Source organism: Coffea arabica, chromosome 3c (assembly GCF_036785885.1).
Source record: "Coffea arabica cultivar ET-39 chromosome 3c, Coffea Arabica ET-39 HiFi, whole genome shotgun sequence".
Taxonomy (NCBI): domain Eukaryota; kingdom Viridiplantae; phylum Streptophyta; class Magnoliopsida; order Gentianales; family Rubiaceae; genus Coffea; species Coffea arabica.
Window position 1 is genome coordinate 1,800,000 of NC_092314.1, and position 51,110 is coordinate 1,851,109.

The 51,110-nt window shown below is 38.1% G+C and overlaps 7 protein-coding genes across 8 annotated transcripts; 4 read left to right on the forward strand and 3 right to left on the reverse strand.

The window, feature by feature from the left end:
- The first annotated feature begins 4,932 nt into the window (after window positions 1-4,932).
- Window positions 4,933-5,739, forward strand: LOC113733724 (monothiol glutaredoxin-S10-like). Its single transcript, XM_027259914.2, has one exon. It carries the CDS (start codon window positions 5,250-5,252, stop codon window positions 5,556-5,558), a length of 309 nt encoding a protein of 102 aa, XP_027115715.1. The 5' UTR covers window positions 4,933-5,249; the 3' UTR covers window positions 5,559-5,739.
- Window positions 5,740-12,790: 7,051 nt separating this feature from the next.
- Window positions 12,791-13,452, forward strand: LOC113735439 (monothiol glutaredoxin-S10). Its single transcript, XM_072081716.1, has one exon. The coding sequence runs from the start codon at window positions 12,954-12,956 to the stop codon at window positions 13,260-13,262; it is 309 nt and encodes a 102-aa protein (XP_071937817.1). The 5' UTR covers window positions 12,791-12,953; the 3' UTR covers window positions 13,263-13,452.
- Window positions 13,453-17,329: 3,877 nt separating this feature from the next.
- Window positions 17,330-22,588, forward strand: LOC113733991 (serine/threonine-protein kinase PBL27-like). Its single transcript, XM_027260255.2, has 5 exons — window positions 17,330-17,790; window positions 18,475-18,671; window positions 18,852-19,041; window positions 21,043-21,434; window positions 21,609-22,588. The coding sequence occupies exons 1-5, from the start codon at window positions 17,661-17,663 to the stop codon at window positions 22,239-22,241; spliced, it is 1,542 nt and encodes a 513-aa protein (XP_027116056.1). The 5' UTR covers window positions 17,330-17,660; the 3' UTR covers window positions 22,242-22,588.
- Window positions 22,589-23,049: 461 nt separating this feature from the next.
- LOC113733992 (ISWI chromatin-remodeling complex ATPase CHR11) lies at window positions 23,050-32,829 on the reverse strand. Of its 2 annotated transcripts, none has more exons than XM_027260257.2 (25): window positions 32,465-32,829; window positions 31,681-31,815; window positions 31,465-31,571; window positions 30,761-30,873; window positions 29,081-29,178; window positions 28,801-28,980; window positions 28,497-28,718; window positions 27,880-28,014; window positions 27,051-27,333; window positions 26,891-26,964; window positions 26,487-26,707; window positions 26,317-26,404; window positions 26,120-26,213; window positions 25,840-26,028; window positions 25,707-25,738; window positions 25,525-25,601; window positions 25,353-25,442; window positions 25,144-25,213; window positions 24,991-25,045; window positions 24,856-24,914; window positions 24,579-24,744; window positions 24,088-24,266; window positions 23,786-24,001; window positions 23,564-23,659; window positions 23,050-23,468 (listed from the first exon to the last, which is right to left on the reverse strand). In XM_027260257.2, the coding sequence occupies exons 1-25, from the start codon at window positions 32,717-32,719 to the stop codon at window positions 23,451-23,453; spliced, it is 3,252 nt and encodes a 1,083-aa protein (XP_027116058.1). In that variant the 5' UTR covers window positions 32,720-32,829; the 3' UTR covers window positions 23,050-23,450. The 2 variants fall into 2 exon arrangements, with proteins under 2 accessions (XP_027116058.1, XP_027116057.1); XM_027260256.2 differs by having other exon boundaries at window positions 23,555-23,659; window positions 32,465-32,828.
- Window positions 32,830-36,995: 4,166 nt separating this feature from the next.
- Window positions 36,996-37,644, reverse strand: LOC113735335 (uncharacterized). Its single transcript, XM_027262354.1, has 2 exons — window positions 37,262-37,644; window positions 36,996-37,095 (listed from the first exon to the last, which is right to left on the reverse strand). The coding sequence occupies exons 1-2, from the start codon at window positions 37,642-37,644 to the stop codon at window positions 36,996-36,998; spliced, it is 483 nt and encodes a 160-aa protein (XP_027118155.1).
- A 1,817-nt stretch (window positions 37,645-39,461) lies between these two features.
- LOC113733993 (lipase-like) lies at window positions 39,462-44,028 on the forward strand. Its single transcript, XM_027260259.2, has 11 exons — window positions 39,462-39,788; window positions 39,981-40,050; window positions 40,725-40,810; window positions 40,980-41,045; window positions 41,197-41,244; window positions 41,375-41,442; window positions 41,978-42,050; window positions 42,139-42,300; window positions 42,859-43,053; window positions 43,200-43,288; window positions 43,529-44,028. The coding sequence occupies exons 2-11, from the start codon at window positions 39,984-39,986 to the stop codon at window positions 43,740-43,742; spliced, it is 1,068 nt and encodes a 355-aa protein (XP_027116060.2). The 5' UTR covers window positions 39,462-39,788; window positions 39,981-39,983; the 3' UTR covers window positions 43,743-44,028.
- A 677-nt stretch (window positions 44,029-44,705) lies between these two features.
- LOC113734744 (uncharacterized) lies at window positions 44,706-46,862 on the reverse strand. The gene is made up of 3 exons (XM_027261399.2): window positions 46,142-46,862; window positions 45,883-45,983; window positions 44,706-44,896 (listed from the first exon to the last, which is right to left on the reverse strand). Exons 1-3 carry the CDS (start codon window positions 46,683-46,685, stop codon window positions 44,852-44,854), a joined length of 690 nt encoding a protein of 229 aa, XP_027117200.1. The 5' UTR covers window positions 46,686-46,862; the 3' UTR covers window positions 44,706-44,851.
- Between the last annotated feature and the right edge of the window lie 4,248 nt (window positions 46,863-51,110).

Sequence of the window (51,110 nt, forward strand, 5' to 3'; positions counted from 1 at the left end):
AGAGTCGAGTCGAGTCGCTCGAGTCGAGTCGAGTCGAGTCGCTCGAGTCGAGTCGAGTCGACTCGCTTGAGCTAATCCAATCAAACTTGAACTCAAAGATACTCAATTCTTTAACTCACAAGTCAACTCGATTATATATATATTATTTTAATAATAAAATTACATATATAGTCTTAATATTTTATTATTTATTAAAAAAATTATTATTTTGTTCATTTTTTAAAAAAAAATAATTATTTTTTTATTTTTTAAAACTTAAGTTCGAGCTCGACTCGATTCAAATTCGAGTTGAACTCGAACTCGAGCTTTACATTGAAACTCATTGAGTTCGAGTTCGAGATTGATAAAATTAAGTCGAGACTCGATTCGATTAAACCAAATCTCAGTTCGACTCAACTCATTTACAACCGTACTCCGATCCAGTTCCTTATCACATGCTATAACTATTAACTATAATTCAAGTCTGCTTTTATTTAGACTGCAAAATTGCATGTATAAATCTGAAGGTGATGAAACAAAATGCAAAAGGATACCAATTAATGAATAGTTAAAGGAAGCTAATAGATTTTCCTATCTTTGTTGTCGTTGGCTGTTCTCGCCTTCTTTTTGTTTGGGAAAGGGGGAGCTTTCTCGTTTCTTATCACAAACCAAATATTATAAACCGCATATCGAATACTTTTCCTCTGGAAAAATCTATACAGCTCAAAAGCTCCTTAACTTTTTCACGCTTTGCGTACGTGACCAATGCGAATCTTGGTCATGTTGATGATCTTAACTTAGAAAGTTTGTACATTGCCCACGCAAACATTTTTGACCTACAAAAAGTTCAGTGTGTCCTAAATCGGTGCCCATAACTGGCCATCATGAATCCCAAAGGCCACTTTGTACGGGTGCCCTTGACCGTAATACGGTTCTTTCTAAGTGTACTATTCACGGGATCGCGTGCGGAATAAATTTAATGCGTATGTTCAAGGTATTATGGTTATCATTTTTTTTTTTGTCCACATAAATATCCTGACTTATGTCACTAATCCCTGCAGCTTTGTAGAGCTTGTCCAAGATGCACAGCACGTTATCAGTGATGGTCGATCTGACGATTTCGAGTAAAGATTCAAAGGCGATCACCATACAAGCTGCCCATCGGAGGTGTTATGATTATCATTATTTTTTATGCTAGCTGTTTTCTTATCAATTACTCCCTCCCTTTTTTTTTATAACTGACGTTTAAGAAATTTGCGCTAGTGTACTTTTATCTGTCATTTTATTATTCCCATACAGTATTAATTATTTTTTCACAATTTTGCCCTTTTATCTCTCTTTTTCAATACCGGGTTCTTAATTACTATTCCATTTAGTTTGCATTGCTTTTGGCCTAATAAAACAGCACCATTTAGTACTCTAGTGAGAAAAAATATGGTTAAATTGGATAATTAATGAGGGTGCAAAAGAAAAGTAGTGTACAGATTTAAGTAATGAAAAACTTTTCTTAATTAGTGTGCAAAACCTTAAACGTCAGTTATAAAAAAAAGTAGGGAGTATGATCTAAATGTATTGTCCATTCAAATTGCTGCAAATGTGAAAACTATGTTGATAGACAATTCCTCATGAATGGCCTTTGATATTAAGGGCGCCTTTAAGTCTAGTGATTAGAGCAGATTCACTCTAAAGTTTTTTATTACCCAAAAAAAAAAAAGAGTTGCCTAAATGTGAAGTGAAGAATCCGAGATTGCTTAATGAAACGACAAAGTCACTCACTTTCAACTCGAACTGAAGAATCCAAGATCAGAACTTGTTATGAGAAAATTTTCATTGTCGTCCATGTTCCATCCAATGCATCAAGCACTTGTATAGCGAGCATAAGTACATACATTGTCGATGTTATGTTATAAACGTGCATGGCTGTTCAAATTCACATGATAATGCATTGATTGCCATCCATGCTTTCTAAGAAGTCGTGATCTGTATCAGAATTTTCTTCGATATTGAGCAAGGAAGAAGATAAGGTTCAGGATGGGAATGACAGCATATATGGATGCCGCTACAAGGAAAAGCAGAATCAACTTTAAACTTAGGAGATAAAAAGAAAAAAAAAAAACTACGGGGGCGGTTCTTGGCATCGCACGGATCAGGCGCCTATGATATATGGTTGGTGAGGTACAAAATTGGTACATGAATCTTGAGTATAAATCACTAGTTGTAGCTGTCTCATTCCTTCTGCCATAAGAAAAAGAGGTAAGGGAACATATTTCATTCCCTCCTGCAGCCAGGTTTTGTGGTTCAGAAGATCTCTCCATCCATAAAATCAGATAATACTAAAAGAAAATCCACGATCTAGGAATGCTTGATAATGGTTATCTAGAAAGGTAAGATATGCAAATTGCAAGTGGCTACAGGAACAGCCCTTTGAGCCACAAGCTAGCTGACATTTTCACCCGCTTTTGTATGTATTGAATTTTATTCTTGTGGCAAAATCTTGTGGAGATTTTGTGCAGTTATATGATTCTCTTTGTCAAGATAATGCAAAGCTTGGTATCTGATCATGGCTAAACTATCACTATTATGCACATGCATGGCCGGTTGGCAATGCTTTCTTCTTTTTTTTTTTTTTGATTACCTTCCTCGCGTATGTATAAGACCGAATCCATTCGATTTCTAAATTTCTAAAAAGGATTAGAACACATACTGCAAAATTCAACAGATATGCAACTCATTGGAATCGAATCCGGGTCGTACAACTCCATCATTTAGCTAATGTAACCAGTTCATTGGCTGAAAGGAACCAGGTTCAATTTCCTTCCCCCTTTTTTTTTTGTTGTTATTTGCATTAAGTTCCAGCCTCGCACCCAGGGAAAAAATGAAAAGAAAAGAAAAGTTCTTTGTCACTAAAACAACGTATATCTCGATCATCAGCACTAGAGCTACATATGTGTGTGTGTCCATATATATATATGTAGACACACACACCAAGTAATAGTATCCTTTAGTATCCTTCAGATAATCGATTAGCTTTAACTACAAATCTTGGTTCTGGATTAGATTTTGGTCGATTGTCAATTCAAAACTCTGGAATCAGCATGTCAGCTACCAGGCATTTTCGAGGTGCCAAGGACTAGGAACAATATATAGAGAGTATTAAAGCCTCCTCGAATGAGATCAGAATATGAATCCATTTCCATCCTCTCAAAGAGGGCTACCCCACATTTTGCTTTCGGCTTAATCTTGCAGTCCAGGACTCAAGACTTTTTTCATCATCCACTGTTTTCTTAAGCATTGTAATTAAGGTTCATATGAAAGCTACGGTATCCTTGGAAGTGGAAACTATTTCTCTTCTGTAACAAAAGCCAGAAAATGGCCCAAATTAAACAAGGGTGTTATATTGTATTATACTGTTTAACATATATATATATATATGTATGTATGTATGTATGTATATTTGATGTAAAATACTTGTCTACAATTGACAAGAAGTGTAGTCGTGGATCAGCAGTAAGATACTATAAAATACCTACAAAATTTAGTTGTCTGACTATATATAGAACTAGCTAATATTTTTTGTACCAAAAAAATCCTTGTGAAAAGAATCGGAAAAATTACAATTTTAGTCCCCAATATTTAGTCTTTGTATAGTTTTAGCCCTTAATGTTTTTGCAAAATCAAATCTAGTCCTCAATATTTAATCCATGTGTAGTTTTAGTCCCTAAAATTTTGCAATAGTAAATCTGCTCCCCAATGTATCCAATTTAAAGATGATTTATGACATGTGAAAAATATTTCCCAATTACTAACAAAATTTAATCACATCTAATCATATGTCCATTAAATTAAATTTCAAACCAATGAATAAGAACTAAATAACTCATGTGTTAACTAATTAACTAATAAAGAAAGAAAAATTTTTAAAGTAAAAACTAGTCAGAGCACCTAATTCATCGATATAGAACTCATCATCACTTCTATTCACACTACCCCAAGCACAAAATTGTAATACTTAATTTTTCATATAGATTAACAAAGTTTCTTTTTTTTTTTCGTTTCGTGGTTAATTAGTTACTAATGTGCCATCATGTTAGTTATCGTTATCATTCAAGAGTACTACCTATTCTGCTTCTTTTTTAAGAAGTTTAATTCAACGAACATGTAATTGCAATAACTGATTGATTCCATCAATATTTAGAAAAATCCGCCAATTACACTAAATCTGGACCAAATTTGCTTTTGCCAAAACTTTAGGAATTAAAAATACATATGTACTAAACATTGAAAACCAGATTTGCTTTTGTCATAACTTTAAGGACTAGAACTGCACAAGGGTCCAAAAATATTCGATCTTTGTGTTGTTACTTTGAATTAGTTTTGGCTATTGACTTTGAGGTATGATCTAAGCGCCTTTGATGAATTTATTACTAATCTTCTCAAGATCTTAGCCATGTTAATTAATTTCAAACTTTCATTACTATTGAACCAAAACGTGAGAAGGAAATTTACTAAACGTCTAGAGGTCAGAAATCTTGCACATATAAGTAGCTATAGTTAGTGTTTGTCTTCAACTTTTTCATGACTTGCCGGGTTGGCTTACCAACAAAAATTTCCAGTATCGATCAATCAATCTTTCCGCCCTCAGCCACTAGTGATTGCCCGACATGAATACGCATCTTGAGTTGACATTCCCTACTTCCATCATCCTCATGCATGCAATTGGAGATCACTCCTATTGAAGAATATTATGGCTCCAACACCATTTTGATCTTTCAAGATAGAAACTCCACCTACACACACTGTTCACCTAGTTGTCTCAAGAATCTCAAGCATTTCGCAGCAGTAGATAACAAGGTGAAGAAGGAAGTTGATTCCGGGAAATCTTAAACAGAATTACCAGAAGATTTAGACAAAAAAAAAAAAAAAAATTAAGTACGCTATGGCTCTAGCGCACAAAAATGCACCTGGGCTTTAGCCTTTAAGACTCTAGAAGAAACTTCACTTTTCCTCTACCCTTTGTTCCTTGGAGGCGTCAGCCATGGATCGATCCCGCATCTTCATTTCCCTGTATAAATATGAGGGCGTAAGATCTCAAACACTATCGAATATCAAAGTCCATAGTCCATTATCAAAGAACTTCTTCACCATTCTCTGCATTCCATCCAAATAAACGAGACGGCTACATTACAAACTTTGTTGTCTCATTCTTAGCACACCCTTTTCGGCAAGGAAACAATTAAATTAACTTATTAGTTTGCCATTTATCGATCAAAATGGACAGTATAGTGAAGTTGGCATCGCAAAAGGCAGTGGTTATCTTCAGTAAGAGTTCATGTTGCATGTGCCATGCGATAAAGAGGCTGTTCTACGAGCAAGGCGTGAGCCCTATGATCTATGAGATTGATCAGATTTCAAATGGTACGGAAATAGAGTGGGCTCTCATAAGATTGGGGTGCAATCCTTCCGTGCCAGCAGTGTTTATAGGTGGAAATTTTGTGGGCTCGGCAAGTACTGTCATGACTCTTCAAATCAATGGATCGCTAAAGAAGATGCTCAAAGGTGCTGGAGCTCTATGGCTTTAATTGGTGACATATCTATATATGTTAGCTGACTACTTTGCTTTTTGTATGTATTTGTCGTATGATTTCACAGAAGGAACTCTATGATAATGCTGTAATTTGTAGGATAATTAACAAATGAGTGTCTAACGTGTGATCGACTTTATGAACTATACATACACAGTGATTCTGCTGTAGTGTTACCTCTCTTTTCTCTCCTTATCATGTTATAGTTACTGCTGGTATCGTTTTACTTAATTCTTAGTTGTTGCATTTTCTTAAACAGGAAGAACTAACATGAAAAACTATTCAACGTATTAGAACTGAATAAAACTGCAGCTGTTTAAGCATGATGCATGTGAATATATATACTTGACATAATTTGTGGCAATTTCCTTTATTAATCTATATCCAGTAGTCTATAGAAATCATTTTGTTGGGAGCCGAATCCACACTATGAAGTTGTTGTTTTCCTACGTCTTCTTGTTTTGAATTCATCAATTCGCTCTTCCACTTCTTGTTTCTTTTCTTGGGTCAATATATCTCAATGAGGAAAGGATAGATGTAGATTGAAATTGCTTGAGGGATAATAAAAAGTGCCTCGACAAATGACCACCACCTAGAAAGCCATGACCACATTTAACATATTACATATGATATGCATATCAAACAAATCTGAAAATTTGCGTCATGTTCTCGGAGAATTTGGTGAATGGATATATTCCACCATCAAAATAACAAAAAACATATTGCTTTAGATAATTATTCTTGTCGGAAATATTCCACATGAAGGGCCTCCAAAGATGTCCAAAAGCCACATATATATATACATATATATATATATATATATATATATATATATATATATATATATATATATATATGTACAAGTACAACAACTGCTGTTCTCGAATTGTTTCTTGCAATGTATTTTAACCGATCGAGGTTTCATAATTAAAAGTTTCTGGCATAGATGATGCCTTTGAGGATCTATGAACATGTGCGCATTATTCATCGGCATAAAGCAGATAATTAATGTTGGGAAGTTTCTCCTACACATATTTTGTCTTCCGGAGATAATTAATGAATGATGACTCTAAAAATAAATCTCTATGCAAATTAAATATGTCCTTTACCTTCTAATGACGTACGTCAGATATATGAATCAAATAGATGTGCTTTTCCATCTATTTCCAATTTCAATTAGAAAAATTTAAGAGCGCAAATATATATGAAGTCGTCAAGATATCATATCAGTAGGGTTTGGTTTCACCCAGACATTTTTAGATATACACAAAATATGGTTACACTTTGGAATAGAAAATCATCAGAAGATCGTCGGCCGGGTTGGCACAAGTTGGAGATAGAATGTCAACTTTTTTGTGCATGTGACGGCAGTTCACGGCATCACACGGCCGGTCACTGTTGACAAACTACAATTCACACACTACGCTTTCATTTCTAAAGATGATGGAATATAAGTGGAAGATGAACGTATAGAATATATTACATCCATTCTTTCTATATATATTACATCCATACTTTTTCACTTACGAGAATCTACAGAAAATTAATGTATTTATGCTGGAAATGATGCATCTACATACACATTTGTTTCAATACAAATTACTCGATCTCCATATAATTCTTTTGATATATATTTTGAGAGTATATATATATATATATATATATATATATATATATCTGGTGTTGAAAATGGTACGCACGTGTCAATTATCCTTTCGTGAATAACTTAAAACAAATTATCCATTTTGTAGTGGGGCAAATTTCCCAGTAGCCACGTGTCAGTTCGGACATGATGACCTGTCAGTTCGACCAACCAATCCACGTATGACGCGTGTCTGATGGCTCTGTCACACGCGAGGTCGGCAATAGAGATCGCACAGCTCGGACACCTCAGCTCGGTATAGAGGGAGATCAGCTCGGCCACGACCGCCGCCTCTTTATGAAGTGGGCCAAATGGGCCGCCGCCCCCGAACCTTTAGGGGCAATAGTATGAAATCCTAGAAAGACTCCGAACCCTAAGGGGACTCCGACTCCCATATGGAAACTACTACCCGTTAAGCCTATAAATATAGCACTACGCAACAATTCAAGGTACGCCATCTACAGTACTCTCATACTATTGTTTTATTATTAAACTCTACTGACTTGATCGTCGGAGTTATTCCGGGAACTCGAGTCCCGCCGTTGTTCTTTCTCCGCAGGATAGTCTGTTCGATTTTCCCCTCTCAGCTTGACGGCGCACAGCCAGCTCTGTTCGTAGCAGTTCAGCTCGGGTTGCGTCCTTGACAACTCACCAGCCCAGCTCGCCAGATCGCTTCCTCTCAGCTCGGCTGCACTCAGCCAGCTCTGTTCGTAGAAGCTCAACTCGGGTTGTGTTCTTGGCAACTCACCAGCCCAGCTCGCCAGCTCGCTCCCTCTCAGCTCGCTCAGCCCGTCGCAGCCCAACTCAGATCTTGTTTTTGGCAGCCGCATCAATTGGCGCCGTCTGTGGGAAACACGTAAATTCTTCTCTCGCGAATCATACCAAGGACTAGGTCTCAGAAGAACGCTGACGGATCCAAGGGGAACGAGCGAAGCGGCCTTCAGAACTCCCCTCGGGGTCCGACTCCTGGAGACGAGGGGGCGGGGCTCTCGCGAATCCCGCCTGAGCAGCTGGTTCAGACGGTGGCAGAAAACCTACCTACCTTCGAGGCTATCATGAACTACCTCAAGGGACAGACAGGAGGTCATCGTGACCAGAAACCTAAGGTCCCAGGGGTGGAAGGAGTTGGACTATCAGAATCCCGAGCAGGGAGTCCTAATCCCCGGCTCAAGCGGATGCGTAAGGAGCTCACGCGTGAACAGATCGAGGTCGTGGAGTCCTCCCACAAGCACTCCCGAACTGAGCACCCGGAGCCCTTCCAGAGGTTCTCAAGGGAAGAGCTCTCCCCGTGGAGAGAGCAGCTCCAGGTGCAGGACGAGTTGGACCTGCTGTTGGACCCTAAGGCGGACAGGTACATTGCTTCCCCCTTCGTCCCTGACATTGAGAACTACCCGCTGCCTGCGAAATTCAAAATACCGACCATGAAATCCTACGATGCGACTACGGATCCGGAGGATCATCTATTCACATTCTTGACACAAATGCGCCTACAAACGGCCGCCGATGCAGTCAGATGTAAGACTTTTCCAATATTTCTGGAGGGAAAGGCACGCCAGTGGTTCCAAGGACTACCCCCCAAGTCAGTTTGGTCCTTCAGCCAGCTCGCGCGGCTGTTCTCAGCTCAGTTTATTTCGTCACGAGCCTTTTCCAAGAGTACTGCTCACCTGGTGACAGTTCAGCAAAGACCCGAGGAATCGCTGCGTGAGTATATGGTCCTATTCAATAACGAGTCCCTCCAGGTCCGGGATCGAGACAATAAGGTCGTCATGGCCACCTTCATCAACGGACTACGCAAACAGAAACTATATACCGAGTTCGTGGAGAAACCTCCTAAGTCAGTTCGGGAGATGCTGGACCGAGCTCACGAGAAGGCTAATGCAGTGGAAGCTAATCGCTTGAAGGGTGAACAGGAGAAACTACAAGGCCAGAGACGCAGCTAAGACCGAGCAGGTCGGAGAAGCTGCCGAGGTCGTACAGGCCGCAAGAGCTGCCGAGGCCGAGCTGACCGGAGACGCAGCTGAGGCCGAGCAGGTCGGAGAAGCTGCCGAGGTCGTATAGGCCGCGAGAGCCACCAAGACCGAGCTGACCAGAGACGCAGCTGAGGCCGAGCAGGCCGGAAAAACTGCTGAGGTCGTACAGGCCGCAAGAGCCGCTTAAGCCGTGCTAGCTGGAGACGCAGCTGAGGCCGAGCGGGTCGGGGAAGTTGCCGAAGTCATACGGGCCGCAAAAGCCGACGAGGCCAACCTGGCCAGAGACGCAGCTAAGACCGAGCAGGTCGGAGAAGCTGCCGAGGTCGTACAAGCCGCAAGAGCTGCCGAGGCCGAGCTGACCGGAGACGCAGCTGAGGCCGAGCAGGCCGAAAAAACTGCTGAGGTCGTACAGGCCGCAAGAGCCGCCGAAGCCGAGTTGGCCGGAGACGCAGCTGAGGCCGAACAGGTCGGGGAAGTTGCCGAGGTCATACGGGCCGCAAAAGCCGACGAGGCCAACTTGACCGGAGACACAGCTGAGGCCGAGCAGGTCGGAGAAACTGTCGAGGCCAAACAGGTTGAAGAGGCTATACAGGCCGAAGAAACCAAGGAGGTTGTTGGACAGGTCACCCCAACCTAGACATCGTATATTGATAGAGTATCAAGCAAGGGTGTGGAGTCGGACCCCTCCTAATCAGCCTTACGGGGGAAGAATTGACTTACGCCTTGAGGTTCGATTTCAGGGCTTCCAATAACGAGTCTGAGTATGAGACACTTTCATTAAAACTCACTCACTCTATCCATATATGACTTGAGTTGTTTGGTCCCGCATGGTCCTATCTTTTCGTGCAAATATATGAAATATTTAGAAGTCAGTTCGCGCGCTAACCCGAGGTCAGTTCGCGCAAGTGTATTTAGACAGTATGATAAGAAAGACATGAATGAAAAATTTTGCTAAGTATAGAAAAAATAAAAGTCTATTCAATCCATAAGAGTCTATTTATAAAGGAGGAGTTCATACAAAAAACGAGCTGGTCCTACTCAGTTCGATTTTACAAGTTACTCGAGCAAGGGCCGTCATCGTGGAATCATGGGTCTCACCACCGAACTGACTCTTCGCCAAGAAACTTGGTCCAGACTCATGCGACTTTTTCGATGACTCTAGACTCAAAGGAGGGCTAGTGTAGTGGGGCAAATTTCCCAGTAGCCACGTGTCAGTTCGGACATGATGATCTGTCAGCTCGGCCAACCAATCCACGTATGACGCGTGTCTGATGGCTCTGTCACACGCGAGGTCGGCAATAGAGATCGCACAGCTCGGACACCTCAGCTCGGTATAGAGGGAGATCAACTCGGCCACGACCGCCGCTTCTTTATGAAGTGGGCCAAATGGGCCGCCGCCCCCGAACCTTTAGGGGCAATAGTATGAAACCCTAGAAAGACTCCGAACCCTAAGGGGACTCCGACTCCCATATGGAAACTACTACCCGTTAAGCCTATAAATATAGCACTACGCAACAATTCAAGGTACGCCATCTACAGTACCCTCATACTATTGCTTTATTCTTAAACTCTACTGACTTGATCGTCGGAGCTATTCCGGGGACTCGAGTCCAGCTGTTGTTCTTTCTCCGCAGGATAGTCTGTTCGGTTTTCTCCTCTCAGCTCGGCGGCACACAGCCAGCTCTGTTCGTAGCAGTTCAGCTCGGGTTGCTCCTTGACAGCTCACCAGCCCAACTCGCCAGATCGCTTCCTCTCAGCTCGGCTGCACTCAGCCAGCTCTGTTCGTAGAAGCTCAGCTCGGGTTGTGTCCTTGGCAGCTCACCAGCCCAGCTCGCCAGCTCACTCCCTCTCAGCTCGCTCAGCCCGTCGCAGCCCAGCTCAGATCTTATTTTTGACAGCCGCATCACATTTGTTTTAGAATCATTTACTGGCTAATCCGTTGTATTTCCACAAATTTTAGTTATCAATCGCCTCTATCATGTTATTTACTGAGTATTGAAGAAGAATAATAAAAAAAAATTAGGTGAGCAGTAAAGTAGTTTTTTTTATTTTTAATCCCTCAAAGAAGTCTAATTAATGTATACAAGTTATTTAAGCCTAACATATATATATATTTTCTGAATGTTATAGCCTGTCTTTTGTGATTTCATTTTCATCCAAGTTGTGATAGCACAAAAACAGCTAGCTTTCGTATATATTAGTTGTGTTAAATGTTAACCATGAATACTAACTAGGTTTAAATAGCAAGTGGAGAAAGGCACCACCCCTATCAGTTTTCAGTTCCTCTAAATTAATTTCTCAGGTCAATTTTGATCAATTTTTTTAATATCAGTTTATTACTCAATAATTTATCAATTGAATGTTAGTTATGTATGTATGCCAAATTCACCGACATCGGTCATGAGGTTGCTAGTCCTCTCCTGGTGAATTGACAGGGGAAATTAATTAATTACTAATAAAACGTTAGAACTAGACCAGCAAAAGGTCGGAATAGAAAATTAACTTTTCAATCTTGTCTCTTGACCAACCTTCTGACGCTGAGGTGATCAAACCTGTACTACAGAGAAGGTTTCTATCCCACATCGGTATTTGGGAGGGGGAAGGGTTTGGGTAGATAAGTCCCTCACAAGACTTCAAAAGTTGCCGGCTTTTGAAGTTATTGTGGGGATTAGGTTTATTTACGTAAATTTTTACTTCTGTAAGAAAATGTCAGAAAGAGTTAATTTGTTGACTCGATCGACTTTTGTACCTGTTCTTCTATGCTTTTTACTTGACCAAATGCAACGCTTCCAATCTTAAAGAGTTTTAAACAACAGATTCTTTCAAAAACAAATCATGTTGAAGGCCCTTGTGAATTATGACTACCAAATTTTGGCTTAACCTATCTAGACTGGAATCTTCTCAACAACAGTTCTGGAGCTCTGGGCTAACTGAAAAGGAAAAAAAAAAAAAAAAGAAAAGGATATGCACGACCACGTTAACATGGCTCGGCAGCTGCAAGGTAATCCGACCAAAAAGAAGAGGAAAAACGCAACTAGGTTCAAGATGCCATGCCCTTTCAATTCTCAAGCATTTTCGCCGCATGCATGTATCCACAGTGACACGAATGCAGGCTACCTCTTAACATTTTAAAGATGAGATTCTTCTTGTTTCGTCGTCATCTCTAAGCATTACAAACTTGACATTCATTCCCCGCGATTTACCCCATCGATCAATTCCCAATCCTGGATCATTAAGGTGATAATTTACGAGCCATGTGTAATATTTTTACTGATCACGTCTAACCGAAGTTAATTGCGCCAAATCTGTCCTAAAAAAAAGTTGTCCGTACTCTGGAATTCTTCCAATTAAGCTGTGTGAATCTGCTTTCGGTAGTAGTGTTTGGTTTATCTATATAGATAGCCTAACAGATTCCATGCACAACAAAAACTGACATGTATTGATCCACACAAGTCACTGTCAAGCAAAGGGTTTAGGATTTTAGCATAGCATCTATCCAAATATCTCAAAGAACCTTCAACTTTTTAACTCCTTTTCTTCTTTTGCATTAAACAATTCAAATAAGTTAGCAATCCCACCACCTTCGCCTTGCATCTGCATGCCCGTATAAATACATGTCCACATCTCAACAATCTGGAACCAAGCCAAGTCTTCCATCCAATCATCAACATTTAATTCTTCATCTATAACCAGAATTTTTCAAAACCCATCAGTAAATTTGAATCTTGTGCAGTTCCCTCGCCTCAGACCTTTTCTTCTTTAATACAACATAACTATTAAATGGATCGCATAGCAAAATTGGCTTCACAGAAGGCTGTTGTGATTTTCAGCAAGAGTTCATGTTGCATGTGCCATGCAATCAAGAGGCTGTTTTATGAGCAAGGGGTGAGCCCTATGATCCTCGAACTCGATGAGGAATCGCGAGGACAAGAGATGGAATGGGCTCTGATGAGGCTAGGCTGCAACCCTTCAGTGCCAGCAGTATTCATTGGGGGTAAATTTGTTGGTTCTGCTAATACCGTGATGACGCTTCATGTTAATGGTTCTCTAAAAAAGATGCTCAAAGATGCCGGTGCTATGTGGCTTTGATAGTTATTTAACAAAGGGTGACTTTGATAGTTATTTAACAAAAAAGGGTGATGATCGAGAATTTACTCTCTAAATAAGGTCAATTCTAATGTTGTACCAAAATCTTCATTAGTGGCGGCTCCGACTGAGTAATTGAGAGTCATTTTTCTTGGATTGGATATATAATAAAATGTTTGCAACTGTTGATATAGCCGAAGGCAATTTTGCTCTCCTCCTTTTGTTGTTTCACACTTTTCTTTTCTTTCTCTGGTTTTCCACCGCCGCGGGGGGGGCGCGGGGAATTTCAGCTACCAGATTTTGGCCTTTTTGATTTACCAAGCAACTGTATGGTAAAATGAGTTCACGGCCAAAAGCTTGAATATCAAATGAGTTTGCCACAATGTGCAGCAGATGATAGCTTTTTATGGTAAACTTTGACAAAATCAAGTGACTATGACCTGACTGATTCTGGATTCCAATTAAGTGAATACAAAGCTAAACATGCGTTTAAATAATCTGGGGATAGAAAAGAAAAAAGAAGTGGCGGTTCTACTTCTACAACATGATGTCTACTAGTATATGTGTTTAAATGTCACTTCGGTGAATGAATATATTCTCCTTACTATGAGAACTGAATTTCAATTTACTTTGAACTGTATTCCCAGCTGCTTTTTCATGTGCTGTTTGATTTGATTTACGCATTCTAGAATTTTGCGTACTATTTGAGATCCAGAGAATGCTGCCCTGCAGCACTAAATGTGCTTTTGCTTATGCAAAGGCAATGATTCCATCTTCCTTTCTTTCGTTCGTGATTTTGTCCCCCCTTGGAACCAAACTAATTCCCTCCATCAAAAAATACAACATGATTTAATTTAAAAGGCTTGCTTCTAATGCCAACATAAGATTATTCGTGTTGCATTAAGGAAGTTTAAAAATACAACATGGTTTATTTCTATTGTTCATCACTTGAAAACACAAGTTTGTTCTCTGGTTACTTGTAATTGCCCGATTGGGCAAAATGTTAGTGCGAAAATAGTTACTGGTCATCAAGAAGTTTTATTTTGCTGGTACTGATTAAAGTAACCACTAATTTGGCACTTTCGTAAGTTACTAATGATGAGTTCAGTCTTGGAACAAAATGTATACATACTCTATATATATATATTTGACAATCTTCTACTAAGTGGCGATATATAGAACTAAACTAATAGATAATCGACCTTCTTGAATTTTGATATTTCCATATTTGTATTTATCGTTTAGAATTGTCGTCGTTTAAAGTCACTTTTTAATGGTATATAAAGATGCAACAACAAAATGTAAAAATGTATATCTTGGTTTTGCTATTACGAATGTGTTATTAGTATCTTATTCGTAATTATTTCCACAACTTTAAAAACAATGTCTTGTTAATGATGATACTAACAACGGAGTTTTGGCTTTCCAAAATTAGTAGAACTTTGTTGCATAATAACTAGTGGTACAGAACAGGTTATCAAATCACTGAGGATCTCTTTTATGAAAACAGAGTCTTGTAAGCCATCTACTTAGGGTTAGTTTGGGGTTGCGGTAACTTATTGAAAAGTACCTTTTTTAATAGAATTTTTAATAAAAGTACTTATTATGTGCTTAAGTGCTTTTAAATAGATTGTTTGGATAAATAATTCAATAAATACCTATTATATTGGATAATCTGTAATTTGAAAATTTTTAAATGTATTTATCTCTTTATTTAGTTGATAATGTAGGATAAAATAATTAAATTTAATGTTTTATGTTTTAAATCACAAAAACCACTCTAAAAGTATTAAATTTGAATTTTTGCTAAAAGTGCTTTTAACACTAAAAACTCCACTCCTAATTTTATAAAATAATGTTCATCAAACGTTTCAAAAGTACTTTTAACACTTAAAAGTGCTGCTTTTTTACCAAAAGCACCGCAATTTCAAACTGGCCTTAATATAATTTTTACATCCCTTGAAATGTTGTGTCATTGACTTATTTCTGTTTTTGGTTTAAACAAGCACGATTACACATCTTTCTATACTATCACAATAATTGACATTGGAACCTTGCACAATGTGGACTGAGACTCCAGTGATCCAAGAGTAAAATGTAAAAACAAGAAATCTAGAGATAAATGTGGTTGGACGATTTAAAACCCCAGGGAAATCTTCTGCTGCTGAAGTCACTTAAGTTGTCGTCAGCTTAATTGACTATTATTCGTGTGACGCAATAAATTAATTTTTATCATATGTAAGCTGAAGAAAAAACAAGAAGTCAGTGAGATTTCAGTCTAGTGACTAAAATTGATACTCTGGAAAAAAAAAAAAGAGACATTTTGAGTTCAAATGTTTCTTTCTCTATTTCAATTCTTAAATTCCACCGTTCTCCTATTAATATATATATATATATAACCAAAAAAGAAGAAAACTTATTAAGAATCTCATGCTTATGCGAGAAGGGAATTCAAATTTCAGTTATTATTGCAATTATCAAAATAAAAATAAAAATTTTAGCTGGTCCAGTGACTAAGATTGAAATTTCAAAAAAAATTAACTATTGTGTTCAGGTATTTCTTTCTCTATTCCGGTTCTGAAATTCCACCATTCTCTTGTTAAAATAATATATATACAAACACACAAAAGAAGAAAACTTTATTAAGAAGCTCATGGAAATGCGAAAGGGAATTCAAATTTCAGCTATTACATTTATCCAAAAAAAAAAAAAAAAAGCTAGTACTGCTTCGGGAACGTTGGATCAAGAACTATGACGTCACAACTTTTTGATTCAACCCATCGTGTCTCCTAATCAAACGGTTCAAATCCCGCATCTCACAGTACCCCAAAAATGCCAAACAGCACATAATCATTAAATCTTTCTTTCCAACGTACCTTTTACTATTTCCTCTATCCCATTTAAAACATGTGTTAGAATGGGAATGCGAATGTCCTTTTGTCTCTCCACTGTAAATTGGTAAATCTTTTTTTTTTTTTTTTTACAGCGATTGTAGTTTATGTCTTAATAAATAGCTTCAGGAACTACACATACTATACAAAAAGCAATTTTGTTTTCCCCAAAAAATAAAAAAAAAATCTAAAAGACAAAATGATTTAATTTCACCGCAACTTGGCCACCAAATGTACAGTGACATCACCGCAACTCCGAAGAAGATTAACAATGATTTAATTTCACCTAATCACCTTTGAATTTTCTAATTACCGAGGGCAGTTATTAATAATAATAGTAGTAGATCCTCTTTCCATATAAGAAATGGACGACGACAGTTTTGATGTTCTAAATCTACAAACAAATATTAAACAATAGCTAATTATGCCTTAATAGCAAACTATATTTATTTTTTGAAAGAAAAACTTAATTCAATTCACCAAACGACAAGAATATGAAGATCACTTTGATTCTGAAGCGTAAAATTGGCATAAGCTTTGTACCTCACCTTGATTTTGTAAATTTAAGAGCCTGTTTGAATTGATATTTTGAGAAGTTTTTGTAAAAGAAAAAAAAAATGTATTGTAACGATTTAATATATGTGAGATAAAATGTGATTAAAAAATGTATTATAAGAAAACGATAAAATTTTTGGTGAGTGAAAAAATGCAATCTAAACAAGGCGAATTTTTTTTACTATTTTATAATTTTGAAAGGAAGCATTTTTACTACTCTTTTGATGATTCACGCTTTTTTTTTTTTTGACATTTTTTTCTCCAGTAAAATACCCTTATATACGAGTTATTAAGAAAAAACACACAATAAAAAAAAGAAACTTTTTAGTCTCACTTCACCTTACAAAATTTTCCAATTACACTTATGCCCCTAAATTTGCTTTAGTGGGTCCTGACATTCTCATGTTATCTCACCCAATATTCAACTATTTCAGCTATTTAGTGGTGACATTTTTTGTGTCCACACCAGCCAAAGTCCAAAATAAGATTAATTTTCTATTAAATTTATAACTTTCTTTAACCTTCCATGTATGGATATTTATCTTTCCAACTTTAACTACTACTAAAATCACAGTTATAATGGGGCAGTGTATTTTAATAATAATAATAATATATGCAAAAAATTTCTTTCTTTTTGCTTTAGTATCTCTTTCTTTTCTTTCTAGGACATGAGTTTCTTCGATTTGTTGATCTACCCTGTCTGAAACAACAAGTTTTGATCTTTATTTTTTTGAGCTTATATGTGTCACTGATGAGTGACTCATGGGTAAGAATCCCTTGAACAAAATTCATTTTGGAAAAAGTTGGGATTTTTATGAGAAAAGCGTAGAAGAGCTAGTATCATACCCAGGTGAAGAGAACAAGTATCGTTTATCTATTGATGATTATATGCAAGAAGTAAAGTGTGCCGTGAAAAAGGGTCAGCTGGGTTTTGGTTGATTTGTAAGGATTTGATATGGGTGGGTGTTTTCCATGCTTTGGATCATCAGATAAAGGTGGAAATGGTGTTAAAGAAGTGGTAAAGAAGGAGTCTTTTAAGGATGGTTCAGCTGCTGTTTCACATCATGTGGACAGAGTTAGTTCAGGTATTTCCTCAAGATATTTGCTGGGTATTTGGCTTCTTCTCTTTCTATTTCTGTTCTTGGACAAGATTGGCTCTTTACTAAAGTTTTTCATGCTTCAATAGCTATTTTTGGTTTTTATTGGTTTTGATTTTGGGTTTCCAGCGTATTGTACTTGCTTTTTTTCTTTTTGGTTATGATTGTGATATCTAGTTAATTTTTATTTGTGTTTGGTAATTCTGGAAGGTATTTGATGAGAAGTCTCAATTGTTGAGCGTCAGTAAAGTTGTCACTCATTGATTTGTTTGTTTAATTTTTCCATCTGAGTTTTCCATAGTTTTGTAGGGTCGAAAATGTTTTGGGAGATCTAGGCTTTGATTAGGCAATTCTATGATTGGTTTTCGACAATGTTGTCCCCTTGCGGTCAAAAAATTGGAACTTTATCCCCATTGTGAACGACATTTTTCTTAATAGCTTGGAATGTCATGCTACAATTATCCTTCAATGCCGTCAAAATATATGAGAGGTGGTCAGCAGCAGCTCAAATGATTTGCCTTATGCCTTCTGAATTTGAATGCTTAGGATAAGTTATCTACATCAGCCATACGACAAGATAAATTAAGAAGATGACACATATCTGCATACTACTATTTTATGTTTGTTTCCTCCACCCATGACCTATGTTGTGTACTGGCATCGTTTATTTAGATAAATCGAAGTCCAGGGGTGGTAATGATCCTAAGAAGGAGCCATCTATTGCAAAAGATGGACCACCTGCACATATCGCTGCACAGACATTTACATTTCGTGAGCTTGCTGCTGCAACAAAAAATTTTAGGCCGGAGTGTTTGCTAGGTGAAGGTGGATTTGGACGTGTTTATAGAGGTCGTTTGGAATCAGGACAGGTATGTTCATCTCTTCTTATCCACAAAATGGGAAACTAATTATGTGTGAGAAATTTCTGTTTCAAAACCAGAATTGCATTGGAAGAGTTATTTTTCTTCTCAGGCATCTTGTTGCAGTTTTTACAACTTTTTTTTTCCCAGTGGGTAACTTGATATTGCTACAAATGGCTGCTTTTGTAGGCTGTTGCTGTTAAACAACTTGATCGCAATGGCCTTCAGGGGAACAGAGAGTTTTTGGTGGAGGTTCTTATGCTTAGCCTGTTGCATCATCAGAATCTCGTGAACTTGATTGGTTATTGTGCAGATGGCGATCAACGGCTTCTTGTTTATGAGTTCATGCCATTGGGTTCTCTAGAAGATCATTTGCACGGTTAGACCAATTCCATGAAAAATACTCTTTTGATATTTAGCAACTGTAATTTTACCGTTTGTCACTTATGGTACTAGGTTTGAGTATTTTCTTCAAACTGAAACTAAACATCGATAGGAGTTTAGTTCATCATGTAAAAATACCACAGAAAGCATGGCATAAAATGGTGCTTTAAGTGTTGCATATAATAAATAAAATATTGTTGGTTTTCCTTGTACAGAGTTTTAGTCATACTCAAAATTGAAGTTAAGTTTAAAGCCTACTGGTTGATTAAAGATAGATAAGCAAAAAGTACTCCAGGAAAACCTTGATTTGCGATCTTTTCATGGTGGCTGCTGTTGATGCCAGATGATTCCTATCCTGCTAGAGCAATTTTGCCACACAACTGCCTTCACAAGTCAACTTAATTTATTTCTCACCCATCATCTTCTTTGGATCTCCTTTTTTTCTCTCTTATTTATTCTCTCTTTCTCCATGAAATCCAGTTCACTTTTCCCTAATGGATTCAATCATTCGATGCAAATCAAGCCCACTCAATTTCTCAAAGCTTAAACTTTATTCACCAAACTCATTTTCTTTCTCAATTGGATATAGAATCCATCTTGCCTATTCTTTAGAGTTTAATCGTCAAAAGAGTGAAACTCATACCCACTTGATTATGAATAAAAATCTGCGCAATTATAAAAACTTGAACCCCAAGGTACATGAAATTCCCAAACAAAATTAAGTTTTGCCTCAGATAAACAAACAAGAGGTGGGAAATAAACATATTCATCATTATGGATCCACATCGGAAAGAAAAAATGGGCTTAGGATTTTAGTCTCCTAAATCAAATTTATCCAACACATTAGCTATGAAGGAGGTGAGAATATGGAAGTGAAGGACCTAGAGGCCTGTGGGGAGGAGGGCTGGCTACCTTAATGAAGTAGGAGATAGGTCAAACAAAGAAAGTAAGAAATAATGTCTTACTGTGCGGAGGCTAATTTAGCCATTCATGACAAAATTGCTCTGGCAAAATCGAATTGCTCTGGCAATAACAGCAGCCTTTCACAAGGCATGTAATGGTGTGGAGTTTAGGACCTTTTTTCACAATATGCCTCCTCAAAAAGCATCGTACTTCGTTGCTTTTTTAATCTCTATCTATGACCACTTTTGTTTAACTTTTTATGGGTCTATGCTGTTGGCGATCATGTTGGTTTTTTTTTTTTTTTGGGGTCAAATATTTTGGCTGTTTAGTGCCATATTTGCCACCTCCACACCCTGCTTGTATGAAAAATAATTTTTCATGATGAATGTTTTAAGTTGAGTTGCTTTACTTTTTCAAAGAACAAGTATGATGCATATCTAGCTATAGTCCTTGAGTCTTATAAGCATCAGAGCCGTGTAAAGCTGCTTGTTGAATTGGCCAAAGAAAGTTATTTTATAGGATTGATGGGCTTATGAGCATGTTGTGGTGTGTGAAAAATTCAGTCAGTCCAATTAGGTTTGCACACTACGCTTATTCCCCCCAGCCCTCCTCAAAAAAAAAAAAAAAAAACTCTCAATCAGTCACTTAGTTCATTCCTGAACTAAATTAAGCTAGATGATGTTACCTACTGAAGTCAAAGAACATGGAATGATTACAGGCTAGATATACAGTTGGCCATGGAGTGATGGTTGGGGATGGTCAGTCTTATGTCATATTGGTGTTTCTGATTGAGGATGAAAATTGTTCTCATTGGTATTTCTGATATTAATTTTTCACTTGCGCTGATATGAATTTTGCATTATTATTGGATGTAAAAATACATAAACAAATACTAGTTATGAGTATCTACTGAATTTGTGTTGATATGATTCCTGAAAGCTTTTTGTGCTTAAGTTGGTAAATTTAGTGCTACGCGTGGGAATAAATTAAAGAAGTGGTCCTCATGGTTTGCATCTCATTCTGCTTCCTTAGTGCTGCTAATTACAGTTTTGATGAGCCTAGTTGATTGCTTCATACTGGCACCTATATGCAGAACTTCCGCCGGATAAAGAACCTTTGGACTGGAATACAAGGATGAAAATAGCAGCTGGTGCAGCCAAAGGATTGGAGTACTTGCACGATAAAGCCAATCCTCCTGTCATATATCGAGACCTTAAATCTTCTAACATCCTTCTTGATGAAGGATATCACCCTAAATTATCAGATTTTGGGCTTGCCAAATTGGGTCCAGTGGGTGACAAGACTCATGTCTCCACCAGGGTCATGGGGACATACGGTTACTGTGCTCCTGAATATGCTATGACTGGTCAACTCACTCTGAAGTCCGATGTATATAGTTTTGGAGTTGTCTTCCTTGAACTTATAACAGGGCGCAAGGCCATTGATAACACAAGAGGTCCAGGAGAGCATAATCTTGTTGCTTGGGTATGTCATGATTTCTTCTTCACACTCTTTGATGAAATTGATTTCTGCTGTTTTTTTTCAGTTTGGCAGATAATTCAACAGATGTGTAGCTTCTAAAGTTGATTTTTTAGCATATTATAGTCACTCATAACAAGATTTTGCCACCCTTAAATCTTTTGTGTAATGCATCTGCAGGCACGTCCACTGTTTAAGGATCGCCGGAAGTTCCCAAAAATGGCTGACCCACTGTTGCAAGGCCGTTACCCAATGCGAGGACTGTACCAAGCACTAGCAGTGGCAGCCATGTGCCTGCAAGAACAAGCTGCTACAAGGCCTCTAATTGGGGATGTTGTGACTGCTTTGACATATTTAGCCTCTCAAACTTACGATCCGAATGCAACAAGTACGCAAAGTAGCAGAGTAGGTCCATCTACTCCTAGGAGCAGAGAGGACCGTAGGAGCATGGCAGATGGAGTGGACAGTCCAGATGAGCCTGGACGTGGTTTCCATGGCTCGCCTTCCGCACACAAGAACTCGCCTGATTTCAGGAGGAGAGACTCTGCCAGAGAGTTGTTGAATAATGGTGCCGAGTTGAGAAAAATTGAAACAGGCGGTGGGTCTGGACGAAAATGGGGTCTAGATGAATCAGAGCGTCCCGAATCTCAAAGAGACAGTCCTTTGAGTGCGGGTAGAGCTAGAGAAACACCAAGAAATCGAGATCTAGACAGAGAACGTGCGGTAGCGGAGGCCAAAGTGTGGGGTGAGAACTGGAGAGAAAGAAAGAAGGCAAATAATGCAGCGGGCAGTTTTGATGGTACAAATGATTGACTGAAGCCGGATCTACTGACTACCAGCGGTTGCATATTCTAGGGTTCATCATCATGGAGAAAGAGAAGTCTGCGGTGCGTCCTCAGTGATTACCTTGGTCGAGCGAATTGTTCTTCGGAATTAAGAGTTCTTGTATCCAACTACTTGTACTGTTCGTCGCATAAATCATTCTTGTAATTTGGTTTGAGCTGGATTCTTTAGTTATCTGGTTAAAAAAAAAAGATGTAGTTATGAGGAGACAGACAACATGGGGTTAGTGATTGTAATTTCTGAGTTATTACTGGTGACCCCGCCCAAGTGGTGTTGTATGCAATTTGTCAGTATATCTATTAGAATTTTTCAGTGTCCACGAGATATATGATATGGTAATAGCAATACAAAGAGAAGTTGGAAGGAAGGCCGCTCTTTTCTACGCATTGAAAGAGTTCGACCCGGGTTTTGGGGCTTGCCGAGGCCAATTGGTCCAAACTTCCTGACGCTTGTTTGCAACTTACAGAAAGCTCGTCCTTCACGGTCAATCAAAGAGGACAAGACAGATTTGACGCCATGTGTCTTTCTCCAACAATAAGTTACCAATTTGCATACTCGCAGATGGGAGGTGCTAGCAAAAATGGCGTATTGCTTTTGACGCCAGTTTAAAATTAATCACACGCTGTCACTGTTTCATCTCCGCCTCTCTCTTTTCAAGAAAAATATCTCAAAAAGTCTTGTATCATTAAGTTGCTCGCTAAACATCAGATCAATGTCCAATGCTGAGAAGCCTGTTACCAGACAATCTATATCCAAGTCCAAGCATACAGCCTCAACATACGCATTACAACTATCAAAAGTTATATTTCCCAGGAACATTTTTGTTCGAAATATTTAACCGTCCCCGTGCCAAGGAGAACCAAGAGTTGAAACCGTACAGCATCGAGCATGGCAATCTCAAAGGAAAGTTGAATAGCCGTTTCACCCAAAACGAGCACTATAGCTCAGGTCTACTGCCATAAATCTATACAATAATAACTAACTCCTAATCTAAAATTTGAATTTATATTAATTCCTCGGAGCCGATCAATGTTGCCGCCAGTACAGACAGCAAATGCCAAAACCAATCAGTTCTTGTAAGACAGACATATTGGTTGGTCCATCCATCTTTTGCATCCTCCTAGTTAGAATAGCAGAGGACCACCGCAAAATGACCGTCAGTCATTTTGCATTATGGCATCACTTCCTCTTCTTCCCCTGATGAAGACACAATACATTTCCTTAGACCCGCTGATATCAGTTTATAAACAAAATTTGCAAGATTAGCAAAACAAGAAGCATACCGAGCTTACATAATCATCCATCAGCAACTGCTTGCGCTTTTTTGAAATAGGAGGGCTCTCAGTAGCTTGCCTTGCCATTGCACGTTTAGATGGAGTCATATTTTGCTACAAATATCAAATACAGACCATTTTGATTAGTTCTCATAAGAATTCCAGACAATTTATGAGCAAGAAAAGAATAGGTTCCACCAGTATAATGACTTCACACAACGGGGAAAAAGAAGGATCAACCTTTGCAAGCTTCTTCTCTTTGCGGGCTTGTCTCTCACGTTCATCAAATTCCTGGTTTTCCCTCTCAACCAAACGAATTAGCGTATCACATCTCCTCGCAAGTTCTTGAGTGGTGCGAGACTTGACAAACCAATCAAAACGAAACAAAGGTGATGTGCGAAATGCTGACTTCAGCTCATCCCAGTTTCCGTATCCAAGTTTGTGAACCATGCATATCTGTACAGGATGAGGCAGGAAAAATAAGAGGCACATAAAATTATCAAACATGGATCGTTAAAATAACTTGCAAGTCAGTCAGTCACCATGAATCGATCACACTCTTCATTATACAATTTCCCTTTATTCTGACCATACTGGATCTTCAACTCCAGCCATGGATTCTTATAGCGATCCAATTTCTTTCCAATGGCTTTCATGATCTCATCTTTCCGAGATATTCTGGCCTCTCCTCTTTCAATGTTCTTAATGATCCTATCATAATCTGTAAAAACCACATATCCACCATTAATTTATCATGTCAGAATAAAGAGCCCCAATAAATGATAAAAAGTAACTCCATTCCTGCTTGTACAACAGCTCTTAACACCGATATTATTCACTTAACATCCTTTTATATTGTATTAAATGTTCACATGGCGATTACCATTAATCTGACAACATTAAGACAAAGAAAATACGCATCACAACCATAACACATCCGAGCATTCTCTTTAGTAGCATCAAGAAAAGCTTACAAATGTAAATTACTCAAAATTGAGATTATATACATCACAAAACTGAGTTTATTACTCACCATTCAACTCCTTGTATCTTTCTTTGAAAACCTTTGCATATCTTTCAACCTCTTCCTCTGTTTTCCCTTCCATTTCAGTAGCAATACCTTTTATATCATTTCTGCCATACTTTTCACAGGCCCTGATAAAGGTATTGAAGTCTCTTCTACTCCATGTTGAAAACCCCTACAAGTCACAAAGTTAAGTTGAAGTAAGAGCCTTAAGCACTTCAAATTACACGAGTTCGTAAAAGAAAAAATTTTAGGTATCTTAACAGACAATGTGAAGTACACTCACTTCTTCCAACAACCGCTCCTTCTCTTCCTGCTCTTCAGCAGTCAAAGGCTCTCCAACATCTACGTGTACAAGCCAATCAATAAAATTCACATTTCAAAAGACCAATAAGCATTCATGTAATGTGAACGTTAATACCTTCAGGTTCTTCCACATCTATTGTATCCTTCAATTGATTCTTTTGATGTGTTTGCTGAAAATATGAAACAAAGAAGCTTAAATAAAAGCAAAATTAAATAAGGCATACAAATATTAACAAACCAAAAGAAAGAAAGTCATGACGTCACCAACCATTAGATAGCGCACTTCTTTCTCATATAGCTCACTAAGCCTCTGTGTGTTGAAGAACTGAAAGTCATGCCTTGAAAAAGGCATCAAATTTAATCCAGCACGGAAACCCAGATCAGGAAAAGTTTAGCAGCAGATACAGTGACAACACAGCACAAAAGAGAAAAAAAATTTGATGTAGGTGTTAAATAGACAAAAAAAAAAAAACTTACAACTGTGGCATTCGAGGAATTCGTGGCTCTTTGGGTCTTGCAGGACCGCTTTGGCGCATTGTTTGCTTAAAGTATTCCGATTCTGAGTAACTACCATGCAAAGAGGAAAGACTATGAGTAATGAAAGACAAAACAAAATACACATCAAACTTCTGGTAATGTGAAACCATACTTGCGCTTCCGCTCTCTCTTAGGGGGTTCCAGCCAATTTTCACTCACAATTTTCTTGAAATCAAACTTGTTCTCATCCTTTAAAAAGAAAACAAGAAAGACCAGTTGGAGAAATAGAAGCCATATGTCAGCATGGAAGACATCCTGATGACAAACAAACCAACAGTATAAAAACAATTCTACCTTTTCATCATCAAAATCATAGAAGTCAGCAGCTGCAGAAGAATATCAACTTTTAGCCTCAAACACAAAAGTAGCAGGAAAAGAAGATAACAATTTAATGACTACAGATAGATCAAACATGTGGATGACATACAGTCGTCCATTTTGAATTTAATTGCATCTTCTGTGAACTTCTTCATCTTTGCATCAAGTTCAGCTGTTGCCTCTTCTCCTTTAGCAATTATCCGATCTATATCTTCATCAGTTATTGTACTATCTTTGGAACTGAAAACCATCTCTGCCCCAAATCTCACCATTTGGAGCAACTCATCTTTATTAACAGCTGCACCAAAACCATTCAGGATCATATTTCAAGCACACCAATTTCTCAAGCAACCTAGTGTAGCCAAAGACCATGCGGAATAAAATCTTACTCTTTTGTTCAGCCAACCGCCCTTGCTGGATAACCAAAGCATCAAGTGCAAGCTTCTTATAAGCCCTCTCAATCACTTTTTCCTCAATTGTATACTGCCAATAACCAATTAACAACTATTACTGTACTTTTCAATGTAGCCTACTTCTGACTACCCACATTCCAGCTCACCACTAAGTTAACTAAAACGAGTCAAACCTCGGTGCAGAAACGGAAGACTTGTACTTCTTTCTTCTGCCCAATTCTGTGAGCACGATCCTGGGCCTGTAAATCCACCTGTGGGTTCCTAAAGATGACGAAGACTAATGAAATTAGCATACAGTAATCCAAACCAGTATCAACAAGTAACTAATGCTGACAATACATACCAGTCACTATCATAGAGAATGACCACATCTGCAGTTGCAAGATTAATACCAAGCCCTCCAGCTCTAGTTGACAACAAAAATACAAATTTTTCACTCCCTGGTTTGTTAAAGGCATCAATGGAAGCATCACGATCTTCCCCACCAGTATTGCCGTCAATGCGACAATACAGGTATCCACGGTACATCAAATAGTCTTCAAGAATGTCAAGCAACCTCGTCATCTGCATCACATCATGTTAAGGCGTTACTAATCAAAATGTCAATATGAAGCAGAAAAGAATTTACTAAGACTAGAAATGAAAGGACGGGTGAGGCACATAATCCTCTGGAGGCTTAAACAGTACAGTTTCCAATTATTGTAAGCTTCACCTAACAAATAGTAGCTAGAAGATTAAAAAACAAACCTGTGAGAATATCAACACCCGTGAATCACGCTCTTTTAACTTGGGAAGTAGCTTATCCAAAAGAACCATTTTGCCTGTGCAGATCCATTAGGGGGGGAAAAGTTCAAAGGAGTCCAAACATAGATAGCCTTCATGCTAGAGAGTGACAAAAGAGCATTACCAGCATTCTCTATCAGATGGTCTCCTGTAGTATAAGGAGGTCCAGGTTCAGCACCTTGGAAAAGATATGGGTGGTTACAACATTTACGTAGCTGCATTGCAATATTAAGAAGACGTTTGCGCTCTCCACCAGCATTTACGACTTCAAGATCCTTCTGTAAAAGAGCTCTGTAGTATTGCTTTTGCATCTGGGACATACCAACTTTAAGGATCGTTTCCTTCTTTGGAGGCAAACCTTTCTCAACATCTGATTTCAACCTTCTCAGAAGGAAAGGCCGGAGAACCTGTTATTGCAATTATCAAGTTAAGAACATCAATAACGGGGGCAAAAATAGGAGAGTTATCAGTGGAACAGATTTTACACAATCACGTGGATCACAGAAAGAGCCATGTCCAAAAGTAAACTCTCTTAATCATTTCTAAAAAAATCAAGTATTTAATAGAAACTATAATTGTGGTCGATGTACAAGAGAATGTAGGGAATACAGCAGAATGAGAAAAGACAAATAAGATTACTATAAAGGTCAGAGAAGACTAAAATAGCTCACCAGCCAGGGGTGGCGTATAAAAAGAGGTCGCAACAAAAACAGCAAGATCGATTAAGTGAAAGGCATCTAAACGAATATTTCTAAACTAATAAAAGGAAACAGAGCTTTCCGCTATGTATATGTATATAAACCCGCATAAAGCACAAATAACAATTCAACCAATAGTGAGTTATCATACCAAGAAAATACAGTGAAAGTGGTCTGTTTCGTTTTGGCAACTCATTGAACTTCAGGTCAATTGCAGTAATAACATGTAATGCATGAAAGCACTGTACTAAGTACCTTGTGAAGCTGCTGCACAACCTCCTGCTGGTCATTCTCACCAGAAATTTGGAACCATTCATCGAAAGTTTCAGCTGAACTGAAGATCTCCGGTAGCAAAAAGTTCAAAAGAGACCACAGTTCATGAAGGTTATTCTGCACAAGTAGCTTACATATCAAGAATACTGAATCTGAGGTATGAGAAGGACAAATAGAACAACTTTAAGGACAACAGTACCATTGCTCAACACTTAATTGGCCATCCCCCCCTCCAAAAAAAAAATTTTCAGCACAAACTTCTGCATGCTCTAATACCATTCATCCTAAATAAAATGAAACTCATCAGGAACTAGAAAATTTCTTCTGAGAGATGTTTCAGCCACTACATGCAAGAAGCAATTTACTTCAGGAGAATTACACCCTCAAAAAAGACAATGGTTTTCGTACAATATGCAAGCACATCAAGCATATAACTCAGAGAGCACTTTTTGTCACTCATCTCTTATCACATGGCAACCATACTTTCAAATGCAGGCAGGGATTTGTCAAAAGACAAACTGACAAATCAACACACTACTTGGACAAAAATTTGCCACATCACAAACTTTTAATCACTGTGCAGAATACTGAAAAATTACCTGCAGTGGTGTCCCAGTGATAAGAAGCCGATAATTAGTATTGTAAAGCCTCATCGTCTTTGACAGAAGAGAATTCTCATTCTTGATTCTATGAGCTTCATCAATTATAATGTAGCGCCAGCTAAAGCGACGTAAAGCAGACTTCTCTTTAATGGCCATCTCAAAACTTGTTACACATACATCAAATTTCCCAGCAACAAGCAACTCCTCACGGATATATTTCTGTACCATTAAAAGTTAAGAATTTACACATCTGACAGCTTTCAGCTGAAAATGAACATTTAGAAGGGTCACATATCCTTACTCTTTCATCTGGATTACCAAGGAACTTTACAGCACGAAGAACAGGGCAAAATCGACGGATTTCATTCATCCAATTGCCAAGTGTAGATTTGGGAGCAACAACCATATGAGGACCAGTTATTCCTCGGTATTCATGGAGGTATCCTAACAGCGAGATGGTTTGCAATGTTTTCCCCAGTCCCTTTAACCATCAACAGTAGCACCAGATATAGAGAGATTAAATATCAGCCACTGAGCATGTAAACATAGAAAATTGAATGCTAATTGGCCCACAATCATACCATTTCATCTGCAAGGATTCCATTTATGCCATTCTCATAGAGTCGTATAAGCCAGTTCAAACCAGCAAGTTGATAGTCCCTCATCTTTCCCTGAATACCTGCAGAAACATAATTGAAATAGTCATAAATTACATGATAAAACACCACCTAAGCAGAAAAGCTAGTGACACGAGAACTAGTAAACCAGTCCACTAGCAAGATGATTAGAAAAGAAGATAATTACAAAAAGTATCATTAGTCAATCCAACACTCCACTGTTTGTAAGGAACAATAAAGTGCATAACCATCAGTAAAACGCCAAAATCAGTAAAACACATTGGTTTTGGAAGTTCACTTTATGCAGTTGAGAAGTTGTAATCTAGATTATTCTTGACTTTAAAACAGTTTATAACCATACACTCAAGTACCATAAGCAAACAAACCAATTGTTTCCTAATGAAGGATATTCTTCACAGGAAAAAGAGTTGTTTATTCCTTCCAACAGATTCCACTGAAAATCATTGCTGCACATGCAAATGCAGTGGTTTTCCAAGCTACAGCCTTATTGCAACTACAAGGGAATTTTTACATCTCAATATCCGCTTAAAACTGTGGAAATATAATGATCTCTTTCACTGGAAAGAATTTTTATTGGTGCCCAGAACAGGAGGTTGCAGGTATACCATGATTTTAAATTAAAAGAGAGAATTCAAGAAATGGAAAATTTATTCACTCCACCAAAAGCAGGCTTAGACCCTCGCCTCCAGAGGGATATTAGCATACAACTATTCAATCATAAACAAAGAACAACTAAAGAAAGACTATAAACATCATATGAGTTCCATAAACTATCCTAAGTAGGAACTACCATAAAGAAGAGCTATCAGAAAAGAAGGACATAGAGCTACAAGAGATACCGTCTAAGGAACTCATAAACAACCATAAGAGAAGCTACTAATCAGTACATCGGAATCCTTGACTCTGTTTACTTCTAGGAAATAGCAGGCGAGGAAGAGAACTACTTCCTTACTTAGCCGTAAGAAAATCTCTCTTACGAGTATTGTGGACTGAAGACTTTTCAGTTGCCCATGTGAGGAATTGAAGAATTAAACTTGGACCTCTCCTGGAGAGACCCTACGCTCTTGAATTGCTTTATTTGATATCCACAAAGTATTATCTAACATGACCACAAAAACCAAGCAGGATCTGGTATTATTGCAAGGGATTTGCCTTTTCTATTGATCCCTACAAATTGGATAAAAACAATTCTTATCTGAAAAACCTTTACATAAATGATAGCCAGCCCATCTTTTAATCTCTGTCAACGACTCTTCTCCTCCCCAGCTGTGCCCATGTCACCATATCATATTAGAAATTAACAAATCACACAAACCCATACACAACACCCATACATGAGTGCATGTAATATAGCTTAGAATTTAGCTAGTGGAACCTATATCTACTTCCAGTAAATTGAAATGCACAAGAAGATTTGACTGCATCAGGACCAAGTCAAAATGATAAGATTTGATACAATGCAAATTCCACCACAAACCTTAAAACAAGAAACAAGTCCACAAACAGCTAATGTGCATAAGTCCACAAACATACTATGCACCTATAGAGCTATAAAGAAGGAAGGAAAATAAAGAAATATTAAAGGCTTATCTCTTGATATGTCAAAGGCTGTAAGATAATTACAAGAAGGTTGTGCAACAAGTCTAGTATTTCCTGTTCCAGAAAGACCATCTTCCTCCTCTTTGAGACATTCTTCATCTTCTTCCTCTTCGGTAAGCTTTGACGCATGGCGACCCCTGAATCAAAAAGGTAAGTAGAGAATAATCACCACATTTTACCAGATATGAACACCTTAGGATGACTTTGAATGAATAAGTAAAAATATGAGTAGTTGCGCAACCTTCCTAAACCATAGCGCTTTCAGTGGACCAAAGATGTAGCACTAATAAATCAAACTTAACAGACCATGGTCCCAGCCCACGAGGCAGGCAGTAGAACCATTTATTGACTCTGTATAGTCAAAGTCAGCCCTTTCAGCACCCAAACAAATTGGAGGCAGACTCGGGCGGTTTTGGAGGGAAAAGCAGAAGTTATCAACAACCAGAATTGCACAGACAAATATGGTAATTAGTTGAGATCACTAGGCAAAATCTCTAAATGAAATCACCAGAGAAGGCTGCCAAAAAAACAATTCCTCGCCAGCCCTATCATCCAAGGACTAGAAGGGAATTTCAGAAAATAAAAATTGCTGCACTGAACTATTATACGACGACTAGAGTGCATTTAAAAATACTAAGGAGGACTGTTGTCCTACAATGGCGAAACCTTGTCCTGAACTCTGATAAATATCACAACAGAAAATACTTGCATGCCATATTACCCTATACCTTCCTTTAGCCTTCTTCTGGGGAGCAGACTGTTCTCCTTTGGCAAAATGGGCAAATAACTCTGTCTGCTGAAGTAGATACTTCAAACGCCCTTTTCCTTTGTTGTTCTGCCATTCAAAGAACACTATCAACATAATATCCTGCAAACACTAAAAGGATGCTTGGAAGTGGAAAAGGCAAACCCTCATACCACTAATGTGATAACTGAATACCCACCATGTCAGCATCAATGGCAGCATTTTGAGCATCCAATATTTCTTGTATTTTTTGTTTTTTCAACTTTTGCATTTCTTTTAGCCTTTCTTTTTCACGCTTAGCAACTGCAGTGCCCACATCATTGCCATTTCCTTCCTGTTAATAGGGTCATATATACGCAACAAAAACAATCAAACAGCTTTCTAATCCAAAACTTCGTAATTACAAAAGCAAACTATTATTTTTTAACAGCAACATAAGCAGCTCTGCAGGATGTAGCTCAAAAGAACTCAAATTTCCCATCCACTTCTCTTTCTGGAAGTAAATATAGCAAGCAAACAGCCATAAAACGACTAATAAACTTTAGCCACGTATATCTCCTAAAAAACCCAGTGCATGCGCACAAGTGTCATATATAAAGACAATCCACCAAAAAGCAGCGAACTCTACCCCAAACAGATCAAACTTTCCAGACAACAATATGCCACCTCTAACATCAAAACTTTTAGTAAACAAACCCTAACAAACACACATGCAGAAGCTATCTGTATCAACTCAAAAACTCAATGCATGCACCAAAAAAATTAACTAAATAAATAAACGTAAAACAAAATCCAAACTAAAAGCCAAAGGGAATAAAATATCCAACCACCACTAAACCGTAAAATAAAAAATTGGGAAAACAAACTCTAACCACCACACATACTCTCCACAAAGCAGAAACTACAGATCTACTAATGAACAGACAATTAATCCAAATAAAAATTAACAAAATAACCAAGAGACAAATTAACTATTCAACTACCTCCTCGTCGTCGTCGTCCGGCTCACCACCACCATCGTTAGCGGCAGCATCATTTTCTTCTTCGTCGGAATCGTCGGCAGTTCTCGCAACGGCTTCGAGCTCCTCCTCATCTTCTTCTTCTTCAACTTGATCATTAATATTAACTCCTCGCTCCACTTCCTCATCTTCCGATGAATTTGACAGCGGCTCCTCCTCCGACGACGACGACGACGATGACGGAGATGACTCTTTCATAGCCCGAGTACCTCTAGCCATTGGAAATCAAGGGTTTTCTCTTTTCTTTGCCTTTTTCTCGATTCCTTTCGCCGAAGCAACAGAAAAAGTGAAGAACGTGAAATAAACTGCAAAGAGTCTACTAAAATAAATACGTTTTCTTTATTATTTTTTCTTTTTTCTTTTTGCATTTTTTGGGCTGAAAAGTCATCGTCTTCCCGCCACGTGACTGGGTGTGAAAATGGATTTCCCGCCAATGGGCTTATGTGGAGTAGGGTGTGGGGAACACGACGTGGGCTTGGACTTTGAAGGGGCAGTCATTTGGGCATTTTTGCCATGAGGAAGGGTCCTTTCGCTGGGTTGACCAAATCTTTTGGGCTCAGAAGCTGGCAAAAAGATTCCACACGAACATTCTGACCCAAAAAAAAAATTTTTTGAGAGAAAAACCTCCATTCATTGCAAATCTATAAGAGGAGCACCAGTAACAGACTTGGCGAAGTTTACAAACCAAACTCTACTTCCCTCAAAAGATAAAGATAACTTTGATATGATGTGGGCCGAGACATTATTGGTCCTCCTCACATGACTAATCTTGACAAAATCAAAAATATGCAGCATAGCTCTGATGCCATGGATTAAGCTACCTATCAATTAGGGGTGGCAATTTTCGACACGACCTGAAAACACGATACGAACCTAACACGAAATTAGTGGGTTTGGGTTGAGGTTTTGGGAATTCGGGTCAGAATCGGGTTGGACCCGATGAACCCGAAAAGAAAACAGGTCGATTTCGGGTCAACCCGTGGTGACCTGATATGACCCGATATGACCCGTTTACGAATTAAAAATAATTTAATAAATATAAAAATAATTTTATCTAACTAACCTAAGTTATTCTTTTTTTCAAAGGCATTAATTACTTAATCATAAATGAATTTATTTAATTTGTGTGAAGTTGAAATTATTATATTTGGACAAATAATATATTATATTATTTTTTACTTTTATACTGTTTTAATTTATTTTATATTCTGTTTGGGATAAAACACTTTTACGGTGTTTAATTTATTTTAGATTTGGTTTGGAATTACTTATTTAAATTTTTATTACTTGATTATGTAATTAGTTTTGTGAGAAATTGATTTTATTAGAAATTACAGTGATAAATTAATAAATTAAAATTAAATTTCGGGTCATTTCGGGTCGACCCGCCAACCCGTCAACCTGAAATTTTCGGGTTCGGGTCAGCATACCTGACCTGTCACGGGTTGGCGGGTCGGGTTCGGGTCAACAGATTTTCTGGCGGGTTGACCCGAACCCGACCCGCCAACCTGATTTGGACCCGAATTGTCATCCCTACTATCAATGACAAATCAGGTTCATTGTTGTTAATCCTTTGAACAATATTTAAAGCATCCCCTTCGAGCAAGAAATGTGAGATTCCAAAGTCTCTTGCAAACTCAGAAGCAGTGAGAAAAGCCAAGCATTTCACATGTTCTGCATTGTGAGCTCCTTCGACCCGTGCAGTCATTACAGCCTCCACTTGATCCAAGTGATTCCTCACCACTACACCGACTCCAGTTGATTCTCCAGAGAAAGCTCCATCCACGTTAATTTTCAGATAACTCTCATTCGGTGCTACCTATTTGGTATGCTCCTTATATCGACGTGTTTCTTGCCTCTTGTGGATATTCCAATACTCTTGTAAGAATGCCTTAGCATACTCACCCACCGGTGTTGCATCCCCATCCTTGCCTGCAAATAATGACTGGTTCCTGCTTTTCCAGATCATCCGCATGGTTGCCATAAATGAGTTTTGCTATCTCTTTACCTTGGAATTTCAAAAAACAATCAAACCAGTCCTTAAAGTTTGGTGCAACAGGCATGCAAATTGCTTTCAGCATCCCCATACTCGACCAAACTTCCTGAACAAAAATACAATCAAAAAATATATGCTTATCAGTCTCTTGATCACAGCCACACTAGTTGCATCTCATAACACATCTCTTAAGCCTATCTGATAAAATTTGCCCGTAGGCAAAATATCAAAGCATGCGCGCCAAACAAAGATTCTGACCTTTGGAGGAACGTTCAAGTTCCAAATTTTAAGCCAGAAAGACTTTCCCTTACTGTCGGATGATGCCTCCTCCTCATCTTCGTCCAGCCTCTGCAAGGTTCTTGCCAAATAGTACACTGACCAGACGTCAAAACTCCTATTTTTATTATAGAACCATACTATCCCATCCTTTGCCCACTATGGGGAGCGAGGAATTTTTCGAATAATTTGTACCTCATAACTCAAGAATAAAGCGTAAAGCAAGTCCATCTTCCAGTCACCAGAATGGACGTCAATTAAATCACATACTCTAGCATCTGGCCACAGAGTCCTCGAGCATTGTGACACCTAGAATGATGGATGATAGGGTAGCCAAAGATCATCCCAAACCTGTATGTTTGAAACATCACCCACTCTCCACACGACGCCTCTTTGCAATAAGATTCTTCTTGCCAATAAACTTCTCCATAGATAAGACGGATTGCTCCCTAATTTAGTGTTCAAGAAATCTATCATAGCAAAATACTTGGCCTTTAAAACTTTGGCTGCCAAAAAAACAAGATTTTTAATTATCCTCCACCCTTGTTTTGCTAATAAAGCAAGATTAAATGCCTCCATGCTTCTAAAATCCAATCCTCCTTCAGATTTCATTTTACATAAATGATTCCATTTCAGCCAACACAACTTCTTTTTGTTCCCTTTCTCACCCCCATCAAAAGTTTTGAATTAAAGATTTAATGTCAACGCATAGTATTTTTTGGGAGCTTGAAGCAAGACATCACATAAGTGGGAATAGCCTGGGCTACTACCTTGATTAACACATTCTTCCCCGCCTGCGTCAAAGTTTTTTCCTTCCATTCTTTAAGCTTCTTCCAAACTCTTTCTCTAACAAGACGAAAAATCTCAGATTTGGACCTACCAACCATATATGGTAAATAAAGCCCTTTCTCATCATCATCTTGTACACCTAGCAGACTAGAAAGTTGTCTTTGTATTTCTTGGGACATGTTGCTACTGCAGCATAGACGAAATTTTTGAAAATTCACCTTTTATCCCGATGCTTCTCGTAAATCTGCAATACCTTCATGATAGCTTGGATGCTTCGTTTGTCTACTTTAGCAAAAAATAGACTATAGGATTTGTTTGGATTGTAAGTTATTTGAGATATTTTTACTGTACTACTTTTTGTGATGTGATGTATGTGAGATAAAAAGGTAATTGGGAAGGTAAAAAGGTGTATTGAAAATTGTAATGATGACGCAAGCAAATATATTTGGGAAAATAAAGGCCAATCCAAACAAACCCTATCATCTGCAAACAAAAGATGAGTAATTGAAGGACCCTCTCTTCCCATTTGAATCCCACTCCATAAGCCCTGCCTCTCCATCTTTGGGATAAGCGACGAAAGCCCTTCTACACACAAAATAAAGAGATAAGGCGAGAGAGGATCGCCCTGACACAATCCTCTCCTCGGCTCAAAAAAATCTGTATGACCACCATTAATAATAATCGAGTAAGAAATAGAGCGTACACACTCCATGATTAAATTACACCAATGTTGAGGAAAACCTGTAGCATGTAACATATATTCAAGAAACTTCCATTCAATACGATCATACGCTTTACTCATATCAAGTTTTAGTGCCAAAAAACTATCTTATCTCTCACTCCCATGCTTCAACCAGTGGAACATTTCAATAGCCGCCATTACATTATCCGTAATCAATCGTCCTTTAACAAAGACACTTTGATTGTCACTAATAATATGTGGCATCACATGCTTCAAAGTGATTTGTCAAAAATTTTGCGATCAATTTATATGCAACATTGCATAAACTGATAGGGTGGTAGTCAGATATCATAGCAGAGCTTTTCATTTTAGGTATTAACACTATATTAGTCTAATTCAACTTACCTAGTTTTGCACCACCATTAAGAACTGAGAGAGTCATGTCCTTCATCTCTTTCCCAGCAATCCCCTAGTATCTCTAATAAAAACGCTATAAAGACCATCAGGCCCTGGTGCTTTCCACGAGTGCGTTTGTTCCAACGCATCAATGATCTCTTGGTCAGAAAACTCTTTCATTAGCTCAAATTTCATCTCATCATCTAATTTTTTATCAATAATATTTGCATATAACTCCACCTCCGCACCATCTGAGGAGAAAAGTTTGTGATAAAACTCCAAAATATGTTCCTCAATCTGTTCGTCGGTGCTTATCCATTCTCCACTTTTCAACTGAAGGCTCTCAATAGCATTTCTCATTCTTCGCTAACTGGCTTTGTGATGGAAATAATAAGTGTTTCGGTCACCTTCTTGTAGCCAAGAGACTCTTGATCGTTGCTTCCAATAGAGTTCTTCCTGCTCCAACAGTGAGTCAAGCTTATTTTTAATATTGAGCTCTTCTGTTATTTGATGAGAGGAGTTAAATTGAATGGTGTCAAGCTTGTCAGAAAGCTTTTTAATCCGCACCTTTAAATTTCCAAACTTCCATCTTCCCCATGACTGTAAAGCAGTCAAAGCCTACTCTGCACAGGAAACCAATGAAGCAACAGGATCTCCTGCACCCATCCCATGCCAATTTTCAACCAATTTTCTTTCACACTCCTCATCCCCTAACCATAGCTGCTCAAATTTGCGGGTCTCCCTCCTTCTCCTCTTATTGTTGAAAGCACTTACAGTGTATTTAATAGAGATGCAGATTGGAGCGTGGTCTGACCAAGAAGAGGAAAGATGTCGTACTATAGTCGTTGGGAAGAGCGAGCGCCACTCAGGGGATGCCACAGCCCTATCAAACCTTTCACAAATCCGATAAGTAGGACTCCTGTCTCTCACCCACGTGTATCGAGAACCTCTAAAACCTAAATCATACAAGTTGGCATCCCTAAGTGCCTCCCGAAAAGCTTCCATCTGGGTTTGGGTTCTATCTTTACCCTACATTTTTCCTCAGAAGATAGGATTTCATTAAAATCGCCGGCACATAACCATGGCAACGAGTATAAACTAGCTAGTCGTCTCAATAGTTGCCATGAGTGCTTCCGTTGACTTAATTTCGAATTTTCATAAAAACCAGTGAAACGCCAATACTGCCCATCGTAGAGTCTTTGATCATAGCATCAATATGACCAACTGAGTAGCTGACTACTGAAAGCTCAACTTCCGCTCTCCATAATAAAGCAAGACCCCTACATCTATTCTGACAGTCTACCGAAAACCCATTCTCGAAGCCTACTCGTCATCTAACTGCATCCATTTCCCCTCTTAAAAGTTTCATTTCCGAAAGAAAGACCAACCTAGGAACTTGTTCCCTCAATAGTTTACTGAGGGCTCGAATTGCACGAGGGTTCCCAAACTCCTGGTAATTCCAAACCATAGCGATCATTGGCTTCGGCGGTGCTACATTGCAGACACCGCCGTTTGAAATGCATTGGAGTCAGAATCGTTCTGCAACTTTGCTCTCTTTCCGTCACACCCTTCGTGCATGAAAACACGCTCCTCATGTAAATGCCTCTTCTCCCATCTACGAACTTCTTCCATAGCCGTTAAAGCTAATTTGGGAGTTTCTGCTGTTGGACCACTCTCATGTCCACCCATAATAGGCATACTGGAGCTGGTTATGGGTGTAAGACTAGCCCCACTTAACCTCCATTCCTTAACACCCCTTGGGCCTTCGATAGTAAGGGCCGCTCCCGCTACTACTGCGCCTCCAAGTTGGCCCACTCCTGTTTCATCAAGTTGGTCCACTGGATGATAATTTTTGGTATAACACTGTATTTGTTTGCCAGCTGTATTCCAACTTAGTTTCTCTGTACCGATGTCCCCGTCTTACATGTATCGAAAATTGTTTGAGGAATGATTGACATCCTTCTCATGATAGTCTCGAGCCCTGCCCTGCACTTGTGGTGATGAAGCACTTTGATTGTCTCTTCCACCTTCTTCTAGAACCATGGAGACCGAGGAGGTTGCCGGTATTTCTTTGTCAGACATTTTATCTTCTGCCAGATCAACTTGGCGATGATGGTATCCGTTATCAGCCAAAAACCATAATGAGAGTAGTGACTGGAAGAAAAAAAAAACCAATTATTCTTTTTGTCGGCAATTTTCTTTTTTTTCCCCTGTCTTGTTAAAAGTTCGTATCACATTCACTTTACAAATAAAGTAGCTACAAAAGTAATTGAAAGAAATGTTTTCTAAAATAGAAAATTGACTAATAATTAATACTGATTTTGCAGTTCACGCACTCTTCTGCAAGCAGAGTACGATAAATTAAATCTCAAAAAAAATGGAATCAACCCCGTTGATTTGAGGAGTAAAGACATCATCGATTCCTGTTAAATAATATTTTGGATTATGGAAAGATAGGATTTGAGATTTAACTTGACTTTACTCTAGATTAGTATTAACTATCGGACGTTAGGAGTTATATCCCAAAAAGAGAAAATAGAAAAGCCAAAACTTGAATTTGCTTTCCTTTGCTCTCTCATGAATTCAAAAGAATGTTCCATTCCAAAGAATGAACATCCAAGCTAGGCTCTATGTATAATTTGGGGCAAAATCATTTGGGGTCAAAAATGATTAATGAATATGAGTGTCAGAATGTAGGTTGCCTAATTTTAAAAGAATATCCAATCCTATTCCAAATACAATAATGTACAGTGGGGTCAGCATCGTTACCTTTGACACAGATATGCAATCTTTTACTTTTACACGTCAAGGTATTTTGGATTTTTCCAAAAACAAGACCCCCACAAAATCTGTTTCCTCCACTCATATTCTAGACGACGTTAAACATTCGACGACACAAGGAGAATAATTATGGACACCGCTTCAAAAACCCGCTTTACTTGGAATCATTCCGGCATCTTTTAGCCACGCTTTTTTTTTAACTTTTCCCACAACGCCAAGTTGCTGAAAGTTCCATCACAATTTACCCGTCGTCGTTTTGTTATTCTTGAGCCGTGCCGTTTTCGCCCGTCGACGGTTGCCGGAATACCGCAAGCCCAGTCCTTTCTTATCTTGAAGCTCTGGGTTTTGTCAAGGAACCTCTATAGCGGGTATTTAGATTTTATTTTTTCTGAATTTAGAATTTTGTACTTGCAGAATTTGCCCTAATTTTAGTGCTTATGGATCTTAATTTTTTAACATTGTCCAGTTTCAAACAAGTAAAAGATTCTCTTTTTTTTTTTTTGGGGTTTTGAGAGACGTCTTGTCTTTCTTTTTTATTATTATGTTATTGTTTTGTGCAGAGGATGGCAGCTAAATGGTGGTTAGCTGTGGCAATTTTGATATCTTTATGTGCAACTTCGACTGGAAGAGGTAATTAATTGGTTAGTAAAGTTGATGCTTTGGAAGTTTATTTACGTAATTTTGCTGTTAACTGACTGTTGGAAGAATTTGAAGCTATAGATTGCATAGTTTAGGTCGTGATTTATGTTGAGTTATGCTTTGAGTTAGAAGAAAATGTGAATGCGATTTCTTGAAGTTGTGCTTGTTTAAATGAGCAAGGGATTTTTCCTCTAGAGAATCTAGGAATTTAACAAGAACATTGAAGCATGGAGTTCTTCAAGGAGGTATCCTTGCATATAGTAATGTGCTTCCATTATCATGAGAGTACGTGAATTTTCGTTCATTCTTTTCTTGCCGGGTGAAAATCTATCTTGAGTGCCATGAGGATGGTTTACATGAGAAGAGGATAGCTCTTGATTTCAATAATGTTTTTCAATGTCTGCACTTGAATGAAGGGAACTGGACATTCAAGTGTAATGAGTATGCAACAAGCACGTACTATTTTACGAGTGTAAATTTCCTGAAATGATTTTGGAAAAGACTAATCTAAAATGCTAAGATTAGTAATGGGGATCTTTTGCTGTTTCTGTTCTTTTCTCGTGTTGTGTTTTTCTTAACCTTGAGTCATAAAATATGCGAACTTTTTGACTAACTTTGTTGTGGTAACTCCAATCTCATTTATCTTTTGTTGTTTTTTGGATCAGAGCTTAAGGTCAAGATCAAGGACAAGGGTCATCTGCCAGTGTACAATCACACACTTGCAAGAGTATTGGCAGAATATGCTTCAGCAGTAAGTTTAGGCACCAATATAGAAGCTCAACTCTATGTTTATAAAACAATTGATTCATACCTAGTAGCTTTTACTTTTAGCATACGTTGTATTACTAAGACACTTTGTGGCTTAATTCTGAGAAATTCCATACCGACAATGCATCTGAAGGAAAATTTGGCACTTGCAGGTCTACTGGTCAGATACAACACAATTATTTACTTGGACATGTGAAAGATGTAATGATCTCACCGAGGTACTTTACAAGCGTGACCGCTTTATACTCAGCTGATTGAACTAATGGAATTGCGGGTCATTGATGCATGATTTTCCCCCCCTTTTTTGGCTAGTATCACAGCAATGGTCAATTATGTGTCTAAGCAAAGAAATTTTCTATATTGAAGCAGGGTTTTGAAATGATAGAGCTAATTATTGATGTCCAACGCTGCCTCCAGGTGTGTTTTTACTGTATAATGGAATGAGGACGGTGGATTGGATTCCAATTTTAACTGTTTGATCCAATTCTTCTCCATTTCTTCCCTTGATGGTGGCATTGTTGCTTACAGTTTCTTATAATTGCTGCAGGCATTTGTAGGAGTAGCAAAGGATCTCAATGCTATTATAATTGCATTTAGAGGCACTCAAGAAACCAGGTTTCATTATTTTCTTACTCCATGTTGATATGTTGTTTATCTCTCAATACAGACTGTTTAGTGAAGTAAAAGGGCCTTGCTCTAAGTTGACAGTTGGAGTTCATTAATTATGTCCATTTATGGGCTAGAAACATGACTACATGTCCTTTTAGATTTTCCCAAAACTTAAAATATTCCTTTTGCATCCAAACAGCGGAGGGTCTGCAGCCATTTCTAACACCGAGATGGATGACAGGAGTGAAGTTTTCTATTAGCTATTTGCTTATCATATTTAGTACATCATAGCAAGTGATAATTGGGTCTAAGACCTAACTACAGGACAGGGTAATAAGATCGTTCAAGACTTGGACCTCTTATAAAAAAGTCGATAATATCTGAAATATCGACTATCTTAATATGATTATTTCATGTTCTTATTTCAGAGTGGAGGGTATTCGCTTATTTCATGTGCGTTAATATGTCTTCGCTGACTATCTTAGCCCAAATGTTCTGACATATTCTGATTTCCTTGGGTGGGTTAATTCGTTTGGTACAGCATACAGAATTGGATTGCAGATTTGTACTGGAAGCAACTTGACATAGATTACCCTGGAATGGATAATGCAATGGTGTGTGCTACATTTTGTTCTGAGTTATGTCTTCGTTCTAGATTCTTTATGGAGCAAATTGTGTTCATTTGCCTCTACATTGTTTCAGGTGCACCATGGTTTTTATACTGCATATCACAACACAACTTTACGTCCGGGAATTCTAAGTGCTGTTGAAAGAGCAAAGGAGTTATATGGTGATATTAAAATTATGTTGACAGGGCATTCAATGGGAGGAGCTATGGCTGCTTTCTGTGCACTGGATCTCACGGTAATTGTAACCTTGAGATCTTTGAAGTTTTTAATTTCTAAACACTTTGTCTTCCATATATGTCTCCTGGATACACGACTGATTAAATAGGGATACTATTACTATATCATGATCTTTTTGAGTAGTTTTTTGTTTGAATTGTTGTCTTTGTGCTCTTGTTTCCTCCATATTCACTATTCGTAATCCTCCTTACCCCCATTTAAAGAAAATTTAGGAGGAAAAGGGAGGAAATTTTCTTTAAAGTGTTCTTTGATGGCTGAACTAGCATACATAAGCGCTTGCTATATACTTCTATTTTTACAAAATATTTGGTTGTGCCACCCTTCATGATGTAAGGTCAATAGGAGACCTGACGTGATCTTTTCTTGCATTTTTAGCAAATGGAGCATGGAATGATTAGTATGTGTAGAAAGTTTATTTAAGGGTAATTAGTGGAGAGTTGCATATTTGACGAACATTAGGAGATTGTGTTGAACACTGTGTGCTTTACCAGGATATGTGTTAGGTTATTCTGGGGATATCTTATCATTGATCAAAGCTTTCTCTGCTTATTCCCAGGTCAATATTGGAGAGAAAGATGTTCAGGTTGTAACATTTGGACAACCTCGAATTGGTAATGCAGCTTTTGCATCCTACTATAGTGAATTCGTTCCTCACACAATTAGGGTTACACACGAGCATGATATTGTGCCTCATTTGCCGCCTTATTATTATTTTTTCCCTCAGAAGACGTACCATCACTTCCCAAGAGAGGTAATCCTCTAATAAATTGGATCTTGTGTGGTTGGGTACATGCATAGTATTTTGATCAAATTGCATACTAGGTAGAGTCAAATAACATGTGTCCTTTTCTGAAATTGCTTTCTAGCTTTTTCTCAAATTAATACTTGGATTTGCAGGTGTGGCTTTACAATATTGGTTTCGGAAGTTTAGTTTTTATGATTGAGAAGGTGTGTGATGATTCTGGTGAAGATCCGACATGTAGCAGGTGAATTTTCTCTTAATTGACTCCTAAGATGTAGAAATTGAATGATTATTTCCGCGCTTGCCATGAACTTGAGGATGAGAGGAAGTTGATGACAATGAAGACACTTGGCTGCCCATACAGGATTAAGCATTTGTCCCTTGTTTCATTGACCATGAAAGACATATTAAGTTGTTTCAGCTCATGTATACGTCTGTTCATTGATGGCACAATTATCTGAAAAGTTAGCAAAAACTTTTGCAGGTCAGTGCCTGGAGACAGCATTCTTGATCATTTGGTGTATTATGGTATTCAAATGGGTAACGAGGAAGGAGTTTCATGCAGAATAATCATGGATCCTCGTATTGCTGCATACAGAACCATGGATATTGATGGGAATTTTGTGTTAGCTCGAAATTTATCATCCACAATTTTGAGAAGAAGCTCGGAAGTGAAGGATCAGGTGGAGTCAATGTAGATATTACTTGTAAATAGACGAGATGTTGCCGCATTCTTTTGATCCTTTCCCTGGGACTCTGCATCTTTGAAGTACACTGCTGAAAATTGGTACTTCTCAGGAATGGTTTGGGAAAAACTGTTGTATATAGTTAGTAGATTCTATTTCCTGAAACGAAAAGGGGGACTGCGAGTGACTTCATCATTGTTTATGTAAATACATTAATTGTTGATATATACAAAGCTTAAGCAACTGGGAGGTGATGGAGTTGCTGGTCATTCTCCACATCCAAGCTGCTTTCCCTAAACCACTCCCCCCCCCTCCTCCTCCTCCTCCTCCTCCTCCTCCTCCTCTTAAAAAAAAAGAAAATAAACAAGTAATAATAAAGAACAACCTCCGCAGTCCAGGTTATCCTATGAGGGTTGACATCTTAATGCATACGGGAGAAGTAAACGATGGTATCTTCGTTTTGTAATCCACCAACTTCTCAAATTGCTCTATAAAACAGCGTTATGGCTGAGAGAGAGAGAAGAAATGCAGTAGTCGCAGAAGATGCAGATCTATGTATACCTTCAACCGAAATGGTTGATGCCCTTGTATTAAAATAAGAACAAAAAAGTGAGCGTCAATAGTGTCACTCCGTGATAATATGTTAGGCCGGGGCCTGTTGATCAGTGATGAAAATGCTGTTGAGATTCTCAAGAAACTCTTGAAATGAGAGGAACAGAGTTTGAGATTTTGAGGAAACATTTGACGTCATATTGCATGGCATTCTACCTCAAGGGCACTTTGAGTTTTGTACTTTCTAACAGCTCAAACTTGATCGTAGTTTCCTATCAATGGGCAAATGAAAACTTCAAGAAATTCAAGATTTGGGGTTCGTTTGATTTTAGCTGATAATCAATGACCAAGATGTTAGACAAACAAGAAGGATTCAGATCCTGGCGGAACATCTGTCAATGTGTATTAAAGAAACCCTGAACAGAATAGTAATATTGATAGTTCGATAAATGAATAAATACAGCCGTATATGTCTGCCAGTAAACAGAATAAATTGATACGAGTACATAATTTGGAGATACCATCGACTTCCAATATCAAGTACTTAAAAATGCCTAATGGATGAGTCTTCAGGTTGTCTTTGGATCCTTTTCAGATGATTCAGTTGCATGCTCCTGAAAATTCACAATCACTGTACTTAAGTTTCTGATGAATTCCAGTAAAGCAAATATTGGTACATTAAGTAGCTAAAAGATAGGGTCAACAAAGAACAGGACGAGGCAGCAGGAGATCAGGATCTCAGGTGGGTTCCCTCACAAAAAGGCTGGATCAAAATAAACACAGATGCGGCTTTGAACCAGAAGATGAACAAAGCAGGATGGGGAGTGGTAGCGAGCGACAGTAAAGGGAAGGTGCTGATTACATGGGCAACTCCAAGAAGTAGCTGCAGTGAGGCCAGACTAGAGGAAGCACTAGTAATCAGGGAAGCAACGATACAGGCAAAAAGAAGGGCATGGAAGAAAGTTGAGTTTGAGTCAGATTGCCAGATGATAGTAATAGATAAGGTGGTACATCTTGACTTCAACGGTGCTAAATGATACAAGGAATCTAAAAAGATGCTTTGATAAATGTTGTTTCTCTTTCACCAAAAGAGAAAACAACTGTGTCAGTCATAGTTTAGCAAGGTTCGCTGTTAATTGTTTAAATGAGGTTGAGTGGGAAGGAAACTTTCCCGCTTGGCTGTTGGAGGCAGCTCAAGCAGATGTGAAAGAACAGTTGCACTAGTTGCTACAAGCTATAGTTATTAATGCAAATGTTATCGGTTTTGGGGAAAAAAAAAACCTAGATAAAACTTTTCCACCTTCCTACGTAAAAAATTCTGTAGAGATGTTGAAAATTGTGAGATTTAAATAATGGCATTATAACCGGAATATCTGCATGATTGTGAGGTGGTAAGTAGATTATCCAGCATGATTGTGAATGATTTATTTATCGGTTAGCAAGTGAATTGAAAGCAAAAATGACTGCACTAGGAATTAGAAAATCGGATTAAAGGTTGCAATTTTACAAAGTTTGTTGTCTAACAAAATGTTGTGAATTATAAAAATTGTTAAAACCACCCCAAATACCATCCTCTAAAGCCTAAATATCAGAACCATACCTCTTTAGCATCAGGAGCCTTCTCGGCTTTTGCTTCAGTAGTTTGCACGGCAGCTTCTCCCTCTTTATCTTGATTTCCTTTGTTTTCTGTAAGGGCCTCTTCTGCATATATAGAGCAAATCATATCAACGATCAATATCGAGAATTGAAACTAAGCCTATGTTACTGGCAAATTTCGTGAATTATAGTCCTACATAGCTAGAATCACTGAGATAATTCATGCAGCAAAGCTGATAAAATATTATGCACTGATCACCAACCACTTTTTGTCTCTGTGGTTGGTCCCTTGTCCTCCACAATTTCATTTGCATCTGTTTGCTGCTCAGATGGGGCTTTCTTGGGTGGGGAATCAGGGCCAGCTTCCTCCTTTTTCTTTTCCTCGGTGCTTTCTTCCTTCAGATCTTTCTTTTCACTCTCATCTTTTGTATCCTCAGGAACAACCGCGGCCTCTTTTTCTTTGACAGTTTCGACTACAGTCTCTCCCTTTCCTTGATGATCGCTTTCTTTCACATCATCGGCTTTTGGAACCTCGCTTTCTGTCACATCATCAGCTTTTGGAATTTCGCTTTCTTTGACAATGGCACCTCCCGAATCTTTATTAACATTCTCACCTTCATTGACAACCACCTTAGCACCTTTTTTTGGTTCTTCCAGGGATGCATTGGTGTTTGCTTTCACATCATCTGTGGCTCTCTCGATGACAGTTGGATTCTCCTGACCATTCGCCTTCTTAGAATTTGATCTCTTGCTTTGGCTGACGGTATCTGCCGTGGCAACAGCATGTTTTGATTCCCCACAACCCATTGTTGATGCTGCAGAAAGGGAGGGGGTGGTGGGGTTTTCGTTCCTCAATGAAAGAAAGAAAGAAAGAAGGAAAGGAGGGAGGAGAAAAATATAAACTTCCCTCTGTGATCTTCAAGGATCTTAAGCTTGTGAAGAGACTTAAGCTGTCCTCTGTTTGAATCTATTTTTAGGAGGATACCGCCTTTCACGTTGTGATTTGAAGGTCCAAATAAATCCATGTTGTCATTTTCTTAAACAGGGCATATTGTCACGGAATATAGCTGGCATTGAGTACTGCTGATCAGTATATCATTTGAATTTTTGCAATCTATCAATCCATAGAACACGGATTAATTTTTTATTTTTTTATTTGATAAAATCCAACTGTTAACGTTATAATGCTGTGCCATTTTTGTTCGTGGTCTAGTCTGCTAATTGAGCATCTACATACCCTCTTTCCTTGTGTATGAGAATAAGCTGGTAGACCGTTTATAATAAGTCCTGGTAGAAGACCATATTCGTGTTATGTTCTTTTTATCAATCAACTCCCAGGAAAACTACTCATCCCATCCTATGTTGCTTAGGGGCACAGACTTGATCATGTAAAACGGTTGAGACTAGCCGTCATTCGATGACGTTACAAGTTAAAAATTCATAATCTCGAGGTCCATTTATGTTAGGAGTAAATTTTATATACACCGACGATATATACATTATCACGGTTGGGTTGGATATACGACACATATGCAAAATTTAAGTTTCAAATTCAAATTCGAATTATGTGTTATGTATTTAATGGTAAAAGTGTATACGGTACATAAAAGGTTAATCCATGTGCTAGTATTAAGAACATTGTTGAAATTTTACAAACTGGAGCTAAATTTTAGGACTTCAACGAGTATTGAATCCCCTAATGAGGCAAATCCTCTCAAAGTTTGCAACTTGTTCACATGTTGCTATGCATTGTGCAAAATCTTCTCCAATTTGGTTCACCAATCTTGTGAAGTAACGGAGCATATTTTGTTGGTGTCTTGCTTGTGCGCTTGAAGACCAAAGATAAAACAAAAGTGTTTCTTTGCCGGCTGGAGCATAGGGTTGTCATTTTGGCATTTCACAAACTTCAATTGGAACTTCCATTTTCAACATTTATTGTGTTTGTCTGATCCTCTGGTTTCGACATCCTTTCTTCTTTCTCAAACTTCTAGAGGCGTTTACGTCTGTGATCAACCTGGCCCATGTGTCTTTTTGCCAGGACTCTTCTTTTTCTCTATAACTGGACTTCTATAGATGTAACAAGTGGAAACGGGGCAGTATGACCGTTCCTGAACGGTTAACGGTCGTGATCTGGCCTTAAAAATTTGTGCGACTGAGATTACAAGTTGTAACTCGATTTTCACGCCATGTGTGGATCCCACAAAAATTTACTCTAAAGTTACGCGATGTACAAAAAAAGTTACACGATGTACAAAAAAAATTACGCATAATTAAAAATGATCAAAACTATCCGAAACGGTTGCAGGTGTCCGTGTCCCGAGTCCGTAACAAGTCAACAGGATGCGAGCCCTTACCTTCTTTTATTTCGCTTTTTCAAGGAATGATAAGACACTTGTAGAAATTTATTTATGTAAGTAGTAGGAGTACAGTTGTTTGTTTGCATACAAAATAATATAGTGGACTAGAAGTCTAGAACAGAAGGCATAGAAATGCGATATCCGAAGGAATGTAGTCCAGGGAATCAGGTTGCCTATCAAAAGAAATGACCAAGGGACTGAGGAGGATGTGTATAAAGGTACTCGTGTCCACGTATGGGACTATTTTGCCTGTTTTGCGTCAATAGTCATGTAGGCCTAAAACTAGGACTGTGAATGGCTTCGGACCCGTGCTTGCCTGGCCTGAGCCTGTGTCCATTCGACCCAAAAAAGCCCGTTGAATCTTATGTCTGGGATTAATTATTTTTGTTGCACGTACCACCAGAAGGACGGAGTTTGAGATAAATTTTTTACTTGTGACGTTTAGGATTTCAAGACTGGGTGGAGTTTCGAAGAGTGATCTGACGTTGAATTTCTTGGAAAGTGAAGTTGTCGGCAGGTCGAATCAGAGGATAAAGCTTAAGTGGGATGTTGAACTGTTACACGGCTCTATCTTTTCTTCCTTTGGTCCTTGACTGTTTTCTTTCATGTTCATGATTCCATCATTCTTCTGCTCTTCCCTCTTCCTTTTTCCCTCTATACCTTGATGGTGAACTCTCCATTTTCTCTTTCCATGGTAGTCTCTCTCTCTCCCATCCATTAAACATTCGCGCTTTTTTTTCCTTTATTAATTGACCCAACTTAACTTTTGTTATGGGTTGAGTGTATTATTTTGATGAATTAATCTCAAATCTGTATATTTCTAATTCCATTAAGTTTGGGAGGAAATTTTTTTTTTCTTTCCATCACATTCTTTTCATTACAATAAGAGATTTGGTGAGAGAGTTGCTAGGTAGTGTTTTAGTAAGAGATACGGTGGTAGGATGAGTACGAAGGATTTAAACATAGAAAAAAGAGAGGATGAATCGATGAAAGAGTAAAAAAAAAAGGGACAAAATATAGGTAAAAAATGGTATTAAATTATGATACCTATTCCTTATAATTATTTGCCAAATTCTAGTTATTTGAATGACGCCCTCAAGAAATCCCATACTTTTTTTTAGAAATGATTCCAATTACAATTCCGATTCCTTAGCTTGAACCAAATGCCTACCAAGTTCTGCACAGCATTTTAATTTTCCAAAAAAAAAAATCAAAGAAACCCTGCTTACAACCTTTTCATAATTGTCATGGGAAAAATTTTTAGAATTAGAAAGTTCATGAAATTAAAAGGTACATTATATTGGTTTCTTCAAAGAAAAAAAATTCCCTTTTATTTGTTTACACTTTATAGTAAATTAAAAGTTTTCTTTTTCATATCATTAGCTACTAGGAAATTAAAACCTTGTTTGGATTGCCGTTTTCCGTCGAAAAATTACGTCGTTTTTCGTGATTATATTTCCCTATTACCTTTTTCCTCACATACATCAAATCGCTACAGTAATTTTTTCATGAAAAATGACGAAAAATGCAATCCAAACGGGGCCCTCGTTTAGATTGAAGTTTTTGAAAATTTTTATAAAAGAAAATACCATAATAATATGAAGTACATCAAATAAAAAATATAATCGAGAAATGTATTAAAAAAATATTTCAAATTATTTTCTTTGAAAAACCTCGCAATCCAAACAGGTTTACGACTGAAAGTCAAAGACGCCCCGCTTGAAAAATGAGAGGCGGTCATAACCAGTAGGAGATGCGGGACAAGCAACTTGGAAGTTTGGCACACTGGTGATGGCAAGTTGATCTTTGGTAATTAGCAGTAGGCTAGCACTTGTCCCCAGATTTTACCACTATTTCTGCGGTGGGTGAAACCCCAAGTTGATTGCATTTGCATCTGCACCTTCGGAAATGGAATGGAAGGCACGAACACTTGTCATGAATCAAAACCAACTCATAACCAGAACCGCCATCAACAGCCAACGAAATATATGCTTCGAACCACCAACGGAATTGCCATCAACACTCAACGAATGGAGTAGGTCTTCGCCCCCACGGGTTTAGTCACATGGTAGTAGCGTTCTCTTAAGACATTCAGGTCTCGGATTCGAAACTGCACTATGGAAACGCCTGTGCACTTATCGTGCTTTGGTCCGGTTGGGGTGCCGTACTCGAGCAGCAGGGGATTAATCGAGCCCCGTAAGAATTGACCTGTACATCCCTGTGTCGAAAAAAAAAAAAGGTCATACATTGCTATGGAATAAGGGGAATATAGGTCCAATTGGACCTAGAAACCGAACCATCATCAGACTAGATGCACCTGTCTGATTTAGAAGAATCTACATACAAGTATGCTAACATGAATTATCTTGTTTCTTCGTAACTATATCAAGTATTTTCTCTAAGAATGCGGCGAAACTGAGATGATACAAAATTGCTATAAAATTTTCAATGCGTGAATCAGACAGTCAAAAAGGATTGTGGCCAGTGGGATGGTGGCCTTCGTTCTAAAAATTTGAAATAAATTCTCCTCATTTGGTTTGAAAAGAATATCTAAAATTTTAAAAATTCTCCCCATTTAACTTGCATTATAAATATATTTTTGATATTTTTTATTATCTTTTTTATCTTATATGTATCATATCATAGAAAATGCTAAAATAATTATTTAAAATAACATTTCGAATAGTCTTCTATCTAGAACGTTCGCGTGGAATAACATAACTCTGTTTGGATTAATTATTTTTGGGGGTTTTTTAAAAAAATTTTACTGTAACAGTATATATGAAAAATTTTTATTAAATTTTTTTTGAAGTATTTGATTTATTGTATAGATGACATATTTTTTGAATTATTATTTATTACTGTAGCATTGTAT

What these genes read in the sequence shown, in the direction of transcription:
- LOC113733724 (XM_027259914.2), top strand. Translation starts at nt 5,250, where the DNA reads ATGGACAGTATAGTGAAGTTGGCATCGCAAAAGGCAGTGGTTATCTTC.
- LOC113735439 (XM_072081716.1), top strand. Translation starts at nt 12,954, where the DNA reads ATGGATCGCATAGCAAAATTGGCTTCACAGAAGGCTGTTGTGATTTTC.
- LOC113733991 (XM_027260255.2), top strand. Translation starts at nt 17,661, where the DNA reads ATGGGTGGGTGTTTTCCATGCTTTGGATCATCAGATAAAGGTGGAAAT. An exon ending in TCTAGAAGATCATTTGCACG is followed by an intron (nt 19,042 to 21,042) that starts GTTAGACCAATT and finishes ACCTATATGCAG; the next exon opens with AACTTCCGCCGGATAAAGAA. An exon ending in AGCATAATCTTGTTGCTTGG is followed by an intron (nt 21,435 to 21,608) that starts GTATGTCATGAT and finishes ATGCATCTGCAG; the next exon opens with GCACGTCCACTGTTTAAGGA.
- LOC113733992 (XM_027260256.2), bottom strand. Translation starts at nt 32,719, where the DNA reads ATGGCTAGAGGTACTCGGGCTATGAAAGAGTCATCTCCGTCATCGTCG. An exon ending in TCTTCCGTTTCTGCACCGAG is followed by an intron (nt 26,214 to 26,316) that starts GTTTGACTCGTT and finishes GGTTATTGGCAG; the next exon opens with TATACAATTGAGGAAAAAGT. An exon ending in AAGATACAAGGAGTTGAATG is followed by an intron (nt 24,267 to 24,578) that starts GTGAGTAATAAA and finishes TGGTTTTTACAG; the next exon opens with ATTATGATAGGATCATTAAG.
- LOC113735335 (XM_027262354.1), bottom strand. Translation starts at nt 37,644, where the DNA reads ATGGAAGCTTTTCGGGAGGCACTTAGGGATGCCAACTTGTATGATTTA. An exon ending in TCATTGGTTTCCTGTGCAGA is followed by an intron (nt 37,096 to 37,261) that starts GTAGGCTTTGAC and finishes CTGTTGGAGCAG; the next exon opens with GAAGAACTCTATTGGAAGCA.
- LOC113733993 (XM_027260259.2), top strand. Translation starts at nt 39,984, where the DNA reads ATGGCAGCTAAATGGTGGTTAGCTGTGGCAATTTTGATATCTTTATGT. An exon ending in TGCAACTTCGACTGGAAGAG is followed by an intron (nt 40,051 to 40,724) that starts GTAATTAATTGG and finishes TTTTTGGATCAG; the next exon opens with AGCTTAAGGTCAAGATCAAG. An exon ending in GATGTAATGATCTCACCGAG is followed by an intron (nt 41,046 to 41,196) that starts GTACTTTACAAG and finishes ATATTGAAGCAG; the next exon opens with GGTTTTGAAATGATAGAGCT.
- LOC113734744 (XM_027261399.2), bottom strand. Translation starts at nt 46,685, where the DNA reads ATGGGTTGTGGGGAATCAAAACATGCTGTTGCCACGGCAGATACCGTC. An exon ending in AACCACAGAGACAAAAAGTG is followed by an intron (nt 45,984 to 46,141) that starts GTTGGTGATCAG and finishes CTATATATGCAG; the next exon opens with AAGAGGCCCTTACAGAAAAC. An exon ending in AGGCTCCTGATGCTAAAGAG is followed by an intron (nt 44,897 to 45,882) that starts GTATGGTTCTGA and finishes GTGAATTTTCAG; the next exon opens with GAGCATGCAACTGAATCATC.